This window comes from Mesoplodon bidens (genome assembly GCF_964165515.1).
Source record: "Mesoplodon bidens genome assembly, chromosome: 13".
Classification (NCBI taxonomy): Eukaryota; Metazoa; Chordata; class Mammalia; order Artiodactyla; family Ziphiidae; genus Mesoplodon; species Mesoplodon bidens.
In genome coordinates, this window is record NC_138169.1 from 80,006,425 (window position 1) to 80,078,513 (window position 72,089).

Below are 72,089 nucleotides of genomic sequence, written 5' to 3' on the forward strand. Positions count from 1 at the left end.
AATTTTGCCATAGCTGAAGTTGCCATAGGCTTTACATTTTTTTGGTCCCTTGTTTTTATCTCCCTTCCTAACTTTGGGCTTTATTCCTCCTCACACACAGGCTGTGCCTTTCAGCAGTTATCATATTGGAGTCCTGTAAATGAGATTTTAAATTGTGGGGGAGGGGTATGATCTATACATTTATGATTAAATTCTCAGCCTTGTAATGGGTCTGTGTTTCTGAGCTGTTACCTTCCTTCCTAAGTTTTCCTCCAGTCACATAGCTACCCTCTTTGAACCCCCTCAGATGAGATAGGAAGGCTGGACTGTGCTGGAGTTGAGGATACATTTCCCACAGCTGGAATAAGGCTTTGGTCCTTTGTTTGGAAAGAAGACTTTCATTATGGAGAAAGCTCTGGGTATATTCCACAATATCACTCTTCTCTCCCCCTGCCCCTCCAGAGACATAGGGGATTTCTCTCTCTTTTTTTTTTTTTTTGTTAATTTGTGAGAACCTGGTGGTTCATGGAGGAAAACCCCACAAAACTGCAGGAGTCCTTCCAAGATTGTAACCATCAGTAGTTTCTTACTTTCATTTTTATCCACAAAATTGCCATTGAAGCATCCTATTAGTTTAGGGCTCCAGTGATTGCTGCCTTAGGTAAGCAGGTCTCGCTGTGATTCTCTGGATCCCTCTGTCTTTCCAGATTTTGTGGTCGTGGTTTATTGTGTGAACTTGGTTCTGTGATGTATCCAAGGAAAGACACTGATTTTCAATTCGTTCAGTTTTTTCTTCTTGTAAGTATGGATGACAACTTCCAAGCTCTCTGCATTTCACAACTGCAACCAGTTGCCCACAGTATGTTTGTAAGGGTTAAATATTCTCAGTTGGTTCTTATATCAAATTTAAGATAATATCTCTTTTTTTTTTTTTTTTTTTTTTTTTTTTTTTTTTTTTTTTTGCTGTATGCGGGCCTCTCACTGCTGTGGCCTCTCCCGTTGCGGAGCACAGGCTCCGGACACACAGGCTCCGCAGCCATGGCTCGCGGGCCCAGCCGCTCCGCGGCATGTGGGATCTTCCGGGATAGGGGCACGAACCCGTGTCCCCTGCATCGGCAGGCGGACTCTCAACCACTGCGCCACCAGGGAAGCCCGATAATATCTCTTAAAGTGCATCATTGATTGAATAACAAATCCCTAGACTCAGAATCAGGACATTTCCTTTCTCACATGAACTCTTTCAAATGTTTAAAAAGAATATTTTCTCCCCAATCCTCCCCCTTTCCCAGATCACAGTTACTATTTCTAAAGTTGTGATGTACATTTCTGCTTGTCTTCTTTAGTTCTATCCAGTTATAAATTGAACTGGGCTGTACCAGTTTGAGGGAGCTGATTGTTAAATTTTTACAAATTTTTGTGAGCTGGTTGTTAAACAGCCATTATTAACAGTTACATATTATTAATTTAAAATTGAATGAATGTTAAAATGAAATCTAGTAAATACTCAAGGCTCATCATTTAATTGTTTTTTTGCATTTTAATGTTATTTGTGCTCTTGAGATTATTTACATTTTGTGAGTCTGTTTAGTAGAATACTATTAAATGATATGCTAATGTACATTTCTTCTCAACATTGCATTCAGTAACATCAGTTAGTTATCTGGAAATCAACCACAATGTCAGTATGTCAGGATATGGTGAACTCAATACTTCTGTTTGGTCTCATTTGGTTGGCCTTATTTTGCTCATTTTGGAGTCATGTTGATAGCAGCCTTAACTTCATGCTGTAGAAACAAATTAAGTAGATTGGGTTCTAGCCTCTCTTGGTCAGACTGAGAGTAGCTGATGGAATGATAAGATACACTCATGTGAAAATTCAAGTTCATTCAAGAATCTGTCAGGTTAAGGAATGAATTTTGTCGAGGTGCAGTCTGCCATGGGCCTTGAATGCCCCTGCATCTTCTTTTTGGGACTGCCAAGAATGAGGCCCAGACTACTGCTCACCAACCCTTCCTCAGAGTTTTACTGGCAGTATACAAAGAGCAGGCTGTAAAACCAATGCACTGCCCAAGCCAATCACTCCTTATGTGTAGGCAAACCCACCTGTGCTTCTCTGCCAGCGCTCATGGGTCTTAGGGCGTGGGGAAGCCTGAGGAATTAACTCAAGATGAAACATGATACTTGCTGCCTCATAATTAATAAAATTCTTTGTTTCTGACCCAGAAGTATTTAGTCCTCTGCCAGTATCCACAAATGACTAACATGCTAATCCAGACTACAACAAGCAAGAGCCTTAAATACTTTGCTTTCTAAAAGTTTGCATTCTAATAAGAGACATAAGACTCTTTCAGATAGTCACAAGTGCTTTATGCATAATAAAACAGAATAAGGTCATAGAATATAATTGGGAGGGCACTTAAGACACTGTATCAGAGAAGAATCCTCTCTGAGTAAATGATACTTGAACTGAGATTTAATGCTGAGAAAAAGCCCTTCGAGCCACATTCTGGGGGAACATCAATAGAGGAAGAGGAACAGTATGGATAAAGGCTTAAGGCAGAAACAAGTTTAACATGTTTGCAGAACAGAAAGAAGGGTCACATACATGATCAAGGTGAACAAATAAGGAAGTGATGTTATCTAATTTGTATTTTCAAAAGAGTACCTTACCTACTCTGCAGAAGATGAATCACTCTGGTTGAGGAGGAGGCTATTTTATAAGACTTGATTAAAAGAACTTGCTTTGTTCTATGGTAGTTACAGTTCAAATGAAGAGAAATGTTTGGAATATAATGCATTTTGGTGGTAGAGTTGAGAGCATTTGTCAATGAATTTAATGTGTCACGAGACAGAGATATTAATAATTAGCCTGGAATTATTAGCATAAGTACCTGGTTGGATATTTATAATTTACAATAGGGCAAGACTAGAATAGCAACAAATATGGAGGACTGGGATTAAAAGGGTTTTTGTTTTTAATTTGTTTAGGGCCGTGTTAGAATAAATATATCAAGTGACCTTTTAGATATATGAGTTTGATATATTGATATTAATCTCTTTCTTTTCCCATAACCACTGTGACATTCTTTCCAGATCTTTTAATATATACTTCTTGTACTCTTTATACCATGGGAAGAATTATTAAGTATTTTATTCTGGTAAATGTTGAGAGATAAATTTTTTAAAGTAATGCATAGCTGCAGAATTGATCAAGAGGGTAGCACTGAAAATGCATCAAGAGTCCATTTAAGAATTAATACTGTGGTAAGCAGTGGAACACATCTCAGAAAGCATGCTGACCGATCAGCTCTGCTTTCTATCCATTCTATTGCTTGCCTCACACACTTTTTCCTTGATTGCCCAAGATACTCCAACTTATGTTCCTATTTTATGCTGAATAGCTTCACCACCTTTGACACTGCGTACCAGCTCACCCTCATCTACTTAGTTGTTCTTAAAACATCTATGAATGTATTTTCCAATCAAAAATAGTGCTAAATTTCACAGGAATTCCAAAGCAAACTTTTAAATCACTAGCATCTTCATCTCAATTTTACAGTTAGAGTAGATAGCAGATAAATCACATTTATTTTGTATGAAGGTAGTAAGAAAAGGGAAAAGGAACCAACCATTGTAGAGTACTGTTTTCCCAGAGTGTGGAGGAACTTTTCACATTTGTTGCTTTCCTTTCATCCAAGAATCCTGTACAATATGTATTGTTAGCTTTATTTCACTGATGGAGAAAAGGTTGCACAGCCCAACAGTGGCTGATGATTTGCACTTTTTGTTCTGCTTTGTTCAAAGCTTCTGCTCTTTTCACTAAAACAGTGTGTCTGCTGATTTGTATGGGTGGTGCACAAAAGTTTCATTGTGTAGTGTACAGATGGAGACAAAAATTAATCACAACAATGGAAGCCTGCCCTTGCTTTTAAATGGCATTTTACCCTACATATTTTTGGCCTCTTGGGTTTTCCTGCTTTCACATAATCACAGGTCACATTATAAATGAGTAAGACTAATGGTTTAACAAAACATATTACTTGGCCTCCATGATTTTAAAATATGGAGATTGTCAAGTCCCTTCCCTCATCTAGGCATCTACAATACTTTGGAATTCATAGGGAAGCAAAAGACATTCTTTGCCATCACAATACAGTTCAGATATATGCTGAATAGACATATTCAGCTGTTCAATGCATTTCATGAGTTATTCTTTCAGTGAAGAAATCATTCAGGCTCTGCGCCACCATCACTTATAACCTTTAATCCTATAAATGACACATCACCAGTTTTTGTCTTCCTCTGTAAAGTCATTGTTTTGTCTAGCACTGTTCTTCCCTGTTTTTTGCATCATTATTTGAATCCCATAGGTCGTGGGTGACAAGATTTTTGCCACCAACACTAATGATTAAGAACACATGCTAATTGTGTTCATACTCATCATTAGAAAACCTTTATATTATGTAATTTAGCAGCATACGCTCTACGCCCCTGAACCAACCAAAAAAGTCTCTTAAATGTCTTAATGAATACAGCTTTATTAGATTGACAAATGCTTACATACGTTGCTATGCTTCAGATATTATGGTAATTTGTTGCATTATAGGTATTTTCTCTGGAATAACATCTGTGACTGAAAGTGATTAATATTTCTCCTTTTAGAATTGTCTAAATGGTTTATATTGTGAACATGAACAAAAATAATTAAAGCATTATGTGGCATTAGAGTAGCAGATAATTGTTTGGATGCTTATATCTTGTTTGGCATATTAAATGCTAGAGGTACTGTGGGTCCATTAAATATAAATAAAAGAGCTGACTTCAGCTAATGACTCACTTTTGAGCATGGCTCTTTGACAGTTTTTATTGGTAATCGAAAAAAATGGCAAAGCAATTTTATGACTGTGCTTGGAGAAAAGAGCCCAGTCCATAACATGAAATCAGCCAACAAAGCATTTTCGCTATGATTACTCCAAACCCCAAAGCAATAGGACAATGCATTTTTAACAGTTTCCGTGTTATTTATTTATTTTTAAACTTCCTTGGAAAACCTCACAGTCCACAGAAAACAAGATGCTTGTAGCACTTCCGTAATCAATCATTTAAACAATTTTAAAAAAAGGAACTATCAAGGCTACATGCCAGTGTTTAATCTAAGTACTTTTAAAACACATCCAACATCAGGATGTTTATATATCACAGAGGAAGGTGAAAGAAAGAGAGAGGCAGCAAACAGGAAAACTGAGCTGTGCTGTTGTTGTTGTTGTTGTTTCCCGAACATAGTAGAAATTGTATGTTTATAGAGGTTACTATGTTGGAAAAACATAAAATATTTGGGAATAAGAAGAAAAAAATTGGGAAAACTATATATTTATTTTGCATGCAACTGACAGTTTTGTTTACATTAATTTAATATTTGGGCTGTGCCCTGTGAACTTATGTTTTAGACTTAAAGGGAGAAGTTTTTCTCTCTCAGCACTTAGCATAGTATTTTACAAAAATCTAAGCACTCTAAAAGTTGACTTACGCCAATCCTTGTTTCAATATAAATTCCCTATGATATTTTAGAGTATGAGTAAATGAATTTATTCAATCCACAATTATAGAGTGTTCACTAATATAATTTTTCTCCTCCACCTTACTCGCCACACTTCATGTTCCCCTAATACCCTTTCCACAAGTTTTTTCTTCCCCAACTCCTCTTTTTCCCATAGTCCATACTTTTCTCTCTGGTCAAATGACCTTTACATTCCTTGATACCGTTTACCTCAGACCATCCTGTTCCTGATATATCAGTCATTGTTTTGTTTTGTTTTTCAATCCTCAACAAATTGAAGAGTATAGAAATTATTTCATACATCTTTTTTTTTAGAAGTTGATTTACAATGTTGTGTTAGTTTCAGGTGTACAGCAAAATGATTCAGTTATATATATATATATATATATATATATATATATATATATATATATATATACATACACACACACGCATATACACACTACTATATATAAAATAGATAACCAACAAGGACCTACTATACCTATATACATAGAAGATTATAAATATATATTGTTTACAGATTCTTTCCCCATATAGGTTATTACAAAATATTGAGTATAGTTCCCTGTGTTATACAGTAGGCCCTTGTTGGTTATCTATGGATACTTTTTATATAGTAATGTGTATACCTTACTCCCAAATTCCTAATTTATTCCTCCCCCAATCTTTTCCCTTTGGTAACCATAAGTTTGTTTTTTGTGTCTGTGAGTCTGTTTCTGTTTTGTAAATAGGTTCATTTGTATCATTTTTTTTTTAGATTCCACATATAAGTGATATCATATGATATTTGTCTTTCTCTGAGTGACTTCACTTAGTATAATAACCTTTAGGCCATCCACGTGTCTGAAAATGACATTATTTCTTTCTTTATTGTGGCCAAGTAATATTCCATTTTATATATATATATATATCACATCTTCTTTATCCATTCATCTGTTGATGGACATTTAGGTTGCCTCCATGTCTTAGCTATTATAAGTAGTGCTGCAATGGACATTTGGGAGCATGTATCTTTTCGAATTATGGTATTCTCTGGATATATCCCCAAGAGTGAGATTGCAGGATCATATGGTAGCTCTATACTTAGCTTTTTAAGGAACCTCCATACTGTTCTCCATAGTGGTTGTACCAATTTACAATTTTCTACTTTTTTCCTTTTTTCATGTTTTTTCTTTTCACTGATTCCCAAACTTTCTTATACCTGTCGACTATAGTAATTTTTTATACAAAATGTCATTTAAAAAAACAGTAAGGGGACACTTAGAATTGGTTCAACTGTCTTGTTTTTTTGTACTATAGGGTTTAAATTTTGCTGAATAACAAGCCACCCCACAATTCAGTGGTGTAGAGAGCATCCTTTGTTATTGTGGGTGCATCTCTGGGTGGCTTAGCTGACAGGCCTTGAATCCACCTGGGCTTAGCTCCTTGGGTTCAGGAATGATCCACATGTGCTCACAGTTACATCCTTCTGCCTATAAATTATCCTTATCTAGTCTAACAGTACACTAGGTAAATTGTTTATCTTCAAAAATCTACATTTGTCAATTTTCCCAAATGTCTTGGTTAGCCACTTCTCCAAACATACGACAGTTTCACAGTCATTTTCCAGCCTTCTATTTGTTTCTTCACTTCTTTCCAAAGGGTTCCAAAAAACATATTGCCACAAAGTTTAGGTTTCTATTTCATCAGCACCCCACCTGCAGTTATCATTTATGTATTAGTTAGTTTTCTCTGTGTAACAAACCTAATCAAAATTCTGAGACTTAAAACACATCATTTTTCACTCATAAAACTGGGTTGGCTGGGGTTGGATGATCTAGGATGAGCCCAGTGTAGAAACTCTTGTTCATACTATGGATCCATCTAGGCTTGGCCTTTCTCTGAGTTTGGGCTCAAGTCTGCTCCAAATGTTCACGATCTGGGGCTCAAAATGGGGTCAGGGGAACATCTCTGTGGAAAGCTCCATGGCAAAGACAAAGACATTAAAAGGCAAGTGGAAACACACAAGTGTTCTTAAAGGCTAGCATCGTACCTATGTCATTCTCATCATAAGATACAGGTGACCATTGAACACTTCGGACAACTTGTGCCAATGCACTAACAGGCAGGAAGGTGAAGCATTTTCTTAGGAGGGTTACCTGATACTCTTTGTTAATTAGAGATAGGGCTGCTGTTACACACTGGAGAAAGAGAAGAATATGTTTGGTACCATTTTGGTTCACTTGGATGTTCTTGATACTCAGTTGTCAACTTTGATAGTAAAGGACAAGTGCAATAATCTTGGCCTGGGAATGACCTAATGTGAGGTTCAGGGTCACACCACCAGTTAAGCCACTGAGACAAGGAGACGTGTTTGTTAAGAGGGTGGAGATTCTAGAATGGACAGTAGAGAATAGATATGAGGAGAAACTCTAAGAACATATATGAGGATGTGAACAAGATAGAATAAGCTGTTCAAATCTTTCTTGGGATACTGAACTTGTATTTTTAAGCATACATTTCAATGGATTTCTTTCTGTGTATTTTTTTCCCTTTGGAAATTTTATTTTATTTTTTTTCCTTTCGGGAACATAGTTATTTAAATCTATAAAAGATAAAGTTATGGAGATGTTTGCATAGAATTTTATACCCAAGACTGTTAATTTTCTCTAGTGAACATACCATTATAAAGATACAACAGCATATCACCTGCAAGTGAGGCTACATCTTGGTTGTGTTTATGGAGCTACACTCACTGTCCCCTTTGCAGACATATTGGCTTTGTGGTGAATTTACTGTTGATATTATAGACCTGAAATCAACCATTGGTTGGAATTTTATACAATCAGAGAAATCAAATAGAAAAATAGTATTAATATACTTAACATTTATTTAGTCTTATTATGGATCAGGCCCTATGCCAACTGTTTTCTATGTATTATGTCATTTACTAGCAAGCGTGTACAATGGGTACCACCCCTGCCTTCCATAGGTCTTTAAGGGTGGGACTGATTTCTACCATTCCTTCTAGGTTTTGATAATGTTTTTTATTTACTATCTTAGTGGAAGTGGGTGAATTTTAGAAAATTCCAATTGGCTCTAAGAGAGTATTTTCTCAATTAAAATTTTATGATCTATAGGAAGGTTTAATTGAAGTTGTAATAACTTTAAATTTTGTAACAATAAAATGAATCTTTGAAGAGATTAAGGGTTTAATTTATTTTTCTTTAATGCAAACAGATGTTGTTTAATATTATTTTAAATACTTTTGAATATAGATATTTTATAGACCTTCAAGTATAATAAAATCAATGTAACACTCCACCTAACAATAGCAGAATGCATGTTCTTTTCAAGTTTCTAAGGAAATCAAAGCAAAAAATAAAAATAAAAAATATCCCCTAATATATATGGTAAAAACTTTAATATATAATGTTTTATATTTTACAAGTAATTTTCAACATTCATCTCTATTTGAGAGAGATACAGAAATTTTTTTTTTTTTCTATATGTGTTCTTACTAAGGCTTTGAAGTGAAGTATCTTATGAAATAGGTGAAGATGAATTCCTTTCAAGATTCTGGATTCTAAATGTAACTTTTCTTCCTCTATGCTAAAAGTTGGCAGACTTTTTCTCCTAGGACTCAGTTAGTAAATAGTTCCATGTTTGAGGCCCAGCAATGTCTGTCGTAAACACTCAACTTCACCATTTTAGCAGGAACGTGGCCAGAGCAACATGTAAACAAATGGACATGACTGTGTTCCAATAAAATTTTATTTAAAAAATTAGGCCCATCGGTTGTAGCTTACTGACCCGTGATGTACATTATGCCATGTCTTGAACAACATTGTTAGATAATGTCTCAAGTATCATGAGAAGAAATACTTCTTGAGCAAAAATTTCAACAAACACTTAGAGGTGAAGGTCAATTGAGAACAACAGAGTAGTTGTTAAACTGGAATTCAAATGCGAATGAAAACGTCTTCTTGAATTTGATGTTGTACTTGTTATTGTTACGTAGCACAAAGTCCACCCTGTTGTTTCTAAGAGGAGAGAGTGGTTTAATTCCCCCAAAGTTTTATGAGCCAGCTCATTATATGCTGAGTCTATGAGATGTTGAGGATACTGGAAGGAAAGCTGCTGACACTGTACCCTGATGATATTTGTGGTGTGCTGACAACATGAGTCACTCATTTAGGGAGTGGGAAATGGCTGCCTGCTGTTGTCACTTCCTATTAGAAGATGTGCGTTGACTTTACAAAGAGAAAACCCAGTTGATAGAGCAACTGTAGATTGAACTGCAGATTTGTTTTGACCCTCAGTTTGTGCTCCTCTAGATCTATAATATTCTACTTTCTACTTGCTTTTCTTTTAGTTTGTAAAATCTGCTCCCCCCATACAATAAACTGATGCTCTGATTCTGATATTTGGGTATTTGACTCAGATTCACTTACCACAATTCAGACAACATCTTACTTAATTGTTCATAATTTTCTGACTATTAGGCCCAGAGTTCAATTTATAGTAATTTTCACATATCTGTATTACATTTGTATTGATGTTTTGGTGATTATCTCACAAGTTTTTTTCAACGTTTTACTTGATAAACTTTAAACTTATTTCCCAATTACTAAAGCAAATATATGGTATCCTTCCATAAATTACTTTTAGAAATAAGAACTATCTATGTACCATAATTTGACAGTCTAAGGAAGGACTCAGTCAAACTTAAAGTGGAATCTGTAAAGTATGACCCAAAGAAGCTATTTCATAGTTTTGTAACATAGGTTCCTGAGGAATCGCTGCTTAATAGCACTCAAAGCTGTTTAGAAATTCATACTAGTTAAATCAATTTAGTGGTTCCTTTGAACAGTATAGTAAGAAACTTTTTAACTTTCTTTTATTCTTCAGAATATATCTTTCACTGATTTTATGCTGTTAAAATTATGTTTATCCTCACTTGGCTATCGCTTGTTAATTCTAGGCTTGATCAAAAGCAGATCTATTCAGAAACTGCACCATAGTAAAAAATGACCATTTCAATGTTGACAAGATCTTACAAAATTTCTTCTAATTTCAATGCACAGTAAAGCATGTATTTGTATATGTGTATGATTTAAAAGTGTATAGTGGGCTTCCCTGGTGGCGTAGTGGTTGAGAGTCCGCCTGCCGATGCAGGGGACACGGGTTCGTGCTGCGGTCCGGGAAGGTCCCACATGCTGCAGAGCAGCTAGGCCCGTGAGCCATGGCCGCTGAGTCAGCGCGTCCGGAGCCTGTGCTCCGCAACAGGAGAGGCCACAGCAGTGAGAGGCCTGCGTACCGCAAAAAAAAAAAAAAGAAAAAAAAAGTGTATAGTATTTTTATATAAAGGAACTGCGATTACATATTTTATATATTATACAACTTAAGCTACTATGTGACTTAATACTTAATATAACTCTGGTTAAAATTTTAAAAATTGAGAATTCAGCCAACTCAACAGCATAATAAATTTGTCTCATGTGGAAATCAATTCTTAAATTAAAATTTTAACAATTTCCCTGGCAACAGTGGCTGGTGCCAGCAGATGCATTTAGCCACCAACTACTAGATGAAAATGTGCATTCTTCATTACATTCTTCATTCAGGCACATATGGTTTATTTTCAAAAATAGGACCATATATGCTCAGTGCCCTTGGATTGGTATGATAGCTGAGTCTTAGGGTGTAAAAAATGGAGATATAAAATGACATCATTTCCCATATATTTTTCCATATATCTTCAAGAAACACTTTAAGGTTAGGTTCCTTTGGGGTGTTCTTTTAAAAAAGCAAAACAAACAAATGTTTTTATTATATATATATGTATATACATATATACAATAAGTATAATGCATATATATATATATATATATATATATATATATATATATATATACACACACACACACACGAATAAGACAATATTTTTATAATTCTATCTGAAAAGTACACTAATGCTCCATCTGCCCTGTTTGAAACAGGGTATGATATTCCTAAGCCTGGCTAATCAATACTTTGAGAGAAAAATAAACCTTTGCTTTGAAGAATTAATGGAATCTCTGGGTCCACTTTAGAACCCAACATAAAACATGATGTAGGGCTTCCCTGGTGGCCCAGTGGTTGAGAATCTGCCTGCCAATTCAGGTGACACGGGTTCGAGCCCTGGTCCGGGAAGATCCCACATGCTGCGGAGCAACTAGGCCCGTGAGCCACAACTACTGAGCCTGCGTGTCTGGAGCCTGTGCTCCTCAACAAGAGAGGCCGCAATAGTGAGTGGCTCCCACTCGCTGCAACTAGAGAAAGCCCTCGCACAGAAACGAAGACCCAACACAGCCAAAAATAAATTAATAAATTAAAAAAAAAAACAAAAAACATGATGTAAGGGTTGAAATTTAAGACCGGGTCTCTCATTTTCTTCTTTTCAGAGTATTGTATTAGCTTCAGTGTATCTTTCCTCTTCCAGTCTATGGACTTATTTAATTTCCACTTTTTAACAGATTTTTTTTTTTTACCAATTATTCAGTTTAGTTTAATAACTGTACATTATTCTAGGTAGTCTGTTTGCTTAGACTACTTCTTATGTCTATCTCACATTTTCTTGATGTTTCAAAACTAACTTAACTAATTTTTGTCCTATATTTTGCGTAATGCTTTGCTTTAAAACCCCCAACTTTGAAATTCTTGTTTTTCTATAATATTTTTAAGCCAACCTCATTTCAGATGATTTCCCCTTTATCTGAAATTCAAATTTCAGCTGTGTTTGAAAACATGTTTCTGGTGACCTGAGGAATAGCTTAATTTTTTCCTTTATTGCTCAGAAAACAAACAGCTTAGAAGTTTGCTAAATAAATTCTAAAATACACTGACACTGCTTAGAACACAGGTGTATCCAAGGCCCATCAAAGTGCTTTTATATTTACATTCCTCTTCCCACATTTCTACTTGAAGAAGTTAATTATAGTTTTGCTCTGTGTAAATACTGCCAATTATGTGGAGTAATTACACTATATCAGTCGTCCTTTCTAAGGCAAATTCCAGTTTGCCTCAGTTTTTAAAAATAATCATTTTAAGATTTTGTTCTCACTTTTTTAAAAAAAGTAATCTATTTGAGAATCTTTCATACATGTATTGGATTTAAAAATGAAGTTAGGGACTTCCTGGTGGCGCAGTGGTTAAGAATCCTCCTGCCAATTCAGGGGACATGGGTTCGAGCCCTGGTCTGGGAAGATCCCATATGCTGCAGGGCAACTAGGCCCGTGCACCACAACTACTGAGCCCACGTGCCACAACTACTGAAGCCCACACGCTTAGAGCCCATGCTCCACAACAAGAGAAGCCACCACGATGAGAAGCCCGTGCACCACAACAAAGAGCAGCCCCCGCTCACTGCAACTAGAGAAAGCCTGCGCACAGCAATGAAGACCCAACACAGCCATAAATAAATAAATAAATTTAAAAAATAATAATAAAAATTAAAATGAAGTTAATGGGGCTTCCCTGGTGGCGCAGTGGTTGGGAGTCTGCCTGCCAATGCAGGGGATGTGGGTTCGTGCCCCGGTCCGGGAGGATCCCACATGCCGCGGAGCGGCTGGGCCCATGAGCCATGGCCGCTGAGCCTGCGTGTCTGGAGCCTGTGCTCCTCAACGGGAGAGGCCACAGCAGTGAGAGGCCCATGTACCGCAAAAAAAAAAAAAAAAAAAGTGAAGTTAATGGACATTTAAAAAGGATTTCATAAGGTTTATACAAATTACACACACACATACATTTTATTTTATTTATTTTTTTTTTTTTTTAAATAACAAATTTAATCAGTTATACATATACATATGTTTCCATATCCCCTCCCTTTTGCGTCTCCCTCCCACCCTCCCTATCCCACCCCTCCAGGCTGTCACAAAGCACCGAGCTGATCTCCCTGTGCTATGCGGCTGCTTCCCACTAGCTATCTACCTTACGTTTGGTAGTGTATATATGTCCATGCCGCTCTTTCACTTTGTCACAGCTTACTCTTCCCCCTCCCCATATCCTCAAGTCCATTCTCTAGTAGGTCTGTGTCTTTATTCCTGTCTTACCCCTATGTTCTTCATGACATTTTTTTTCTTAAATTCCATATATATGTGTTAGCATACAGTATTTGTCTTTCTCTTTCTGACTTACTTCACTCTGTATGACAGACTCTAGGTCTATCCACCTCATTACAAATAGCTCAGTTTCGTTTCTTTTTATGGCTGAGTAATATTCCATTGTATATATGTGCCACATCTTCTTTATCCATTCATCCGATGATGGACACTTAGGTTGTTTCCATCTCCGGGCTATTGTAAATAGGGCTGCTATGAACATTTTGGTACATGTCTCTTTTTGAATTATGGTTTTCTCAGGGTATATGCCCAGTAGTGGGATTGCTGGGTCATATGGTAGTTCTATTTGTAGTTTTTTAAGGAACCTCCATACCGTTCTCCATAGCGGCTGTACCAATTCACATTCCCACCAGCAGTGCAAGAGTGTTCCCTTTTTTCCACACCCTCTCCAGCATTTATTGTTTCTAGATTTTTTGATGATGGCCATTCTGACTGGTGTGAGATGATATCTCATTGTAGTTTTTTTTTTTTTTTTTTTTTTTTTTTTTTTTTTTTTTGCGGTAGGCGGGCCTCTCACTGTTGTGGCCTCTCCCCTTGCAGAGCACAGGCTCCGGATGCGCAGGCTCAGCAGCCATGGCTCACGGGCCTAGCCGCTCTGCGGCATGTGGGATCTTCCCAGACCGGGGCACGAACCCGTGTCCCCTGCATCGGCAGGCGGACTCTCAACCACTGCGCCACCAGGGAAGCCCTCATTGTAGTTTTTATTTGCATTTCTCTAATGAGTAAAGATGTTGAGCATCCTTTCATGTGTTTGTTGGCAGTCTGTATATCTTCTGTGGAGAAATGTCTATTTAGGTCTTCTGCCCATTTTTGGATTGGGTTGTTTGTTTTTTTGTTATTGAGCTGCATGAGCTGCTTATAAATTTTGGAGATTAATCCTTTGTCAGTTGCTTCATTTGCAAATATTTTCTCCCATTCTGAGGGTTGTCTTTTGGTCTTGTTTATGGTTTCCTTTGCTGTGCAAAAGCTTTGAAGTTTCATTAGGTCCCATGTGTTTATTTTTGTCTTTATTTCCATTTCTCTAGGAGGTGGGTCAAAAAGGATCTTGCTGTGATTTATGTCATAGAGTGTTCTGCCTATGTTTTCCTCTAAGAGTTTGATAGTGTCTGGCCTTACATTTAGGTCTTTAATCCATTTTGAGCTTATTTTTGTGTATGGTGTTAGGGAGTGATCTAATCTCATACTTTTACATGTCCCTATCCAGTTTTCCCAGCACCACTTATTGAAGAGACTGTCCTTTCTCCACTGTACATTCCTGCCTCCTTTATCAAAGATAAGGTGACCATATGTCCGTGGGTTTAACTCTGGGCTTTCTATCCTGTTCCATTGATCTATCTTTCTGTTTTTGTGCCAGTACCACACTGTCTTGATTACTGTAGCTTTGTAGTATAGTCTGAAGTCAGGGAGCCTGATTCCTCCAGCTCCATTTTTCGTTCTCAAGATTGCTTTGGCTATTCGGGGTCTTTTGTGTTTCCATACAAATTGTGAAATTTTTTGTTCTAGTTCTGTGAAAAAAGCCAGTGGTAGTTTGATAGGGATTGCATTGAATCTGTAGATTGCTTTGGGTAGTAGAGTCATTTTCACAATGTTGATTCTTCCAATCCAAGAACATGGTACATCTCTCCATCTATTTGTATCATCTTTAATTTTTTTCATCAGTGTCTTATAATTTTCTGCATACAGGTCTTTTGTCTCCTTAGGTAGGCTTATTCCTAGATATTTTATTCTTTTTGTTGCAATGGTAAATGGGAGTGTTTCCTTGATTTCACTTTCAGATTTTTCATCATTAGTATATAGGAATGCCAGAGATTTCTGTGCATTAATTTTGTATCCTGCAACTTTACCAAATTCATTGATTTACTCTAGTAGTTTTCTGGTAGCATCTTTAGGATTCTCTATGTATAGTATCATGTCATCTGCAAACAGTGACAGCTTTACTTCTTCTTTTCCAATTTGGATTCCTTTTATTTCCTTTTCTTCTCTGATTGCTGTGGCTAAAACTTCCAAAACTAGGTTGAATAAGAGTGGTGAGAGTGGGCAACCTTGTCTTGTTCCTGATCTTAGTGGAAATGGTTTCAGTTTTTCACCATTGAGGACGATGCTGGCTGTGGGTTTGTCATATATGGCCTTTATTAACACATACATTTTAAAACTGCAGCTTTCAAACTGAAAAACCTAACTTCGGTTATGCTTTGGAGGAGAGCATGATTTAATTTTTTGTAAAAGTAAGACAACAATATATTTTAAAATGTTTTGTTAATTATCACACCATGTATACTTTTCATATATATGAAAGATATTTTCCTATAAACATGTATGATTATTTTTCCTGAACAGTTACTTCCATACTACCAACTTGGACAGTTGAAACCTGATTCCTGGTAACAGAGACAAACATATGATATCATATTTTAATGTATGTTACACTAATATTTTCCATATATTGAAATTTTACATTTTAACTACATACCATCTGACTAGCTCTGGCTATGATTGAAGTATCTTGCCACTTAATGCACGTTTGACTTCATATATGCATGTGTTATCTTTATGGTTGCAATGTTTATCTGAACAAATAGTATGCCTGCAACCAGATAAAGAAATAATAAATAGCAAAGCCCAAATATTATAATAGTCTATAATTTTACAAAATAAGCCAATGATGTTTCTCCAGAAGTTTGGATGCATACTTTAAATTCGACTCATTAAACAATAAGGATTTTATACCATGAGATTTAATTTAAATTCACAAACACAAAAGCAAAAAATGTTTTTAAAAAAACACAGTGAGTGAACATACACATTTATTTAAAACCTATTATGATAAGAAAACATTGCTGGAGTTTTTGTTACTGTATTGTAATCAATGTATTATCAGCAGGTTATATATAATGCATATTTATAATTGAAAATGTAAGGAATTACTGAAACCCTGAACTTTATTTTTAAACTTTCTTTAACTTTGAAGCATATTCCCATTATTCCAGTGAGGATAGATTCATATTAACATTCTAACCCATTTTAGTCCTTGTAATAAGCCTAAAATAGCTGCCAGCTTGCAGTGCTAGAATTAATGATAATTAAATGTAACACAAAATGTATTTCCATATTTTGTATTGCTCAAATGGTTTCATCTCAGATGTAGTATGATTCTTTTTAGAGATGACTACTTCTATTTAATCTTTTTCAATTTTAATTTGAATTTCATATTGTTCCTGACTGTTTAATGAATATTTTGGGAGATGGCCATAGTGTTGTTAATTATACTGGAGACTGAGTATAATTAATTCTTTTGGACCCAAAGTCATCTAGTTAATCGATTTCTGATGAAACTGGAGATTAAAGACAGATAGTTCACCTCTTCCTTCGTTCATTTTAATTCTCTCTTTCAATTCAATCAGGCTACTTTGGGAAGTCATTGCTAGCAAATCAATTTGTGGAGCTGTTTTGGATATTATCAAGATGTTAATAAATGGGTGATCTTTTCCGTAAATGTAGCTTAATATCGATTTTAAAAAATTGAGAATTTTTAGTTTCAGTTATAGAGAACTAGAAGCCACCATTATTATTATAATTCATATTTAAGTAATGTATAATTGTCTATTAACAATACTCTCATGTATCACATATACACAATGTTGTTGGCATGGCATTTCTAATAATCCTAAAAAAGTGAAGAGGCAAAGGTTTACAGTATTCCTAAATACATTTCCTACTGTATAGTACTTCCAATAATTTAGTTAACAATTCATGAAGACAAAACTGATTTCTTAAACAATTCAATGCGTTTTAGTATTGTTTGAAAAACATAGTACATGTGGCAGTTTGTCATGTTCAATGCATGCTATATAATGATACTATAAAATCCCTTTAAAATTTAAAAAAGAAAATGGGATATAATAAACTGACACCATTCCTTTTAGTCAAAGAATAAAACTTTAAAGATCTTTTTCCCATTTTCATATTACTAGAGATAACTTTTAAATGTGTTTTGGGAAATGCATATTTCAACTTCTTAACAGAGATATCCTCAAATAATATTGATAACAAGTCCTGAGTTTAATGGGTTATTATTTCACACTAAATCACTTGTTTCAGTAAATGTTAAGATTCTTGCTAATATATTTACCATACATTGGAAGATGGCTCTTCTGAAAACTTCTATCAGCTTTGCAATTCCTGGATCCTACCAGAGGATTCTGGAAAAAAAACAATAGTTTTGAAATCCAACAGTGATGGTACAGATACAGTCTTTTGTAATCTGACCACTGAACTTTTGATTGTGCTACTAAACTTTGCTGAGAAGATACCTATTGGCAGTATAAGATGTAGTTATATATTAAGAATCCATTTCATTATGTATAAATAAACCGTTGGGCAGTATTTCTCCTGAATCAAATTTGAATTTGCACAACCGCTTGTGAATGGGTAGGCATCTTAATACTCAGCACATGATACGAGGCAAGGAAGTTTTTTCATTTTCATAAGAAAGTGAACTGTATTTTAGACATCGAAGAATTTGAAGTGGAGTCAAAAAAATTTGATGTGAATTTCATGATTTAAGTATATATTTTAAAATCAAAGCAACATTAGTCTCTTCATTATGCTGAAGAAGTTTTAAATGGTATTTGATTTGCATAATCATAATAAAGTATTTTAATATGCAAATCTTATCTGTATATTTTTTAACTAAAATGTAGCATGCTTTCTTATGTGCATATTATAATATGATTAAAATAGTTGTAATTATATTCTTGCTTTTTTTTTCAGGTGATTATACTATGACTTTCTGAGATAGTTTACATTAACATATTAATTCATTTTATGTGACCTAGAAGCAGTCACAAACTTCCAAGTAATATACCATTTTACCCACTCATTAATCTTGCACTTAATGCACAGTACTGATCTTGCTTGGGATCATATAAATAATATTTCTCAGACACTTCCCAAGATCTCTATTTTTTTGCCAAAATATTAGGAGGAAGACAGAGAGTCTTTCTAGTATTTCTAAAAGCAGAAACAGGAAGGTTAACCAGGAAAACCAGATGAGTAATTGAAACATGCATTTGAACAGATCTGATAAGTATAATAGCCAAAGTGAAAACAAAATGACGAATAAGGCTCCAAGCCAGTTTATCTAAGGGCAACACCTACGGTCAATGAATATTTGTAAAATGTAAGGTGACTGACTAATATCATTAAGAGCTTCACTTTTCCTTGACTTTTGGGGTGAATCTTTTCTCCTCAGGTTACCTTTCAGTTGTGGAATCGCAGTGACTCTACCTTTGAGCTACAAGTCTTTTTTCCAGATTTTAGAGGAAAGAAGAGCTATTATGCTCAGGGTAGAGGGAAATAGGACAACTGGAAATAAGCAATGGCTCCTAAAGCTTCTGCTTGGATATGATGAAAAGTGACATTTGTTTATATCCCATTGACTCTAAAGGTTCCCTGACTGTGGATAAAAATCTATTATCTTCTCACACAGAAAAGGGAGTGAATCATAGGGAACAATAACACGGTCATCCAGCATGCTTTTATTAATATCCCAGTTTGTTAGATGGGGAAGGAGAAGTATTGTATGTTCAGCAGGCAGGTATCATTTCTAACGTAAGCAATCCTAGGCTTCCAGGAAATGGTAGAGTCCAGATTTCAACCCAGGAAGTTTGGCTCAAAAGCCTTGAATTTTAACCACTAGGTCATACGTCTTTTAATGCTAGGCAGAGTTTCTAGTCTGTGTGACATCAAAGTCCATGCTCTTTAGATTCTGTGGATAGTTTCCTGTAAAATCTATCAATATCATAAGATATTACCCAGCAGACCAATATCAAAAACCAGTCTGTTCATTCAACCTAATGTTCTGCCACTTTATCACAGCCTTCCATACCACTTGTAGTTTCCTAGGAACGTATCATATTCTGATATGCATGTCCTCTGCATACTCCTTGTGTATGCTCACATACTCCCTCTACCCTGGGTTTCTTGAAATACTTTTTGTTTTTCAGTGTCTTCTCTGAGTCATTTCCTCTACCTCCTTGTACCACTACAAATTGACAAAATCCCTTCTTCCTCTGTGATCCCACCGTAACTTAAAAACTATCTATACAACGCCTATCATATTGTATTATGATAGTTGACAAGAGAGTTTAGGATCCATAAATTTCTTAATTAAAGTAGTGAGACTGGTTTATTCATCTTTATCTCCACCAAATCAGTACATTGCTGGTCAAATAGTTGGAATTAATTATATGTTTGTTGAATAAATGGATTCACCTTAGCAGTATGTAAAACAAGAATTTTGAGTTTATTATTTCATAAATATGTGCATTATTGGCCTGATGATTGTATATTTATTTACTATTAACTCTGTGAAAAACTAAATAAAATTTCACTATATATCTTGGCAAAGGTATACTTTGGAATCACATCAAGTTTTCATCTTTGTACAGTACATCTGTTTTCTAACTTGATTTGAGAAGTTAACTTGACTTTCAGTAACTTCTGGCACGAATGATCCCATTAAGCGTAAAGCAGAATGTTTCCATTCACTCAGGCTGCTTTTATGGCAAACTGTTTATGGTAGTTCTCTTGTCAGTGTAATAAGGACATAGTGATTTTAATTGAGGACATTACTAAGATTTATTGATCCACATTTCTAATGTTGGAATTTAAAGGTCAAGAAGCCACAACACTGGACACAAAAAAATGTCACTTTTATGGATTTGCTGACAGAAACAGGGTCATTTTAAAAAGACAGCCTTGATTCCCTCAAATATTCAAATACACTCACCATGAATTGTCTTCCTCTAACCATTATAAAGATGCCAATGTCCTATTTCATCTTGCTGTTTTATGAGACTTGGAAATATACTAGGATGTCGCTATGAGTGGAAGCAGACCTTTTTTAGACATAGCAAGAAAGAACATTATCAAATTTATGGTTGATGTTTTACAAAAACCTCCCACCAATTGTTTGTAGTCAATGTCCAATACTGGCAACATATTCAAGCAGGCAGGTGCTTACATATCCTGAAGCATGTGGATGCTTGTCTGTTGCTGGCTTAGTGATGCTTAATGTCTAAACTGACTTCAGTCCTACTCTGTTTTCAAAACAAATGGGTTTGAGCTTTTATTTTGTGAAACATACCAAGGAAGACAAATGAGTTTAAGGATATTAAATATATTCTCCTTTTATGAGTAAACTAATAAATAACCTGTATAACTGAGGCACAAGAACGGATAAGTGACCTGGAAAATAAAAAATCTACCACAAGGCAGAATAAAGAAAAAAGAATGAAAAGAATTGAGGACAATATCAGAGAACTCTGGGACAATATTAAGTGCACCAACATTCGAATTATAGGGGTCCCAGAGGAAGAGAAAAAAAAAAAGGGACTGAGAAAATATTTGAAGAGATTGTAGTTGAAAACTATAAAAATAAAAAAAATAAAAAATAAAAAAGTGAAAAAGCTCATAGTCTGGAGCCTCTCATACTGGATATTTTAAAGTATTTTTATTTTTACAATTTACTGTATTTTATGATAAAGAGTTATTGAATATTCAGGAAACAACCTGATGAAATTAAGGAAGACAGAAAAAAAATGGTTCTCATAATAAAGACAATGAGTAGAATATAGTTTCTGTAGACCTATAAAGAATGATAGGGCTAAAAAGTGGATAATTTGTACAAAAGCAAACAAAATATATTTCATAACATAACATATGATATCAAATATGTGGAATATGAATGAGGAAACTATTGCAGTGAACCATCTGAAAATAGTAATGGCAAAAAATCCCTGAAAAACTCACATCACTAATTTAAACTTCTTGACCCAACATTATGTCGGCTGCATAGTTCTGGGACTGTGTTCATTGTGGTAGTATCGGTAAGTAGTACCTTGCGTAACCCATCGTAGTTACTCAAAATGTTCACTGAATGGATGAAATTGTTATTGAGCAACTACTGTATGCAAAGAAGATAAGCCAGTGGATGCCTGTATAAAAGAGCAAATGTGATATACATCATAAATTTGAGGACAACATGATCTAGATTTAACTGTGTACAAGGATAAAAGGAGAAAAAAGAAGAGATGAAATAGTTTTAATAAAAAAAAACCTGAATTACTGGAAAAAAGTGATATGACTAATAGATTGAGATGATTAGTTCTTTTGAAACAATATCTTTGCCAAATCTATGACTCATGTATATTGAGACACCCAGTGAGAAATTTAAGTGTGTTGAGTTGGTAAAATATTCATCAAAGGCAAAGTCTAAGGTGAATTCTTGTAATATTCTACAAAATAGTCCTGGGAGAACTTTTAAAAATTAGGTTACCTTTGTTTCTGGTGTTTTTTTTAAAGATAATTATATGGAAGGGCTCTTCTTTTCTTCATTTTCTCGTGTAAATATACTTCTCTGTTTACTCCAAATATAAGCAACTTTCCTCCACTTTCAGCTTTCATAATGCCTCATTTTTCTAATATCCAACTCTGCCGGTCTCTGCTCCACAGAAGCACTCTGTATTCTTAAATTCTTCTCCTTCCAAAACTGTAATTTTCTACATAACTCCTATTTCCTTGAAGGCCTTTGTGATTATGCTTGCTGATTTATTCCTGATATAACACTTAAGCAATAATTTTAGCACTTGCTTCCAGGTAAAACTTTAATGGACATGAGACTAACCACAGAAGATAGGTTTTTGCTATTTTTGGTTTTGATTTTGTTGTCTATTGTTTTTTAAGTACGGCAACCAAAATATATATATATATATATATATTTAAATATATAGAGAGAAAGAGACAGAGATGGAGACAGAGAGACAGACAGAGACTCAGTTGTGATGTTCACTTCTAGTACCTCAGATTTAGAATATAACTTTTCCTGAATGGGATTTACATTTCTAAAAGAAACTTTTACTTTGAAGTGAAAATTATCTTTTGGAAGGCTATCTCAAGTTAAAGTTAATTTCTAAAGTGTTATTCCCCAAACTAAGATACTTCCTTTGGATTATCTTCTTCCTATCTTTTCTTCCTTTCTCCTTACTTTTTCCTTTACCTTTCCTTTTAAATAACCAGTGTGTGTCTAAAAATATTTGTGTAAAACATAAAAATCAATTTTTACAAGTCATGTAATAAAATGAAATCTCTTGTTACTGCATTTAATTCAAATGATGTTGGCTAAGTATCCCATTTATGTAGGTCACTGTGAAGGGATATTTTGTTATATGTTTGATAAACATTTGATTATCTTTGAGTAAAGCTAATTTGAAAACATATCCAGATGTTTATGCTATGCTATTACTGCTTATGCTATATAATTTTCTACTAATTGATTTGATATTATAGGAACATTATGAGCATCTACATGAAATATACTTAATTTTCTGAATCATGTTACAGATTTAGCCATGTTAAAAACTGAAAATCAAAGTATAATATATTAGAAAGTTCCCATATTTTTTTAAGCATTTTGTCATACTAAAAATTAAAATGAACTAGGATTTGTAATAACCAAAGCCTTTACTTGTTAAGTCAATAAAAAGCTTTTATTAATGTGCTCGACAATGTCCTAGAAAAAAAGAAACTGTCCAAAAATTTAAAAGAAAAATTTCTAATGTGGGGGAGAGTTAAAATATCGTGTATGTTTGAAATCATAGGCTAAACAATAGTGAGTCAGATAAAAAAAAAGCTTTGTTAACAGAAGTGGGTCAAAATACTGATTTATTAGTTTGATCCTACAACAGTTAATCATTTATTGAGTGTTACATTAACACACATTTAGATATCCACAATCACTTCGTGAAATCTGCTTTCGAGGTGAAAGAAAATGCTTAATATCAGTCAGAGAGAAGAAAACCAATTTACATGAAATTTCATCTGTTCTTTGATATGAGTGTTTTGTATTCTTTTTTTTTTGTAGTTTGCTTCACTGGGGAATTTTTCTCCTGAAAGTCAAGTGTACATCATTGTTTTCCAGAATATGATATTATTGACTTGAAAATTATGTTTTCTCTTACACCAGACACTCAAAGATAAGTTTAATAGCTATCCATTGACATCAATGATACTTAAAATTTACAGACAGTTTGAAAACTCTGAGCCAATAGGGAGAATCCATTAATTTTTCTAATAAATAAAAGTAGAAAAATGTGGATGGTTCAGTAATGTCTATTATCTTTTAAATTGTATTTATGCACTTGCTAACTCATACAAAAGTGATTTCAAGATATCAATTATATTTTTGTAAAATATTTTTTATTGGGATTCAAAGACTATTACATCTACAATTTTAATAAATGTCTTATTTTACAAATTCCATAGTTATATCCTAAAAATGAGAACAAAATCTACTAAAGCCACTTTGATAAGTGATAGAGCAGCAGTATTTGGTACAATTTTCCTAAAATATTTTATTTTACATTTGTCTTTGCATTGCAGTAAGAATCTAGATGTGTCTCAGAATTGTTAAATTCAGTATTAACAAGATGATATTAAATATATTTTACTGACCCTAAACCTGGATGAAAATTGGTATCCAGCAAAAAAAATCCTCTTCTATATAAGTAAGATATAATTAATTGCTTCATGTTATTAAACGTAGTTCTCCCACCTGCTTTAAAAAAATAGATATCTGGGCTTCCCTGGTGGCGCAGTGGTTGAGAGTCCGCCTGCCGATGCAGGGGACACGGGTTCGTGCCCCGGTCTGGGAAGATCCCTCATGCCGCGGGGCGGCTGGGCCCGTGAGCCATGGCCGCTGAGCCTGCGCATCCGGAGCCTGTGCTCCGCAACGGCAGAGGCCACAACAGTGAGAGGCCTGCGTATCGCAAAAAAAAAAAGATATCTGGTAATTGTTCTACTTGGACTTGTTGATAACATTTCTTAAGATAAGATTTAACTAGGGAGCTATAACATTGCCATAATTAACACCCATATCAAGTTTCCTTACTCTTTCCATCCTTCTTCATTTCAGCATTTTTAGAGTGCATGCAAAATTTTTTATTAAAATATGGCTCTATAGTGATAAACTGTGCATAGCCATAGCAATGTAAAAAGAGCATATTTGTAACTTATTAAATATTAATCAGTCTAAGTGATATGGCTTATATGAAGGGTTAATTTGTCCCTGGATAGGTATCTATTCAAACCACCTTTTGCAGTAGATTCTTTCAAAAGTCTGGGTCCTTATTCTCCTTTGCCCAATAATATAAATAGTGTTGATAAAGGAAAGTTGAGGATTTTACTGCAAGTGTCTTCAACAAATCTAAAGGTACATAGTTGTCCTGTAACTTTATTTTATTATACAGAAACAAATTTTACTAATTTACAGAAATCAAACTGGGAAAATAAACTTATCTGAATTTGATTTTGTAAATTACCTTCCAAAAATTACAAGTACTTAAACATTTTAAATGTTCCATTAAAATATCATATAAAATATTAGATATTCAGCTTGCATCTTTGAATCCCCATAACTCTATATAGTTAATTTCATATTTGTATAGTTGTGAATATAACATAAGCAAACAAATACATTACATTGAGGGTTATATTATGATAACTATAGTAATATCATTTGTTTCATCAAAAACACGTATAATTCACCAAGTCCTAGTTTTTTGTATTACTGTTTTAAGTCATACAACTATTAGTATGTTTATCAAGTTGAAGTATGTCCTCTGTGATACAAATGCCATAAGGCCAATAATTTTGTTATTTGAAACTGCGAATTTTATTCCAGAGGAAGAATAACTGGATACAATGGTATATTCTTGTTATTTTGGTTTGTGCCCAGCTACACTGACAATATAAGCAAAAATAATATTATAATAAGGAGTCACAAAATTGAATGATTTAACATGGATAAATCAGAATCCTGTTTTGATAAATCTAGGTAAAATATAGTAATGTTAGTTAGCATGATGTATGCATAATGCTCAGGGCTTATTCAAAATTTGAAGATTTAAACCTAAGTTTTACATGAAGGAATAGATATTAAAATGACACAGAGTAAAAGTGATTATGATTGAGCTTTTTACTAAGACATGAGTATACTGAAATATCACACCACAGCCTTTCAAATTAAGGATTAACCTTCCATGAGAACTGTCCTGTGGAAAGGCAGAAAATAATAAAAATTTTAGATTCATGCAATGCTGCCTGAAGTCCTGTTTTAATTCACATTATCAGTAACTCAGCAGTCCTTTCTTTCATTCCTAATGTATTCAGTATTTCATAAAACTGCACAAGGAGTACAAGTTATCAAACTAGAACTCAATACATCATACACTATTGAAATAATACAGTAGTTCACTCTTAGAAACATCACTATTATCATTATACATTATGACATTTTACACAATGAAAAATACTGCTTTTGTCTCCACAGGTGCAAAGTGCTTTTCACTTTTAGAAGTGTCTAAAAGTATCCTCTGCAGGATACTTTTGCTAATACACTCTTGCTTTGGTGTACTAACATTTTCTATTATAGTGTAAAGATAAAAGCAAGTGCCTACCTTTTCTCCATTGAAATGGAGTGCCTTCCAAAGAAGGATTGTGAAATCAAAGCCTTTTCTGGTTTTGTTCTGTATGTTCTTTCCTCTGTAGTTTGTAATAACAAGAAAACATGATGAAAATAGTACTATTCTTATCCCCTTTAGAAAGTGCATGGGAAAAATGTGTGCTTTCTAAAGAAAATATTTGAATATTCACTGTCTTGTATAATATGCTTCAACATCATAATTTTCAATAGATCATAGAGGAAAAAATTATCCCCAGTTGGAGTTATTTCATATATTTTACAAACAGTTTAATTTATTATTAAATATTCCTCAGGCAACCCTAACCTTCCCTTCTAATTGTATATCTTCCAACTGACCAGTGGCTCTGTTCTATTGATTTAAGTAGCAATCTTTTGTAATCACCAAGTATTTCTGTGAAAACCTTGCCAAGAATTTTATCCTATTTTAATTCATCAAAAAGTACTTGCCATAAGCTTATTCTGTGAAAAGCCACTCTCAGAATGACAACTAATAATGATTAATGGAATAAAATATATCCTGTTCAGTGTTGACCAATCATATCAAAAATGGTAGGTATGATTCTAATTTATTTCTACATTTATATTTTTATGCATCCAAGGTTAAACCACCAACTTATGGCTGATTTAAAATTGTGTTTAAGAATACAACACTAGGGTTAACAGTGTGTAAATGAAGAAGAAAGAAGAGATAATCGATGAAAATATATAAAAATAGATAATTTCTACGGAACAGAAAACTAAACAATTGTGTGCAGTATTTATGAAAATGTGAGGATTAGAAAATTTTTCATCTCTTATTCTATGTACAAGATGCCCCAACATGTTAAAGAAAATCCTGCCATTTATGAAAACATGTATGCACCTTGAGAACATTCTGCTAAGTGAAATAAGCCAGACAGAGAAAGATAAATGTCTCGTGATACCACTTATATGTGGTAACTGAAAAAAAAAAAAAAGTCAGTCTCAAAAACAGAGAGTAAAAAGTGGTTGCCGGGGATTGGGGAGTAGGGAAACATGGAGAGATTGGTAAAGTGGTACAAACTTTCAGCTATAAGATGAATTAGTTCTTAGGATCTAATATAAAACAAGGTGACTATAGTTGATAACACTGTATTGTATAATTGAAATTTTCTAGGAGAGTAGAACTTAAATTTATCATCAAAAAAAGATGAATATGTGAAGTGATGTGTGTATTAATTAACTAGATGAGGAGAATCCTTTCACAGTGTATACATATATCAAATAATCATGATGTACACTTTAAGTATCTTATAATTTTATTTGTCTGTTACACCTCAATAAAGCTGAAATGAAAAAACTTTTTCACAATTGGAAAAGCATTATACTTTCATATTCACCCAAGGGTGAATAGATTCTCAACATTTCTCAGAGATCCATTACAGTATTGAATATTAGAAGTAGTTAAGAGAATGCCATCTAGCTCCATATTAATCTCTTTCCTGGAGATATTAGCTCTGATTGCAATGATCTTCTCACCTCCTACCCACTGGAAGCCTCTTTGCTTTGCGAAAGCAATCGTCTCTTAGCTTGCTTACGATTTGACACTGGCACTAAAAATTCTTTGGATTCTTAAGATGTAAAGGAAAAGGGCATACTTCCAACTACAGATTTTACTTTCTTGAAGATTGTATTTTGGTCTATCAGTAATCACTGGTCTTTAGTATGTTAACATTTCTGTTTAGCACCATCTACTTGTGATTGAACATGTAATATTATCGATGTTGTACCATTGTAAGTGATTGGTAACTGCATTAATATGTAAAATATGGCCTTCCATATTTCATATATGGATGATAAATGTTTGATGATATATATTTCATAATATATCAGTTAAGACATAGGCAATTAGCTATACTAAGGAGAATTGTTTGTGTTATCAGTAGATGTAGACTAATATTATAATATTATAGGGAGGAGTGTCACTTTTATATTAACATATTATTCTTCTACAGTGAATATCAAATAGTTAATAAGCATAAAAGCATAAAAGTTATAGATTTCAGCAATCTTGCCATTGTATAACCTTATTCATTCACTAAATTTATTTTTAGTTATCAATTTCCTATATTATTATTTTTTTGATACAGTAATATACTCTTTTTTTTACATCTTTATTGGAGTATAATTGCTTAACAATGGTGTGTTAGTTTCTGCTTTATAACAAAGTGAATCAGTTATACATATACATATGTTCCCATATCCCCTCCCTCTTGCGTCTCCCTCCCACCCTCCCTATCCCACCCCTCCAGGAGGTCACAAAGCACCGAGCTGATCTCCCTGTGCTATGCGGCTGCTTCCCACTAGCTATCTACCTTACGTTTGGTAGTGTATATATGTCCATGCCTCTCTTTCGCTTTGTCATAGCTTACCCTTCCCCCTCCCCATATCCTCAAGTCCATTCTCTAGTAGGTCTGTGTCTTTATTCCTGTCTTACCCCTAGGTTCTTCATGACCTTTTTTTAATTTTTCTTCTTAAATTCCATATATATGTGTTAGCATACGGTATTTGTCTTTCTCTTTCTGAGTTACTTCACTCTGTATGACAGACTCTAGGTCTATCCACCTCATTACAAATAGCTCAATTTCGTTTCTTTTTATGGCTGAGTAATATTCCATTGTATATATGTGCCACATCTTCTTTATCCATTCATCCGATGATGGACACTTAGGTTGTTTCCATCTCCGGGCTATTGTAAATAGGGCCGCAATGAACATTTTGGTACATGACTCTTTTTGAATTATGGTTTTATCAGGGTATATGCCCAGTAGTGGGATTGCTGGGTCATATGGTAGTTATATTTGTAGTTTTTTAAGGAACCTCCATACTGTTCTCCATAGTGGCTGTACCAATTCACATTCCCACCAGCAGTGCAAGAGTGTTCCCTTTTTTCCACACCCTCTCCAGCATTTATTCAAAAATCTAGAAACAATAATTTCCTATATTATTTTAAGTGCTGGGAGTTAAGCAGTAAAAGTGTGTCCAGTTACACTAAAATATTTTTTTCATTAAATTCACATTAAGCTAATTGTTTTTATTTTTATTTTCTAAATCTGGCAACATGAGTCTTCTATCAACTTTTTTTTTTTTTTGCGGTACACGGGCCTCTCACTGCTGTGGCCTCTCCCGTTGCGGAGCACAGGCTCCGGACGCGCAGGCTCAGTGGCCATGGCTCACGGGCCCAGCTGCTCCGCGGCATGTGGGATCTTCCCAGACCAGGGCACGAACCCGTGTCCCCTGCATCGGCAGGCGGACTCTCAACCACTGTGCCACCAGGGAAGCCCTTCTATCAACTTTCCTCATCCTGCTCCTATTTAGGTATGCCATGCAAGGCTATTTAGTAGATTGGAAGGCAGAAAGTTCCATGAGATGCCTGGCATCCGTCTTTTGGCTTTGATCTATATTTATCCAGATAATCAGACAGTTGCCTTTGGCACTCCCAGCAGCACTCGCCTTGCCGAACCCCACTACAGGTGCCAACCTAACTCAGAAGGCACCAGCTGTGCACTATGAGAACCTGTTAGTGTTTCTCGAACACCTGCTGTCCATGACTCTTCCTCAGAGGATGTACAAGCAGCAATGTGGTGATATCTTAAAATTTCTAACTCCCAGCCTCATAGGGACCTTTATTCCAAATTATTAATATTTAATAATACCATAACTTCCCTTTTTTTTCCCCAGCCTTAGGAAGCACTACTGAGCTCTGCAGTTATTAAAGTCTGAATTAACTCAGTTTGCTGTTTTTGTCCTTTGACCTTCCAGCTTGTGTGTAGGAAATACTCTGTGCTTGAAATACCTTATGTGATTTCCATTTTTCTATCTTCACGTTAAAGCAGTAAGTGGTTGCAATAAACCAGGCCAAAGATGCTGGTGGCTTGCACCAGAGGAAGTAGCAGTGGAGGTCATATAAATGGGTAAAATTCTGTATATCCTTTGAAGGTATAGCCATCAGGGACTGATGACAGGTAGTTCGTAGAGTATGAGAGACAAAGATATTTGAAAAGGATAACTCCAAGGGTATTGGTCCGTACAGGGAAAAAATTTAGTTGGTAGTTACGGAGGAATAGGACAAGGAGAGAAGCAAGTTTAGAAGAAATTCTAAAAAGCTTACTTTGTGACAGTTTTGAGATAATTATTAGTGATATTTTTCAACTAATTTTACAGATAGATAAATTGATTCTGTTTTACATTCTGTTAAATGTGGCCATGGACAAAAATGAGTCAGTGGATCTGGTTAGGTGCCTCAAGCAGAGCTTTATTTATTTCCATTAAATTGCACCTCAAATGCAATGTGCCCTGAAGAAAAATGCCTACAAATATTTTCAATAAAGCTTGTTTATCAATGTAATTATGTTTTCCTTGGGGAGTCTCTAGTAGTTTCCTTTTCAGTATGTGAAGTTTAAAGTAAAATAAACAGGCCTTATCTTTCAAACTTGCAAGGTTCTTTATTATATTGAAACCCCACTGATAATTAAACCTTATAATTGGAAATATATTAGCACATCTAACCATGAAATATGCTTTTAAATTTTTCCTCAAGAACATAATCATTATTTTCCTTGTAATAAAGTGGCAATTTATTGGTGTCATGTGTGTTAAACCTTGTTTTAACTCACAATGCTATAATAGATCCTTAAATGTATTATTGATGACTTTAAATACTTAGAAGTCACCTTTAACTTTTCAGAAGGTTAATGATTTTTCTCTTTATAGACTATAGCTTATTGTTAGAGAAATGTGCATATTTTAAATCATTTTACCATTTGAATTCAGTTGCTGCTAACCTTTGGCAATGCAAGCCATGGCCTGATGTATAATATTTCTGAAAATTTATTATTAGCTGGTGAAGTATGCAAATAATGCCACATAATAATGAATAAGTGTTCCTGCTGCTTCACATTCTCTCCAGCATTTGGTGATGTCAATGTTCTGGATTTGGGCCATACTAACAGGTGCATAGTGGTATCTTGTTTTAATTCTTATTTATTTGATGACATATCATATGGAGCATCTTTTCATATGCTTATTTGCGATCTGTATATCCTCTTTGATAAGGTTTATATTAAGGTCTTTGGCCCTTTTTTTTTTTTTTGCGTTATGCGGGCCTCTCACTGCTGTGGCCTCTCCCATTGCGGAGCACAGGCTCCAGATGCGCAGGCTCAGTGGCCATGGCTCACGGGCCCAGCCGCTCCGCGGCACGTGGGATCTTCCCGGACCGGGGCACGAACCCGTGTCCCCTGAATCGGCAGGCGGATTCTCAACCACTGCGCCACCAGGGAAGCCCTTTGGCCCATTTTTTAATTGGGTTTCTTGTTTTCTTATTGTTGACTTTTAAAGGCTCTTTGCGTATATTGGAAAGCAGTCCTTTATTAGATGTGTTTTTTGCACATATTTTCTCCCAGTCTGTGACTTGTCTTCTAAATCTCTGGACACTGTCTTTTGCAGAGCAGTTTTTTATTCTTATCAATTATTTCTTATAAATTGTGTCTTTGGTGTTGTACCTAAAAAGTCATCACTGTACCCAAGTCATATAGGATTTCTCCACTAATATGTTTTAGGAGTTTTATATTTTGTGTGTTTTACATTTAGGTTTGGAATTCATTTTGACTTAATTTTTGTGAAGGGTGTAAGGTCTGGGTCTAGATTCTTTTTTTTTTGCACAAGACTGTTCAGTTTTTCCAACATCATTTGTTTTTGTTTTTGTTTTTTTTTGCTTTATAACAAATTTAATCAGTTATACATATACATATGTTCCCATATCCCCTCCCTTTTGCGTCTCCTCCCACCCCTCCAGGCGGTCACAAAGCTCCGAGCTGATCTCCCTGTGCTATGCGGCTGCTTCCCGCTAGCTATCTACCTTACGTTTGGTAGTGTATATATGTCCATGCCGCTCTTTCACTTTGTCACAGCTTACCCTTCCCCCTCCCCATATCCTCAAGTCCATTCTCTAGTAGGTCTGTGTCTTTATTTCTGTCTTATCCCTATGTTCTTCATGACATTTTTTTTCTTAAATTCCATATATATGTGTCAGCATACAGTATTTGTCTTTCTCTTTCTGACTTACTTCACTCTGTATGACAGGCTCTAGGTCCATCCGCCTCATTACAAATAGCTCAATTTCGTTTCTTTTTATGGCTGAGTAATATTCCACTGTATATATGTGCCACATCTTCTTTACCCATTCATCTGATGATCCAACATCATTTGTTGAAGATACTATCTTTTCTCTGTTGTATTGCCTTTCTCCCTTTTGTCAAAGATCAGTTGACTATATTTATGTGGCCCTCTTTCTGGGCTCTCTGTTCTGTTCTGATATATTTGTCTATTCTTTTACCAGTACCACACTGTCTTGATTACTGTAGCTTCATACTAAGTCTTAAAATTGGGTAGCATCAGCCCTCTAACTTTGTTCTTCTTCAATATTGTGTTGGCTGTTCTGGGTCTTCTTCCTCTCCATATAAACTTTATAATCAGATTGTTGATATTCACAAAATAACTTGTGATTTTGGTTGAGTTTGCATTAAATCTATAGATTAAGTTGGCAACAACTGACATCTTGATATTGAGTTTCCTATTCATTTACATGAACTATCTCTCCATTTATTTAGTTCTTCTTGGATTTCATTCCTCAGAGTTTTGTAGTTTTCCTCATAAAGATCTTATATGTATTTTGTTAAATTTATACTTAAATATTTTATTTTATTGGATACTAATATAAATAGTATTGTGTTTTCAACATCAAATTCAATTTTTTTCATTGCTGGTGTAATAACCTTATAATCCTACAAACTTGCTATAATCACTAACTAGTTTCGGGAGGTTTTAGTCAATTCTTTAGAATTTTTCTACACAGACAATCATGCCAATTTCAAATCAAACAAGTTTTATTTCTTCTTTCCCAATCTATATACCTTTAATTTTATTTTCTTGTTTTCTCCCATTAGATAGAACTTTCAGTATGATGTTGAAAAGTAGTGTTGAGAGGGGACATACTTGCCTTCTACCTGATCTTAGTGGGAAAACTTTGAGTTTTTCACCATTAAGTATGATGTTAGTTGTAGGCTTTTGTAGATATCCTTCATCAAGCTGAGGAATTTTCCCTCTATTTCTAGTTTGCTAAGAGTTTTTATCATGAATGTGCACTGGATTTTGTTAAATCTTTTTTTTCTTCATCTCTTAATATGATCATATTATTTTTCTCCTGTGGATCTGATATGTTACATAAATTGATTCTTAAATCTTGAACAAGCCTTGCAGACCTGCAAAAAATCTCACTTGGTTATGGTGCATAACTCTTTATACATTGTTGGGCTCAATTTGCTAATATTGGGTTAACCAAAAGGTTCATTCAGGTTTTTCCATAAGGTGTTATTTTGTTGAAGGAGAATTTTTGCATCTCTGTTTGTGAGATATATTGGTCTGTAGTTGCCTTTTCTTGTACTGTCTTCGCCTGGTTTTGGTATTACGGTAATGCTAGTCTCATAGTATGGGTTATGAAGTATTCCCTCTGTTTCTATTCCCTGAAAGAGATTGTGGAAAATTGGTATAATTTCTTCCTTGAATGTTTGGTAGAATTCACCATTGACCTGATCTAGCCTGGTGTTTTCTTTTTAAGAAGGTTACTAATTATTGATTCAATTTATTTTATAGATATAGGCCTATTCAGATTGTGAATTTCTTCTTGTGAGGTTTTAAGAGATGGTGTCTTTCAAGGAATTGGTCCATTTTATCTAAATTATCAAATATGTACCTATTGAGTTGTGTTTTATTTAAAAGTGTTTTGTTTAATTTCCATATATTTGGGGATTTTCCAGTTATCTTTTTATTATTGATTCCTAGTATAATTCCATTTTTGTCTAAGATCGGTATCGTATAATTCAATCATATTAAATTTGTTAAGGTTTGTTTTATGTGGCCAGAAGTAGGTCTGTCTGTTTGTTTTATGTGACCAGAAATTGGTCTGTCTTGGTGAATGTTCCATGTGGGCATGAGAAGAATTATATTCTGCTGTTGTTGGACGAAGTGGTCTATAGACATTAATTATATCCAGTTGATTGATGATGTAATTAAGTTCTACTATGTCCTTACTGATTTTCTGCCTGCTGGATCTGTCCATGTCTGATAGAGGGGTGTTAGTCTCCAAATATGCAAGTGGATTCATTTTCTTCTCTATGCAATTCTATTAGTTTTTGGTTCACGTAGTTGGATGCTCTGTTGTTAGATTCATACATGTTAAGGATTGCTATGTATCTTAGAGAATTGGTTCTTTATCATTGTTTAATGATAACTTTCCTTGCTTTGAAGTCTGTTCTGTCTGAAATTAATATAACTACTCCTGCTTTTTTGATTAGGTTATAATTATTTTTTTTTCTCCATCCATTTACTTTTTTTGTTTTGTTTTGTTTTGTTTTTATTGGGATATAGTTGCTTTACAATGTTGTGTTAGTTTCTGCTGTACAATGAATTGAATCAGCTATATGTATACATATATCCCCTCCCACCCCCCTCCAACCATTTACTTTTAATATGTACCTTTATTTTGTTTTTTTCTTTTTTAAAAATTTTTATTGGGGTATAGTTGATTTACAATGCCATGTTAGTTTCAGGTGTACAGCAAAGTGAATCAGTAATACATAAACACATATCTACTCTTTTTTAGATTCTTTTCCCATATAGGTTATTACAGAGTATTGAGTAGAGTTCCCTGCGCTAATTTATGTACCTTTATATTTTAAGTGGATTTCTTATAGACAACATGTAGTTTGTTCCCTTCTTTTTTTCTTTTTGATCTATTCTGACAATCTCTGTGTTTTAACTGGTGCACTTAGACCACTAACATTCAAAGTGATTACTGATACAGTTGGATTAATATCTATCATATTTGTTACTGTTTTCTATTTGTTGCCCTTGTTCAATGTTACCATGTTTGTCTTCCACTCTTTTTCTGCTTTTTGTGGTTTTAATTGGTATATAGTTCCATTTATTCTCATTTCTTATTAGTTTTACTTTTGTTTTTTACTCTTTTAAGTGGTTGTCCTAGAATTTGCAATATACATTTCCAGCTAATATAAGTCCACTTTGATATAGCACTATACCACTTCATGGGTAGTGTAAGTACCTTTTAATAACAAAATAATCTCAATCCCTTTCTTCCTCCTGCCCCTTGTATCATTGTTATTCATTTCAATTATATAAGCATATATATGTATAAGCATATATATATACACACATATATAATAAGTACATAAGTATACATAATCAGATATATTATTGACATTATTTTAGACACCATTATTTGTTAGATCAATAAAGAATAGAAAAAAATTTTTGTTTTTATTTTACCTTCACTTATTCCTTTTTTGATACTCTTTGTTGCCTTACGTAAATCTAAGTTTTTTACCTGTACTATTTTCTTTTTCTCTAAATAATTTATTTTAACATTTTTTGCAAGGCAGGTCTACAGACAAAAAAATCCCCTCAATTTTTGTTTGTCTGAGAAAGTATTTATTTCTCCTTGACTTTAGAATGTTAATTTGAAGGGTACTGGATTCTAAGTTGCTGTTTCTTTTCTCTCAACAGTTTAAGCATTTCATCCATTCTCTTCTTGCTTGTATGGTTTCTGAGGAGAAGTTGAGCATCATTCTTCTCTGTTCTTCTATAGGTAAGTTGTTTTTAACCTTTATCTTTTATTTTGTGTAGATTGAAAATGATATGACGCTGTGTAGTTTTAGTTGTCATTTATCCCATTTGGTGTTCTCTGAATTTTGTTTATCTGTGGTTTGGTGTCTGACATCAATTTGGAGAAATTCTCAGTCATTATCGTTTCAAATATTTCTTCTCTTTCCTCTTCCTCTGGCACTCCCATTACATGTTACACCTTTTCTAACTGTCCCCAAGCTCCTTGGATTTTCTGAGTTTTTTAAACAATCTTTGCTTTGCAGTTTTTGAGGAATCTATTGATATATTTTCTAGCTCAAAGATTTTTTTCCTCAACTGTGTCCAGTCTACTAATAAGCAGATCAAAGCATACTTCATTTCTGTTAAAATGTTTTTGATCTTCATCTTTTTTTTTTTTTTTGGTTCTTTCTTAGGATTTCTGCATGTCCACTTACAATGCCCCTTTGCTCTTGTATGTTATCTATTTTATCCTTTAGAATGCTTAGCATATTAATCATAGTTGTTTTAAATTCCTGGTCTGATTATTCTAACATCCCTGACATGTCTGGTTCTGATGCTTGCTTAGTTTCTTCAAATTGTGTTTTTTTGCCTTTTGGTATGTTTTGCAAGGTTTTTTGTTTTTGTTTTTGTTTTTGTTTTTTATGGACAGCCATAATGTACTGGTTAAAAGGAGCTACTGTAAATAGGCCTTTAGTAATGTGGTGAAGGAAAGTGTTCTGCAGTCCCATGATTAGGTCTCAGCCTTTCAGTAAGCTTATGCCTCTGCCCTGTGCACTTCAGGTGTTTCTCAGTTTTGGTTTGATTTTGTTCTCCTCCCTCTGGTGAGACAAAGTGGGCTGTAGGTGAATTTATCTCTTCTCTTATGTGGAGGGCTAGAGCTGGCTGGAGTTGGGCATTTCCTTTCCCCCAGGATAGTTATAAACTAGCAGGTTAGGCTCTGGTTAACAAGTTTCCTCTGAGGGCAGGACTTGTTACAAAGAACATGGTGCTCTGTTAAATTTCAGAGTTTTTCCCCAACCCTTGCCAAAACCCAGATTTTTTTCCTCTGATACTTACTGTGAGAACCTGGTTGGCCTCCTGGAGGGACTCTCTCAGTATTGGGGTGATCCACCTATGGCTAGCACCTCTGGAGTAGTTAACTCTCAGACTTGTTCACATTGATCCTCCAACAATTTGTCAGAACACTTCAGGTTTTCCTCTTCAGTGCTGATGTCTTGAGTCTCTGCTCTAGTAAGCTGTGATTCCCTGTATTTGCCTGTCTGTCTCACTGATTTTGGCTGCAGAAATTTGCCCAGTGTCCTTCCTCTCTTATGGATACAAAAATAATTGATTTTTCAGTCTGTTCAGCTTTTTACTTGCTGTTAGGACAGAGTGGTGACTGCCAAGATCCTTACTTGCAAAACCAGAAACCAAAAATCTTGACTATTTTTAATAATTTTTTCTCTTTAAACATTAGCCTCAGTTTACTATTGCATATGAAAATACATGCAAAAACTTGAGGAGGAGTGGCTTAGAGAAGTTGAAGATAAGCTGAGGAATTTTTGCCAGTTTAGAGTAATAAATTTTTCAGAATTTCTGAGTGGGGATTATGCTAATTAAATTGCCATACACCAAATATTGGCTCATATATATAAGGCAGAGTTGATATGACAATTAAGAAATGTGTTTATTTTAAAAGATTTAATTTTTTTTACTTGATATGTAAATTTGGCAATACAATTTGGACTATAATGATCATGGATAGCTAATCAAATAATTTCTAAGTATCTAGCCAATACTGAGGTTATAAATATATATTCCTTTTACTTTATTTTCAATTATTCTATATGTCTTATTCTATAAGTCTGTTCAGGCTGCTGGAATAGAACACCATAGACTAGGTGGCTCATAAACAAAAGAAATGTATTTCTCGCAGTTCTGGAGACTGAGAAATCCTACATCAAGATGTGTCTGATGAGATCTCACCCTCTCCTCACATGGCAGAATGGACAGGGGAGCTCTCTAGGATCTCTTTTATAAGAGCATCAATCTTATTCACAGGGGCTCCACCCTCATGGCCAAATCACCTTCCAAATGCCCCACCTCCTAATACCATCACACTGGAGATTACGGTTCAACATATGAATTTGGGGGAAACAAACATTCAGTCGATTACACTATAACCGATAACACTTATATTCCTATGACTTTAAAGATATAGAAGTTTAAAAATTAAACTCAATTACCTTTTTAATACACTAAATAATGCCTTTTTTAAAAGTCTGTATTTCAGGCAGTATGGGATTTCAACTTGTAAAACTTTTTCTCAAACCAAGTTAAAGTGGGAGCAAGAGTAAAAACAAAACAGAACAAAAGCCTCTGAGTCAGCATTTTTCTGTTTAATATAAGACAGAGAACCTTGGGGTAAAAGATTATTGCCTGCTGGAAGAGAACTATATTAAATACTATCTACTCAATTAAAGTTGATATGGAAACTGGCTCTGAAAAGTGAAAGTCGAATTGTCCTTTTAGGCTCTGACATTCTAAGGCATGAATCAAAATCAGTGCTGGGCATAAAAGTATATAAGCCAGTGACAGATCTGATCCTCAGAAGTGCAATGACTGAGTGATGTTTAGTGATTTGATTATCAAAAGGACTTTAAAAATCAGGTGAAAAAAAAGATGAAATCAGAAGGGAAATTGGAAAGAGTGTGTTTGAAAGAAACGACTTGGTAAGAAATACAAGGAGAAGAATTGATTTTGTTATCAGAGCTATACTTGGGCATTTCAGATTTGTGGCAGGTACTCTACTCCATTGAGTAGCAATGTGTTTAGGGATATAATAATGTCCTATAAAAACACATAGAAGTGCTGAAGAAACAAGAATTTTCCACCAAAAGCCACTAATTTCTAACAATCTAACAATATAAAATTTCCCTTTGAGTCTTTGTATTTGACTAGTCTAATTGAAGGAGAAAATCATAATAAATGCCAAAGCACATTTCTACTTGAATGCAAACAACTTTTATTCAATACCAATATTCAATTATCTTGGAATTTATTTTGAAGTAATGTTGATCATATAGGTCGTATAATTACTAAGAAACTACACCTATATAGGGAGACTTAGTTTACCAATGAGCATATTGTCATTAATAGAGTCAATCAATAAATATGGATTTATTCAGCTTCCATTGGCCATTTTTTACTTTTTTCAATCATTTAAGAAAAATGGACAAATAAGTTGAAATGGCTCCCGCTGTGTATGTGTGCTATTTGAGTGATATCAGTCTTCTTGTGGTTTATTTATAGATCTCTGAATTTTAACAAGATATCTAAAAAGTTATGAAATACAACACACAATAATTGTGATAAACCTACTAACTTCTACTCTGCACTGAGTTTAGAAGATGCTTTAAAATATAGTTTCATGAATTTTTCTTGTACCATGTAAGTTGGAAAAAGAAGGGAAGTGACAAGTGAAAGATAAAATCCCCAGGGGATTGTTATGAGGATTAAGTGAGTATGTGTGTGTATGTGCATGTGTGTACGTGTATATGTGTGTAAATGTGTGTGTGTGTAAATTCCTTAAAACATTGCCTAGTAGACAAGAAGTACCACTAAAAGTATGGTATTATTGTTACTACGCATGGTATTATTTTTGTTAGTTTTGCTATTGTTATTTCAATGAGATATGTATATCGTGCTCATAACATTATAAATTTGATTCCTGTTTTTACATTTTATTTAATGCCTGTTTTCCCCTTATTGTGTTACAATTGCAGTTTATTACATAAAACTTCCATAAAGAAAATTATTTCAATAACTTGTGAGAATTAGATAATCAGGTGGCAATATTACTAACCATAGTTATGAGAGATATATTTCTAATCTCAATCTAATACTTTACCATTAAAAATTTTATTGCCATTAAGAGCTTTTTATGGAATGAACACCAATAGAGAATTCCTGATTCAGATTAGGGCCTTCCCCCGCTGTCCCTGAAGGTTGTATATATCTATACACAATTATAAATAGGTGCATGATCCCAAGGGCCACCACTCACATCAGAGTCATGTGCTTAACACTTATAGGAGAGTTGCTCTTCATTACCCACAACCACATGAAGTGGTCTTGGATAAGGGGTTACCATCAGAGTTTTAATACTTACTTTTCCTCTGATATTTTAATGTAAAAACACCACTTATTCTGGCATCTTAATGTGTGTGGATAAAAATATCATCAAAATTATATTAATTAGAGAGAATTTATAACTATTTACTATAGCCAGTGTGTCAATAATTTTCCTATGTAGCCATTTAATTACATTAGGTTTTAATTTTGATATATAAATGAGAGTAAATAATACAATTAGACAAATGGCCTAAAAAATCCATAATCTCACAAGGACAAACGAACTAGAGAAGGAGCAATGATCTGCGGGTAATAGAAAGCAAACACAGATGTAGTAGCTGATTTGAACAGAGAGGAGGAAGCTGAATAGAATGGGCTAATTGGAGTATGATGAGAAGATGGAAAGACATTAGCCCCAGTGTTCCCTGAAAAGCCTTGGGAATTGCACTACGTTTTGTTGAGTTTGTTTTGTTTTTCCTACTGGTTTAAAAATCTATACCTTATTGGCTTTCCGGTAGTGGTTTATCTTATACATATAGCAAACACTTTTGGCTATTTTTAAAAATCAATATGAAAAAAGTAAAATTATTACAATTTCTCTTTCATGATCTCCCAGAAAAGAATTAGAACTGTTTCAATGCAGTATCTTCTTCTCTTAGCCCAACATTCAAGGTTATTTAAAAAAAAAAAAATCTAGAACTTACATTCTAAATGTTATTATTGTTTACATTTACTATATATTCTATTTTAAGAAAATTTGGAAAATTCATTAAACTTTATAGCTTATAATCAACAAATATTTAGACAGACGTTTAAGCTTTGGTTATATGATTTTCCCTAAATCATTTTGTGTGAAACATTAAACTTAAAATTTCTCTATTTCTGTCTCTGGGCAGTTTTGTTATTTTGAGTTACTGTTCCCTCAAAAACTGGCATGCATAGGATTTCTTCTATGTCTGAGAATCTATTTCTTTTGCCTACACGCATGCATGATAATTACCTGTACATAGACATCTAAGGTCAGAGATCTTCCTATTGCTATTCTGATATCATTGATTCATTGGCTCTAGACATGTATTCTTACAGAAATGAAATAACCTGATGATGTTAACGGTAATAATTGTTATTACTACTTTTTCTTTTTGCTATTGTCTGATTCAGGATACCTAATTATAATAATATTCCATTCCTCATATACTTAGCTAATAGATTTTATTTCTTAGAGCAGTTTTAGGTTTATAGAAAAATTAAAGAGCAAGTACACATTTCTCATATACCTTTTCCACCCTCCTCCCTCCCAGTTTCCTCTATTTATTTATCTTGCATTAGTGGGGTACATTTGTTACAATTGATGAACCAGTACTTAAGTAGAAACTTAACAAAGCATGTATAAGATCTGCACACTGAAAATTACAATGTGCTGAAGAAAGGAATTTAAAAATGAAAAGATATACTGTGTTCATGGAATGGAAGACTCAACATAGTAAAAAATTATAGGTTTAGTAAAATTGCTATTAAAAACTTATAAATGACTTTTGCATATATAGACAAGCTTATTCTAAAATGTTATTGAAAGTAACAAGCTGTAGTATAGTTAGAACAATCTTGAAAAAGAAGTATGAAGTACGAGGAATCACTCAACCCAATATTAATGATTACAACTAAGATAAGGCATGTGGTATTGGCACAGATATAGGCACATAGATTAATAGAACAGAATGGATAACCCAGAAATAGACCCATACACATATGATCAACCGAGTTTTGACAAAGGTGAAAAAACCAATGCAATGGAGGAAAGATTGGGAAAAGAGTTCTTAGACTTGACAATAAAAACCATATTAATTGGGCTTCCCTGGTGGCGCAGTGGTTGGGAGTCCACCTGCCGATGCAGGGGACACAGGTTCATGCCCCGGTCTGGGAGGATCCCACATGCCGCAGAGTGGCTGGTCCCATGAGCCATGGCCGCTGAGCCTGCGCGTCCGGAGCCTGTGCTCCGCAACGGGAGAGGCCACAGCGGTGAGAGGCCCGCGTAATGCAAAAAAAAAAAAAAAACAAAAAAAAAAAACATTAATTTAAAAAATGATAAATTAGACTTCATCAAAATGAAAACTATGCTCTGTGATAGTCACCACTAAGAAAATGAAAAGACAAACTACAGGCTGGAGAAAATATTTTTAAGACATATATTTGAAAAAGGACCTATATCTAGAATATCTAAAGAACCTTAACAGTAAATAATGGTCAAATTAGAAAATGGGCAAACAACATAGACATTACAAAGAAGAAGATGAGCAGATGGTAAATAAGCACTTGAAAACATGTTTAATATCACTACTGGTAGGAAAATGTGAATTAAAACTATAATGAGATGTCACTACACACTTAACACAAAGGTAACATTTTAAAATAGTGACAGCCTTATATTCTGGCAAGGGTGCAGAGAAACCAGATCATGCATACACCACTGATGAGAAGATGAAAATGATAAAGCCATTTGGAAAACTTGGAGAGTTTCTTATAAAATTAAATATGCAGTTTCCATATAACCTAGCTATTATACTCCTGGGCATTTGTCCCACAGATATTAAAACTTATGTTCATAAAAATTCTATACAGGAATATTTATAGCAGATTAATTAATTGTATTAGTTTCTTGCTGCTGCTGTAACAAATGACCACAGACCTGGTAGCTTTAAACAACAGATATTTATTCTATCACAATTCCAAAAGCCAGAAGTCCATATCAGTATCACTTCGTGAAAATCCAGGTGTCAGCAGACCACACTCCCTCTAGAGTCCCTGGGGAAGCATCTACTCCTTGACTTTGCCAGCTTCCACTAGGCTACTGCATTCCTTGTCTTGCATTCAGATCACCTAACCTCCACCTCCCTCTGTAGTAACATTGTGGTAAACCTCCTCCTCTGTGTGTGAGCACCCTTGGTCTCTCCCTTATAAGAACACCTGTGGTTGTATTTATGACCGAACCAGATAATCCAGGATAATCCTTCATCTCAAAATATTTAATTTAATCACATCTTCAAAGTCTTTGTCAAATAAGGTAACATTCACAGGCTCCAGAAATTAAGAATTGTATATTTTTGGGGTGGAGAGCTTTATTAATCCTACCACATTCATAATTGCCCCAAACTGAAAACAAACAACCTTTTTAAATTGTGATCTATTGGAAATAAAGGAATAACTGTATAATTTCCTAATATCATCTTGAAATTGTATATCCCTATGTTTTATTTTGTTTTTCTCTTGAGTAGATGAATTTATACAGTAATAATGATAATGATAATAATTGCTATTTATTCAATGCTTATTGATATCAGACATTTAGGTAAAACTCTGCATGTTATTGATTTTATTCCACAGAAGTTCCCATCAGGAAGCTAAAAATTATTTTCCCATTTTATAAATGAGAAAGCAAAGAAGTGATGTTACTTTCTAAGTTATGAAACTATGTGGAATTACTTCAGGGTCCACGTCTTAACTACTGAACTCTAATGTTTCACTATATGCACTTTATATATAGATTTTTTTATCAACATTGCAAAATGTAATGGTTAATCGTTAATATTATTATGGCTGTGTAAAATTCTGAATAATTTACAAAATATATTGTGAAAAATTACAAAGGGAAAACATCATGGTAGCTCCACTGCGACTAAAATTTTGTGTCCTCTCTACTTGCCATTGAGATTCAGTAAATTTTTATAGCAAAGAATAATTGGCTCATTATGATGTAAATGACTATGATAGGGATGGTCTTTTAATTATTTTAATAAATTACTTTTGTGTTGACAGTTTTAATTTAGCAACTGTTTTTAATTGCTGAATGATGTTTCTGCCTGTGTCCAAATTCATGCACACAGGACAGGTTGTTTTAGTAACCTTAATCTCACAGTTATTTTTCTTAACATTGTTAAATTTCCCATTTCTTCATTTTCTACCTAATCTTTCCCATTATCTTGTTTTTCATTATCTTGTTTACCTAACCTCTGTCACTATTGCCAGAAGTTCTAAAGGTCATACTTACCAGATGCTCTAGGAAATAGAGCAGTTGATACATTTTGAAACCTTAGTAGAATCAACTCTAATCCTTAGATTGAGAGTCGGTATTCCTGATCCTGTTTTCATTTAGCCATTCAGTTATTCAACAACGTTAATGAAGCACCTATACTACGTGTAAAAAGAATTATAATTATTGTGTCAAATGAAAACATAAATATCATGTGTTCTCTGGGGTAACATATAATTTAGTACAGAGAAACCTTTATAAACAAGTAACTATAACACTAGGTGATAGATAAATTAATTTTCCAAGAATGTTAGCAGAAGTACATCCAAATATTTACTGCTACTTTGAATGGCACTCCAATCCAATCTCTAATTAATCCCCACAACAACCTTATGATATAGGTTCTATTATTATACCCATTTTTCAGATGAGAATTCTGAGCCTTAAATTGAGGTAACTTGCTCATTATCTTAGTTTATTGCACAGTCAGAGGTCAAATGCTGGTGGTCTCACCTCAAGACCTATGCTCCTAATATCTCATGCCATAGTATATTTGTTTAGCCATTTAGTTGCATAAATTTGCTTATCATTTAACATCTTTGTGCTCATTATGTCTTTTTGTTAAATGAACATAATACTCACCACATGCCTATAAAAATGGGAAAGGTGGTCACAAAGACTAGAATGTGCAAATAGTAAACAAAACACAAAAGTAAACTATGGATATACTTTACAAACTCAATAACTGTACTAGTAAAAAATGTTATTATAAATATGCAAGTGTATTTAACAGTTCAGAATATTTTTCAGCAAGGGCCAGAATGATTCTTCAATATGCCAACCACTGCTCGCAGCATTACCAAAAATTATAGACAGTTGATCTCGAAGTCACTGATTGACTTGAATATTAAGCTTTTCTCCATTCCCTTCTCAAATTTGCTGTCAGCAATTCAGCTTAACTTACCTTCTGTTCTACTAATTGGTTTAGCATAGTTAAAAGATCCTATGTATTTATACCTAAATCTTGATGTGTTCAAGGAAGTAAAAGATATTAAACTTGTATATTCATGGTAGTGAATATTTGTTTCTTAAATCTCCTGACTTCTTCTGACAATATTTATATAAAACATTTCATAGGGTTATTAAAACATATTTTGCAGGCTTTAGAAATCAAACCCAATTTATGGATGAGAAAATTAGTTCTTAGGGTAGTAAAGTGACTAATTCAAAGTCATATATTGGAAGCAAATTTACCCAGATGTCTTAAAGCCTCTAAACCTCTTCTTTCACATTTAACTTGACTAAAATGTAGGTGGAACTTTTCAGTTCAACTTTAATGGTTTTATAGTTTTACTTTCTCAACATCTGCCTTAAGTAACTGATTCCAAGGAGAATCTAATAGTACTATTATCATTAATGATTTCAAGAATGCAGAAATCATATACATAGAATATCAACATGCTTCAGGTATTTTCTTCCTCTTTTTTAGACAGTAATGCAAAACTTCTCGTGTTTGGAGAAGATAGAAGGAGTGCATTTCATCCCCTTGTTCACATAGTGAGAGCAGCATTTGTCGCTTCTCTCATTCTGAAGGGGCTGTCAGAGAAGACATTGGCAGGGTGTTACAACACAGCATCTTATGTCAAGAGTTTTGTCTTTTAGAATGAAATGCGATAGATCTTTATGGCACATTTATAGCAGTCGGGTTATTTTTGACAACACAATTGAAAAGTGAGTTTCCACTGTTAAACTCTAATATAAAAGGTGCCAGAAAAATCTGTGATCTCTAGAAATATAGAGTATCACGTTGTGAACAACTTCCCATAGAAAACAAACAGAAGGTGAAGAGTGATGTAGTTCCTGTTAGGAAAGCTTTTAGCAAGGATAATGGCTAGGGAGGTGGAATATATTCATCCTACAGAGGATGCACCATGGGGAAACTGGAAGTTACTCTCTGGGTTCCACCTTGCCACAAACCTCTGACACAGATGTACATCTTAGACCTTGAGTTGCAATGAGCAGGCTTCAAACACCCTAACTCGTTTTCACACTGCCTGCCGACCTCAGTCAGCCTGCATGCCTACACATTCCCTTGCAGCTACTGTACCTCCAGACCCCAAACCACCCAGCTGGCGAGTGGCTCCAGGCTCTCTGACTCCTTCTCCATGCCCCCTCACAAGCGTTGCTAGCCTGCACAAATTGTGGACCACCTCTGGCCTGGGAAACCCAGGAAATTACATTGCCATCCAGAGGACCACAACTACAACTTCTACAATGAAGTCTGAATCAGAGCACTGGGAGGGAAGCCTGTGTCAAAGTATGTTCCTTTTCGGGGCACTCTTCCTCAACACCACAGCAGTTATTCGTGTTCTCTTCACACAGGTATAGTTTCTTCCCTGGTACAGGTAATAATTCTTCTTAAATGCTCTCTGTGCAATGTACTGCTCGGTTTTTCTCTCTTGTTTGGAACTTGACTAATACAATAAATAACTAATAATAAATGTAGACATATATTTCGAAATAAAAATACACATATGTTTAACCAAAGAGGAAACTGAGTGTCAGAGAATTGACTTGTCTCACCGAAGAGATGGAGGTGGGATTCTAATATGGGCAGGATGGCCGAGGGCACACACTCACAATCTTACACACATAAATCACTTCCAAGAAATGATATGAAATTGGCCTTTCTGAGATTCCAGTATCATGTTTCTCTGTTGTTTCTATAGCCATATTAACTACTCAGCACCAAAGAGCTTCCTTAATTTTTATGTGACTTATATAATCCAGCTATAAGAACTTCCAGTTGATTATTTTCTTGATCACTTTTTTTCTTTTTTAAAAAAAATTTTTATAACATCTTTATTGGAGTATAATTGCTTTACAATTGTGTGTTAGTTTCCACTTAATAACAAAGAGAATCAGCTATATATATACATATATCCCCATATCTCCTCCCACTTGCGTCTCCCTCCCACCCTCCCTATCTCACCCATCTAGGTGGTCACAAAACACCAAGCTAATCTCCCTGTGTTATGTGGCTGCTTCCCACTAGCTATCTGTTTTGCATTTGGTAGTGTATATATGTCAATGCCACTCTCTCACTTCATCCGAGCTTACCCTTCCCCCTCCCCGTGTCCTCAAATCCATTATATATGTCTGCGTCTTTATTCCTGTGCTGCCCCTAGGTTCTTCAGAACCTTTTATTTATTTATTTATTTAGATTCTATATATATGTGTTAGCATATGGTATTTGTTTTTCTCTTTCTGACTTACTTCACTCTGTATGACAGTCTCTAGGACCATCCACATCATTACAAACAACTCAATTTTGTTTCTTTTTGTGGCTAAGTAATATTCCATTGTATATATATACCACATCTTCTTTATCCATTCATCTGTCTATGGACACTTAGGTTTCTTACATGTCCTGGCTATTGTAAATAGAGCTGCAATGAACATTGTGGTACATGAGTCTTTTTGAATTATGGTTTTCTCAGGGTATATGCCCAGTAGTGAGATTGCTGGATCGTATGGTAGTTCTATTTTTAGTTTTTTGAGGAAACTCCATATTGTTCTCCATAGTGGCTCTATCAATTTACATTCCCACCAGCAGTGCAAGAGGGTTCCCTTTTCTCCACACCCTCTCCAGCATTTATTGTTTGTAGATTTTTTGATGATGGCCATTCTGAGTGGTGTGAGGCGATACCTCATTGTAGTTTTCATTTGCATTTCTCTAATGATTAGTGATGTTGAGCATCCTTTCATGTGTTTGTTGGCCATCTGTATATCTTCTTCAGAGAAATGTCTGTTTAGGTCTTCTGTCTATTTTTGGATTGGGTTGTTTGTTTTTTTGATATTCAGCTGCATGTGCTTCTTGTAAATTTTGGAGTTTAATCCTTTGTCATTTGCTTCATTTGCAAATACTTTCTCCCATTCTGAGGGTTGTCTTTCCGCTTTGTTTATGGTTTCCTTGCTTTGCAAAAGCTTTTAAGATTCATTAAGTCCCATTTGTTTATTTTTGTATTTATTTCCATTTCTCTAGGAGGTGGGTCAAAAAAGGGTCTTGCTATGATTTATTTCATAGTGTGTTCTGCCTATGTTTTCCTCTAAGAGTTTTATAGTATCTGGCTTTACATTTAGGTCTTTAATCCATTTTTAGTTTATTTTTGTGTATGGTGTTAGGGAGTGTTGTAATTTCATTCTTTTACATGTAGCTGTCCAGTTTTCCCAGCACAACCTATTGAAGAGGCTGTCTTTTCTCCATTGTATATTCTTGCCTCCTTTATCAAAGATAAGGTGACCATATGTGTGTGGGTTTATCTCTGGACTTTCTATCCTATTCCATTGATCTATAATTCTGTTATTGTGCCAGTACCATACTGTATTGATTACTGTAGCTTTGTACTATAGTCTGAAGTCAGGGAGTCTGATTCCTCCAGCTCCATTTTTCTTAAGATTGCTTTGGGATTCGGAGTCTTTTGTGTTTCCATACAAATAGTGAAATTTTTTGTTCTAGTTCTGTGAAAAATGTCATTGGTAGTTTGAGAGGGATTGCTTTGAACCTGTAGATTGCTTTGGGTAGTATAGTCATTTTCACAGTGTTGATTCTTCCAATCCAAGAATGTGGTATATCTCTCCAACTGTTTGTATCCTCTTTAATTTCTTTCATCAGTGTCTTATAGATTCCTGCATACAGGTCTTTGTCTCCTTAGGTAGGTTTATTCCTAGGTATTTTATTATTTTTCTTGCAATAATAAATTGGTACGGTTCCTTAATTTCTCTTTCAGATTTTTCATCATTAGTATATAGGAATGCAAGAGATTTCTGTGCATTAATTTTGTATCCTGCTACTTTACGAAATTCATTGATTAGCTCTAGCAGTTTTCTGGTAGCATCTTTAGGATTCTCTATGTACAGTATCATGTCATCTGCAAACAGTGACAGCATTACTTCTTCTTTTCCACTTTGGATTCTTTTATTTCTTGTTCTTCTCTGATTGCTGTGGCTAAAACTTCCAAAACTATGTTGAATAATAATGCAGAGAGTGGACAACCTTGTCTTGTTCCTGATCTACTGGAAATGGTTTCAGTTTTTCACCATTGGGAACGCTGTTGGCTGTGGGTTTGTCATATATGGCCTTTAATATGTTGAGGTAAGTTCCCTCTATGCCTACCTTCTGGAGTGTATTTATCATAAATGAGTGTTGAATTTTTTCAGAAGATTTTTCTGCATCTATTGAAATGATCATATGGTTTTTCGCCTTTTATTTGTTAATATGGTGTATCACATTGATTGATCTGCGTATATTGAAGAATCCTTGCCTTCCTGGGATAAACCCCACTTGATCGTGGTGTATGATCCTTTTAATGTGCTGTTGGATTCTGTTTACTAGTAGTGTTTGAGGATTTTTGCATTTATGTTCATCAGTGATATTGGCCTGTAGTTTTCTTTTTTGTGACATCTTTGCCTGGTTTTGGTATCAGGGTGATGCTGATCTCATAGAATGAGTTTGGGAGTGTTTCTCCCTCTACTATATTTTGGAAAAGTTTGAGAAGGATAGGTATTAGCCCTTCTCTAAATGTTTGATACAATTTGCCTCTGAAACCAACTGATCCTGGGCTTTTGTTTGTTGGAAGATTTTTAATAGCTGTCTCAATTTCAGTGCCTGACTTGTCTGTTTATATTTTCTATTTCTTCCTGGTTCAATCTTGGAAGGCTGTACTTTTCTAAGAATTTGTCCATTTCTTCAAGGTTGTCCATTTTATTGGCATAGAGTTGCTTGTAGTAATCTCTCATGATCCTTTGTATTTCTGCATGTCAGTTGTTACTTGTCCTTTTTCATTCCTAATTCTGTTGATTTCAGGCTTCTCCCTTTTGTTCTTGATGAGTCTGGCTAATGGTTTATCAATTTTTTTTTAAGATGTTGAGGGTAGGAGTTTATTAATTAATTTATTTATTTTTGCTGTGTTGGGTCTTCGTTTCTGTGCGAGGGCTTTCTCTAGTTGTGGCAAGCGGTGGCCACTCTTCATCACGGTGCATGGGCCTCTCACTATCACGGCCTCTCTTGTTGCGGAGCACAGGCTCCAGACGTGCAGGCTCAGTAGTTGTGGCTCACGGGCCTAGTTGCTCCACAGCATGTGGGATCCTCCCAGACCAGGGCTCGAACACGTGTCCCTTGCATTAGCAGGCAGATTCTCAACCACTGCGCCACCAGGGAAGCCCCATCAATTTTGTTTATCTTCTCGAAGAACCAGCTTTATTTTATTGATCTTTGCTATCATTTCCTTCATTTCTTTTTCATTTATTTCTGATCTGATCTTTATGATTTCTTTCCTTCTGCTAAATTTGGGGTTTTTCTGTTCTTCTTTCTCTAATTGCTTTAGGTATAAGGTTAGGTTGTTTATCTGAGAAGTTTCTTGTTTCTTGAGGTAGGATTGTATTGCTATAAACTTCCCTCTTGGAACTGCTTTTGCTGCATCCCATAGGTTTTGGGTCATCGTGTCTCCATTGTCATTTGTTTCTAGGTATTTTTAAATTTCCTCTTTGATTTCTTCAGTTATCACTTCGTTATTAAGTAGTGTATTGTTTAGCCTCCATGTGTTTGTATTTTTTACAGATCTTTTCCTGTAATTGATATCTAGTCTCATAGCATTGTGGTTGGAAAATATACTTGATACAATTTCAATTTTCTTAAATTTACCAAGGCTTGATTTGTGACCCAAGATATGATCTATCCTGGAGAATGTTCCATGAGCACTTGAGAAGAATGTGTATTCTGTTGTGTTTGATGGACTGTCCTATAAATATAAATGAAGTCCATCTTGTTTAATGTATCATTTATAGCTTGTGTTTCCTTATTTATTTTCATTTTGGATGATCTGTCCATTGGTGAAAGTGGGGTGTTAAAGTCCCCTGCTATGATTGTGTTACTGTCAATTTCCCCTTTTATGGCTGTTAGCATTTGCCTTATGTATTGAGGTGCTCCTGTGTTGGGTGCATGAATATTTACAATTGTTATATCTTCTTCTTGGATTGATCCCTTGATCATTATTTAGTGTCCTTCTTTGTCTCTTCTAATAATCTTTATTTTAAAGTCTATTTTGTCTGATATGAGAATTGCTACTCCAGCTTTCATTTGATTTCCATTTGCATGGAGTATCTTTTCCCATCCCCTCACTTTCAGTCTGTATGTGCCCCTAGGTCTGAAGTGGGTCTCTTGTAGACAGCATATATACAGTTCTTGTTTCTGTACCCATTCAGCCAGTCTATGTCTTTTGGTTGGAGCATTTAATCCATTCACATTTAAGGTAGTTATTGATATGTATATTCCTATTACCATTTTCTTAATTGTTTTGGGTTTGTTATTGTAGGTCTTTTCCTTCTCTTGTGTTTCCTCTCTAGAGAAGTTCCTTTAGCTTTTTTTGTAAAGCTGGTTTGGTGGTGCTGAATCTCTTTGCTTTTGCTTGTCATAAGGTTTTAATTTCTCCATCAAATATGAATGAGATCCTTGCTGGGTAGAGTAATCTTCGTTGTAAGTTTTTCCCTTTCATCACTTGAAATATGTCCTACAACACACTTCTGGTTTGAAGAGTTTCTGCTGAGAAAACCATATGGGGTTTCTTCCTATGTTATTTGTTGCTTTTCCCTTGCTGTTTTTAATTTTTTTTCTTTATATTTAAATGTTGCTAGTTTGATTAATATGTGTCTTAGCGTGTTTCTCCTTGGATTTATACTGTGTGGGACTCTCTGCACTTCCTGGACCTGATTAACTATTTCCTTTCCCATATTAGGGAAGTTTTCAACTATAATCTCTTCAAATATTTTCTCAGTCCCTTTCTTTTTGTCTTCTTCTTCTGGGACCCCTATAATTCGAATGTTGGTGCATTTACTGTTGTGCCAGAAGTCACTGAGGATGTCCTCAATTCTTTTCATTCTTTTTTCTTTATTCTGCTCTGCAATAGTTATTTCCACTATTTTATCTTCCAGGTTACTTATCTGTTCTTCTGCCTCAGTTATTCTGCTATTGATTCCTTCTAGAGAATTTTTAGTTTATTTGTTGTGTTGTTCATCACTGTTTGTTTGCTCTTTACTTCTTCTAGGTCCCTGTTGAATGTTTCTTGTATTTTCTCCATTCTAGATTTTGGATCATCTTTACTATTAATACTCTGAAGTCTTTTTCAGGTAGACTGCCCATTTCCTCTTCATTTGTTTGGTCTGGTGAGTTTTTACCTTGCTCCTTCATCTGCACTGTGTTTCTCCACCTTCTCATTTTGCTTAACTTACTGTGTTTGGGGTCTCCTTTTTGCAGGCTGCAGGTTCATAGTTCCCGTTGTTTTCGGTGTCTGTCCCCAGTGGCTAAGGTTGGTTCAGTGGGTTGTGTAGGCTTCCTGGTGAAGGGGACTAGTGCCTGTGTTCTGGTGGTAAAATAAAATAGAATAAAATAAAAAGTTATTAAAATAAAAAAAATAATTACTAAAAATAAAAAAAAACATTGAAAAGTAATAAAAAAAAGAGAGAGCAACCAAACCATAAGCTAATCCACCACTGATAACAAGCACTAAAAACTATACAAAAAACAAAACCAAAAAAATTGAACAGAGAGAACCCTAGGACGAATGGTAAAAGCAAAGCTATTCAGACAAAATCACACAAAGAAACATACACATACACACTCACAAAAAAAGAAAAAGGGAAAAAAAAAATATATATATATATATCGTTGCTCCCAACGTCCACCTCCTCAATTTGGGATGATTCCTTGTCTATTCAGGTATTCCACAGATGCCGGTACATCAAGCTGATTGTGGAGATTTAATCCTCTGCTCCTGAGGCTGCTGGGAGAGATTTCCCTTTCTCTTCTTTGTTCGCACAACTCCTGGGGTTCAGCTTTGAATTTGGACCCGCCTCTGCATGTTGGTCACCTGAGGGCGTGTGTTCTTCACTCAGACAGGACAGTGTTAAAGGAGGAGCTGATTCAGGGGCTCTGGCTCATGCAGGCTGGGGGAAGGGAGGTGTACGGATGCAGGGTGAGCCTGTGGCAGCAGAGGCCAGCATGACGTTGCAACAGCCTGAGTTGCCATGCATTCTCCCGGGGAAGTTGTCCCTGGGTCACGGGACCCTGGCAGTGTCAGATAAAACAGGAAGAGTTACTCATACAAAGAAATTGAGTCAACTATCTGGTTCCAAAGGCTCTCCTGGTCTTTTAGGACATTGACATATAATAAGCTGTCTAATTAAATTTAGCTGATTAAAAACCTCTTGTATTAATAATGAGCTGTTATTTCTGCTTCTGTTTGTTGTTTTATTTGAAGCACAAAGATTTGTTGTGACAACTCAGCAATTGATTCTTCCCTTTTACTGCAGCCAGTCTGACAGATGACATTGAAACAATGAGAATAATTTCAGGTTCATTATAATATTGAAGTCTATGTATATCATATCTAAATTTCCTCTGTTGTTTATCAGTATAAGTGAAAATAATAGCTCAGCACTAAAAGGTTCAGAGGTCTAACCATGTTTTACGGGTTCTTTAAATTTCTCTCATCTGTAATACTCTCAGAAACTAAATAACTTTACTGATCAAAAGAGTCTTTTATTGTAATAATAATAATGCAAGACTTTTAATTTCCATAAATTCTTTTTTATGTTCTACTTGTCACAAAATGTCCATGAAATAATTAAGAATTGGAGATTTGTGGACTCATAGAAAGCAATTTACATATTGATTATGACTGCTTTTTATATATATTTACAATATGCCAACATTTCTTCATCATAAACTGAATTTAAAGTTTTAAAATCTGCCATTGTTATAAAGTTTGTATTTTTTTCTTTCTCAGGATTCAGATTTCTAAGTGAGGAGAGGCACTAAAGAGTGAGACAAGTAAGCCTCTCTCACAGGTCAATAAAAATGGCAGCAGAAGGAGAATTCATTTAATACACTTTAATATTTGCTATGCTCCTACTGTAAATTTCACTCATTATTTCATCACACTTAATAAGCATTTTTCATCACACTTAATAAGCATTTTTCATACAGTGTTTCACTTAATTTTCACCACAACCATGCAAAATATTTCCTAATGTTGCATTTTTACTGATGTGACAACAAAATGAAGAATATTATGTCTTTGTTCAGGTACTAAGTATCAGAATTCAACTTAGGTCTATGTGGCTCTATATTTCTATATCGTGTGTATCTGTGTGTGTACCTAAAGGATCTCATACATGAGCAAAGAGGCTACATGTTACTGTAAAGGAATTTGTCACTTATGTTCCTCCCAGAGGACCCATCTACTGTTATGGACAATTTTCCTCAAATGCAAGTTGTTTTTTCATATATTGAAAGTGTTCTATTATTAGTTATTTTTTAACCTTAAGAATTCCCTTTGTTGTTCCACTTGTTCCCCTGGTCCAAAGCAGTTTATTCAGTGTTATGCAGTTCAGGTGTCTCCTGTGTTTTCACATTATTTGTGGAATTAGCAACTGTTTTAACTAAAATACCATCTGCATACTTTATGTGATCTCAAGAGAGATCATATGGTTTCTAGGGAGGTATTATCCTTTGTAATTCCAGGAAGGGTTGCTATTCTTCCTTAGTGAAAAGGCAAAAATACCTTGATCTTATCCTTAAAATTATGGAGCAGAGATTAACTGTGCCTCTATGGGTTCCTATTTTAAGTCTTATTTTTTTTTTCTTGAGCCTAACTCTGTGCTCCTTCCCTTTCAAGGGCACAACTTTTATTTCACCAGACTCTCTCTGAGTTTCTCTCTTTCTGTAATTGTCTCTTCCACCTGGGTATTCAACAGATTTTCTCCCATTTCTGATACCCTTCACAGCTACCTGGGTTTGGGCTACACCTGAGCAGAAGCAGTAGACAGGCGCCATCTGGTGAAATTCAGGTCCCTCACTTTTTCTGCTGTGTCGGCTTCAACCTCATGGTTCCCTTCATCTCACCAAGATTCCTGGTATCTTTTTGATAAATCTGTTAATATTTTTCTGGTTATTCTTGCCTACTAAAAGCTGGAAGGAGCAGTATACTGCCTTCCACACCTGCTTCCTATCTCAGTTCAGAAACCACAGAACACATGGCCACCAGCAAAATACCAAACTGATGTAAACTTAAGTCCTGAAATGTGATGACTCTGTGAGTGAGGCTGAATTTGTTTTTTTGTTTGTTTGTTTGTTTTTTTACTTAAGATCGTTTTTACTTGAACAATAACTACCTGAAATAGAAAAGTCAACCCATTTGTTAAATTACCACAAGCAAGTTTTAAATTGCTATGTTAAGGATCAGAGATCATCCTGAAAATAATGACATTTTTAGTGTTAATTTCTCATGCATATTTAATTCAGTGACCTGCTTTTAAACAGTCCAGCTAACACATAAATTTATGGGGGATTTTCTGGGTTTTTTCTCAAGAAATTATTTTCCCTACTCTTTGTCAATGGATGGTTCAGATCTCAATTTAGTACCTTTGATTTTCTGCTTAAAGGGGTATTATCTTAAGGAGGGAAACATTTCTGGAACTGTAAATATTTTTTTAATTATTTTAATTTTATTTATTATAAAAATGATAACACTTCTATGCAAGATTTGCCTATAAAACAAATATTTAGTAGGCATAGTTTAAAGAAAATATACTTAGTTAAAAGTGATAGTGTAGAAGCTAGCATAGGTATTATGTTTTAAAATAGTTTAAAATATGTTTTCAGTATTAATGCTACATATAGATAAACTACTGATTGTCTTTATTATCATGAAAACTTGGGTGATCTCTTTTCTTAATAAGCTGCCGGCCCTGGATACAGGTTCGGTCCTCTTGTTTTGATATAATCAGATTTAATGAATAGCCTTTGCCATTTACCAGCTGTACCAACCTAGGGGAACCACCCAGTATTGTTGTTTTGTTTAATGATCCACAAAATGGAGAAAATAACAGCACTCAATTCACAAGGTTGCTCCAAGGACAAAATATGAGGCAACATATGCAAAGATCTCAGAACAGGGCTTATCACTAAGCACATGCTAAAGAGACCACCACCACCACCATCTTCATCATCATCATCATCAACGTCCATATGCTTCTAATCAGTTCATTTTTTTCCACACTCCAAGGACATAATATCTTTCTGAGTCCAAATCAAAGCTCAAGTACTTTTTTCCTTTGTGAAATTAATATATAAAGGACCCAAGTTACTGATGAAACATAGCTTTATTTTTCTTTTACTGCTTTTCAAAGGCTGGGGATCATAAAGTAAACATTTCCAATTACAGCAGCTCTTGCCCAGGAGATATCAAAACTGACATCATGTTTCTTCACAACAGGTTCTAATAAAGTGAAGCTGATAAGGACCGCAGACTTTTGGTAACCTCAGGATGTCAGATTCTTACTGCATGTAATGAAAACACTTTTCTATGCAGTGAACAAAGGGACTTGTTTTAACCAGCTGTGTATACACAGGACTAATTCTATCTTATTCCAACTGCTATTTTTGAATGCTTAATTAGCTTAGTCATCCTGAATTTCCCCTTTCTAGCACCTAAAAAGTCCTAAGTCTTCCCCTTAGTAATTACCCAATGAATTTCTTCTCTTTAAAAAAAAAAAGAGCTTTTTAAGCTTTTATTCTTTGAAAGATAAATTTTAAAAATTATTTTCAAACAATTTTCCTTTTTCCTTTTGATGGTGTCCCAGCCATGGTTAAAAAAAAAAAAGTGCCCACTTGAGGGAGTGGAGTTTATGATAATAGAGTGACAAAGAATGATAAAGACCACAATTGGGAGAAGTTTTAAAATGCCTGAAATTCATCATATTGTGCCTGAGAGAATATTCTTGCTGGTTCTCTAATGTAAAACGGGTCCAATAATCGATGCAATCAAAATCAAGGTCAAGAATAAGTAGCACTGAGCTCCCCTGGTGGCGCAGTGGTTGAGAGTCCGCCTGCCGATGCAGGGGACACGGGTTCGTGCCCCAGTCCGGGAAGATCCCACATGCCGCAGAGTGGCTGGGCCTGTGAGCCATGGCCGCTGAGCCTGCGCGTCCGGAGCCTGTGCTCGGCAATGGGAGAGGCCACAACAGTGAGAGGCCCGCGTACCGCAAAAAAATAAATAAATAAGTAGCACTAATGTGAAAAATACATCTTCTGAAAACATTTCAGGTATAGAAATATTTGCCCTTTTTAATAATTTGCCTAATGTTAAAGTCATTGCTATTTAGACACGACCCATCAATACTCAAAATATTATTTACACAAACGAATAAATTTTTAAAATGTATGTATAGGATGAATTGGATTTTCCAAAGCATTTAAAACTGATTGTAAACTTAATAAATTAAGTTTTCCACAGGTCTAGCTCTTTATATAGTCACAAATACTGTATTCTTTTAAATGCTTTAAATCCTTTTAAAGTTAGGCAAACACAATGAGTATACTTAGCCCCCTCCCAAATCCAACAATAATAACAATGTCTGTTAAGTAGAGTGTTATTACCATGATTTTCCTTTAATTGTTCAGCTTAACTTTTTTCATTCTCAGCTCCAATAGCTATATCTCCAACTTTGTAAACTTCAACATCCAGTTTATTTTGTCATAACAGAAGCCTTAATGCTCTTAAATTCTTTGTGCTCCCAACTGAAATGAATTTTCTCTCAGGTAATTTATAGATAATCTGTCTAGTTTTCAGGAAAAAATCTCAAACTTTTGCCCTTAGTACAACTCAGTGATAAATTGTTTGCTGAAGTTTAAATGTCTGGTTAGAAGAATTATTCTTCTTAACTAAGTGTGGATTATCTAAGTGCCTGAATATATAATTGCACTCACTTGTACATCTTACTTTCTTTCTGTATACTGAATATTCTATATACCTTTCCCTTTTTTGTTGCTGCTTTTCTTTTTTTAATGCATCAACATAATCATTATTATGTGCATCAGGAAGATGAAGTATGGGACTATATATAACTTCCTTGTATCACTGCAAGGATGACATTGACATGCCGATTGTCACTTCCCCTGGAGGCTCTCCGTTGGGTGAAGTGGACTTTTTATCTAATGGGGGACAGACGTATAAAGGCAGAGAGGTGAAATGGGTTTCTTTCCTTATGTCATTAGGAGGGCTGTAATAGCACTGTCTTCTACTACAGAAATTTCCTAATGAAGTATCCTAATTGGGTTGGGGATCTCATATCCCGAGGTACCATGACTTGAATGTCCTAAAAGAAACTACCAATACTATCAGAAAATATCCAAAGTAATATGATTCAAAACTAGTACCTAATAATAAAGCAGTGTATGAATGAGAACATAAATAAATAAATGAATACAATACATGGATAAATATCCAAAATGTCCTATATTACAAAGAGTGCTTATTGTCCCACAGTACCTTCCATATATCCAGAACATACCTCAAAGCAATACATCTCCTTACGTATTGTTGCATGGTGTTGTGTGCTGGAACCTCTCACGCTGAGAGATGGAGAATGGCCACAACTGTAGCAGTTGGTCATATACATTTCATGGAAGATATTATCTAAATGCAATGGGTATAAAAATCAGATGGACATTTCCATGGCAACCTTCGCATATGAGCATTTCTCCCCTTGCAAATGATGTAGCTAGCGGAAGATAAGGAAATAGAAAAATGAACCCTGGAAGCTCTCAGCTTGTGGTTGTGTGGATATTCACAGCTGGACCAAGGTGTTTTACATGTAAAACAGATAATTTCACAAAACACCAACCTCAGATGAGACCATTCTGTGACCACACCAGAGTGAGATTAAAACAAGACCATTTCACCATGAGACAACCATACACTTGGAAAAAAAACAAGAAAAAGAGATTTATATCTTACAGTTATCAAATACTGAATTTAACATGCTCCATCATTTCATATCAAGGCTAAATATAGATCACTGCACAGATGAAGATAGATGCAGATAATTATAGAACAATAGAGAACATATACCATGCAAGAAACACAAAGGAGAAAGGAGAGTGCTAATCTCAGTTCTGTAATTTTGAGAATGAAAAACTGGTGTGACTGAAATATATTGAAAGATGTTTTACTATATTACAGAGCTATAATTATATGAAATGTAGGAAAAAAAGAAAATTCTATACAAAAAAGCCTAAATAGTACAATAAATGAAAACATAGCTGTACATTCATTTATATTCTATAAACTGAATGAGATATATAACTTTCTTGGATATTTCAGGGCAATTTATTTCATCAAATCATTTACATGAAAATGGATTTTAAAATATTAGACTAGGAAAGTAATGAAAATGTGCACTTAGCCCAATCAGTTTCTGAATTCTAGCTGATAAGACAGAAATACTTTTAAAATATATGAATTATCCACAATAATGTGAAATAATACTTCTTACAGCTTACTGGAATGTTAAATTTTTACAGTGTGAAGGATGCTTTATTCTCTCTAATGCAATAAGCTTTTTAAATCACAGTCATTGTTAAATAAGAATCCTAATATATATGACATTTTCACAGATTACTTTGTTTATAATTTTAAAATTGAATTGCTGACAAAAGAAGTGTTTCAGTTCAATTTACATTTCTATTGTGGCAGCTTTTATGTTTTCACTCCTGGCTTTCTAATGGCAATCATAATTCTCAGTATGAAAAAAGGCACTTCTCTGCTTTTCCCTAGACAAAAGGACAACTCATCATATGCTTTATTTTGAAAAAAGGCATCATATTTCTGAGATACATATTATTTGTATGACCTCAAGTTTTGAGAGATAAAAAGCACATTATTTATGTATTTGAATATAAAATGTATACAGTTTTACTTAATAAGCTTTGGAAAAGTGTTCAAAGCCACTGAGGTATTAGATCTTGGTTGTAGATGACTGAAATAGATTCTGGTTAACCTAAACCAGATGATAGATCATATTTGGTAACTCACATAATTAATGGGAAGATTGAAGGAACACGCTTATAATGAGGATGGCAACCATAGAGACTAAGTTTCAGAATATCAGTGAAATTGCAGGACAAGGACAGCTTGACGAGGGTAATGTGGCTGCCACCCATTCAGACCTGGAAGTTAGCTGGTGCCACTGGACCTCTGTCATGAATGAATGCTTCATTGTTTCTGACCCTTTTTACCCCTTGCTCCAGTTTCAAATTCCACACTGAAGCCATCTGTATTAGTTTTCTAGGGCTACAGTAACACATGACCACAAGGTTGATGGCTTAAAGAAGAACAATTTATTCTCTCACAATTCTAGAAGCCAGAAGTCCAAAATCAAGGCACTGGCAGGGCTTCATTTCCCACAGAATATTCTAATGGAGAATCTTTCCTTGACTCTTCCATCCTCTGCTAGCCCAGGTGCTTCTTGGAGCTATTCCTGGCTATTTAATTTTAAATAATTTAAAATGAAAAACTGTTATAAATTCAGTCACTCCATCGCACTAGCCGTATTTCAAATGCTCAAAAGTCACAGCTGGCCCCTGGCTACTGTATAGGACTATTCAGTATAAACACATCTGTCATCACACGAAGTTCTCTGGGATAGCACCGCTCTGGAATAGTGCCTGAAAAAAAGAAGTGGTTTCGCCTACTGGGCTTCAAACAACAAAGAGTCCTACGATTGCCTATTACTTGTATAGTAAATTCAATATTTATTTTTCATCATCACCAGGATAGTTGTTTATTCTACATTTGGATATGATTTCACTGCCTCAGTCAATTCCACCCACCACAAACTCACTGATTTTTGGATCAGTGAGGCTTTTTTGGAGGCTTTCTCCACCCTCATGTCTGTTCATGCAAAATCTAAGAACTTACTTCACAGACAAATTATTAGGCAGTGGACTGTCCTCTTAATACGCCTTCTGCAATATAAAACCAGCCCACCTTGTAGAAGGAGAAATCAACTACAGAAGGCTCAATTATAGTCTAAGTGTATGCTGATTTACAAGCTGTTGTGCATAAATTGATCTAGCCACTCATCTTTGATATTTCCCCCAAAGTCAATGAACATGGTTTCTGCAACTAACATAAAGTATTGCACTTCAGATAATTATACCCAATTACCTGCTTGCAAAATATGTGCTTCCAAAGCCACTGGCTCTGTACTACTAGCCTAGCAGTTGCAGTATGTAAACATTTCATTGGAAAAATAATGAGGTTTATTTGAAATTAGAAGTTGAAGCAAACCCCCAGACAAAAGAATTTTCTCCGGACATTATGATAATGACTTCTCCATTTTTATTACCTTTTATTCTTAGTTTTCAAAGATATAAGTGTTTTTTCATAGCTGCCTGCTCTTCTCCAATTAGACGTATCTCAGATGTCTCAGATGTGACTAATTATATTTGAAATATTCCTTCTATTTTTGTATCAACTTTTTTTTTAATATGAGTGGTTAGGATTTGTGGTTTTGTTTCCCAAATTCATTCTTTGATATGCTCTGATATTTGGTAAAATTTTAAATGTACTAATCAAACTTAAGGATAAATGGCTAGATTAATAAGATTTGGTAATTTGAGTTAATTTGCTCACCCCATGTAAAAATTTTACTTCTACCCCTGAGTCAGCACTAAATGCGGGATTCTGATGACTAAGCCCTGATCCTGGTGATGCTGTTGGAAGAAGGAAGGAAGTTGGTGATGGATGGTTTAACTTCAATGTGTGTCAGTGATTTTTCTATCCTGTAATGATTCCTGTATTTCCCCAGAAAGCTGGGTTACCTGTAACAAACTCCATTTTTCCATATCCAGTGTTTACACTGAATTCTGACTTTTAAGATTTTCTACGTTAGAGAGCAGTATTTAAATTACCTTGGGACAAACTACAGAAGCCAATTGCAGTGAATAAGGTAATATGTGGAGACATTATCTTGTTGCTTTGTTTTCATAAATAAATTATCTAGTTAAATATCTCAGAGCATTCTGCTTTGAAGCTCTTGTCCTCAATTTACAGATCACTTCATGTTGTAATTAACTTTTTTTGGAAAATTTACCTTATTGATGATAATCTTTTATTGGTTTTCCAGAATGGACTATTCCTCAACTCAATCTAATTATACTGTCAATCTCACCCATCCTGCTTTGCATATTATACATACTCATTGCAATCTGGGTCTGTCCATGATTCTAGTCATGACTTTTCAATACCAAAATGCATTCATTTGTTGTTTTACCTTTCTTCCAATAACTAATACATTTCTTTCTTTCTTTCTTTTGAAAAGTTAGAAGAAAATATTGCATAGGCTACTCCTGACATTAAAGAAGAGTTTTAAGAAAAGGAATTCTATGGAGTTTTTCTGTAATGAATTTCACAAGTTAATATTAGAGTCAAAAAATATTTGACATTTCAACAATGCTAACTTCCCATTTGGCATCAACAAATACATTTTAGGAAATAAATATGTCAATGGTATACAACTTTATAATGTGAAATTTTGAGAAAGTAGCAGTTGAAATCTCAAACACAGTATCAGGGCTCATTTAAACATGAACTTAAAAATAGTTTGATGGCTGTGAACCTTTCCTTTTACTATCAATAAATAGAATATCTGTAAATATTTTTAAAGAAAAATAATACTAGTATGTTATTAAATGTACTACTAATCCTAGACCTGTAATGTTTAGTTACCATCTACAATAGTAAAAAAATTCTATTTTGCATTGCATGCATTTCTCTTTGATTCATTCAAATATTGTCTACTTTAAAGTTTCAAATAGTTAGAATGGAGAGGGAATATTTCTGGGTAAGTATTAATAAGCTTGTTGTTAAGATACCTAATTTCTCTAATTAAAAATAGAGGATTCAGCAACTCTAATGCACCTTCGGTAACATGATCATTAATTAATAGCTGCATGTAATTTATATATAGGTCAAAACAATGAAAATGGAATTCCTAGAAAGACACACTAAAAACATTTATTAATGATGTAAATCGGTAGAGAAATATTTTTTCCCTATTATGTTGCAGAAACATTTGGGTGAAACATAAATGCACATGCTTTTGCAAGGTGGGCAGGATGGATCACCAGGAGGAAAAAATAATAAATGTAGCTATATAATTTACATGGCTTAATATGACTAGATCAATTGTGCTGTAAATTTGATGGGTATTTTAATATTAAACAAATGATGAATATCTATTTCTTTCAAAATATCCAGGAAAGGAGTAAGAAGAAGATAGTTTGTGCTTTCATAATAAATTTGTAATGATATTTTTTCCGATAGTAACGTGCAATGTTCTGATTTTGTGTCTATTAAATACTTAAAGATGGAGAGTAATTTATGCAGTATGACTGAAATCATTCACTGACAAAATGTAACCACTTACTGCTTAATTTGGTTAAGAACCAACAGAAAATATGAGGCAAATATTTTGTCAGAGCATTTATTGGATATTTATCATTTTGCCATATAAAAGAAAAATTTCCACTTAACTTGAAGTGTTGGTTGAATAATAGCTTGAAAAGAATCTTAAAGGAGCAACAGTTTTAACTAATGGAAGATTAAATGATATAACTACTAATCCATTTCTAAATTGAAGATTTCATGATTGTACAGGGTGGACATTAAGCAAAATACATTTATCATCTGATTCATAAGCAAGCAGACCTTACTCATAAGAATTTTTGAAGTAGTACATGGAAATATCTGCCAAAAGAAAAACTGTGAATTTCCTTATACTGATATGTTTATATATTTTTCCATTGAATAAAACAAGAGAGCCACAAAAATAAGCTCAATTTATGACTAAGGATGAGTAATTTGAAATAAATTTCACAAAGAAAGTTACACATTAAATTCATTTCCTTTTTTGTTGTTACTTTGAAAGAAAGTGAGGAAAATATATTTTTTTCTCAGCTGAAAGAGCTTTTTCCACTTTGCCTTTAAAAGAAGTGTCTATTGTGTCACACCAGGTGTCCATCTATGTTCAGATATCCTAGCAGAGACTAATAAAGGAATATTACTTCTTTTTTTTTTTTTTTTTTTTTTTTTTTTTTTGCGGTACGCGGGCCTCTCACTGTTGTGGCCTCTCCCGTTGCAGAGCACAGGCTCCGGACGCGCAGGCTCAGCAGCCATGGCTCACGGGCCCAGCCCCAACCCGTGTCCCCTGCATTGGCAGGCAGACTCTCAACCACTGCGCCACCAGGGAAGCCCAGGAATATTACTTCTTAACCAGAAGTTTTGTCTGAAATACATGGAGACTAACTGACAATAACATCAATATCTCCCAGTAAAAGATAAAAGCCAGATATCATTTTAATAAAAAAATGATTAGAAAGTATAGGAGCACATGAGCTGCACACAAATAGAGAATGCAATAATGCCCAAACAACCTAAAATATTTAAAAATTATTTACTGTGAATAACTATAAGAAAAGCCCCACATATTTCTCATAAAGAGATATTTTAAGACTACCTGTGGCAGAAGGTGGTATCAAGATGACAGCGTAGGAAGACCCTGAGCTCACCTCCTCCCAGGGACACACCAAAACTACAAATACATATAGAACAAGCCTGGAATGGCCTGAAGACTAGCAGAACAGCTCTTTTATAATTAAGGATATAAAGAAAAAAACACATCAAGACAGGTACAAGGGGGAGACAAACAGCCTACTCAGGACCCACATTCCTGGGGGACGATTGAAAAGAGGAAGGGGATATCACAGACTCACAGGTCCTTTCTAAGGAGCAAGGGATTTGAGCCCCACATTGGACACATCAACCTTGGCGTCTGGCACCAGGAAGATGAGCCCCCTTAAATGATTTTGAAAATCAGCAAGGCTTATGACCTGGAGAGATGTAGGAAACCAAGACTCAGTCTTAAAGGGCTTGCCTACAAACTTACTTGCTCCCAGTTTCAGCACAGAGGCAGCAGATTAAAAAGTGCAGCTGCCCCAGCACATCCTCCAGCCCACCCCCAGCTCCAGCTCCAACACACAGTGGGAGAAGCCCCTCCTGGCACAAGGCTCTGGCTGGCTCCAAAGACATGCATCCTGTGTAGTCTGTAGGAGACACTTCTACACAAGGGCACACCTTCAAGACTGGGAGAAATAACTGTTTTGCTTCATTTATAGAGACAAACATAGAAAATCAAACAAAATGAGAAGACAGAGGAATATATTCCAAACAAAAGACTAAGATAAAACCCAAGAAAAAAAACAACAGAGAAAAGACAACAAATAACAAGAATTGATGAGAATGTGGAATAAAAGGTACCCTCATGTACTGTTGGTGGGAATGTAAATCAGTGCAGCCCCTATGGAAAACAGTAGGAGGTTCCTCAAAACATTATACATAAAACTATTTATTATAAGATCCAGCAACTCTACTCCTGGGTATTTCTCAGAAGAAAATGAAAACACTAATTTGAAAAGATATATGCACCCCAATGTTCATTGCAGCGTTACTTACAATAGCTAAGATATGGAAGCAACCTAAGTGTCCATCAACAGATAAATGAATAAAAAGATATCTTATATATAAACAATGGAATATTACTCAACCATAAAAAAGAATGAAATATTGCCATTTAAAACAACATGGCTGGATTTGGAGGGTATTGTGCTAAGCAAAATAAGTCAGGCAGAGAAAGACAAATACTGTATTTTTTAACTTATATGTGGAATCTAAAAAACAAAACAAACAAACATAACAAAACAAATAGACTCAGGGCTATAGAAAACAAACTAGAGGTTGCCAGAGGGTAAGGGGGTTGGGAGGTGGGCAAAAGAGGTGAAGGGAACTAAGAGGTACAAGCTACTATTTATAAAATAAATAAATCACAGAGATGTAATGTACAGCAGAGAGAATTTTGTCAATAATATTGTAATCTTTAAAAATGTTGAATCACTAGCTTGTACAGTTGAAACTATTCTAATATATTATTGTAAGTCAACTATACTTCAATTAAAAATAAATACTATGGCAGCAATTAATAGACACTATTAAAAATAAGTTTCAGAGAGCAGTAAAATATCACCTTAGTATTTTCTTCATTATTTTTGATCAGGTTTCATTTAATCTAAGCATAGATAAATAAGATAAATTTGTAGTTTTTCAAAAGCAATGTCATTCATATTATTCATTTAAATGACAACGATTAGAATATTTTTGATGGGTTGTAAAACTGGTGTATCAAGGAAAATATGAATAATCACCACTAATCAAGTAAAACAACCAGAAGTTATTGCCAGTATATTTACCATGTCTTATGTAAAATTAATGAATCATTTTTCTTTCTTATGTAAACAAGAGCCTCCACAAAGTATATATACTACAATATTATCAGAAAGAGATGTGTTGCCTTATTCATTAATTTATTCATTAATCTGATACAGTGTATTGATTGTCTACATGTAGCAGGAACTGTACTTGTCACTGAGGTTAAAACAGTTGAAAAAGCAGAATCACAACCATCACAACAAAGCCAAATTTTTGTAGAGGAATACTGATTCAGACAGGATGGAAAATGAAAGTTCCTGAAATTTTCTCCAGGCTCAAAAAAGAAAAAATGAGCTAGGGGATAAATTACACTAAAGATTATTTTCTATGAGTTTGAAGTTCAAAGGAAAGAAAGAAAAATCTGCAAAGGAACTGCTTACACACACATATGTGCGCACACACACATATGTGAATTTTAACCATATATCAAGTGAAAGGAAAACTTATGGCTATTGACAAAAGGAAGCAATCAATTTTGGGAATTATCATGGACAAAATATCAAAGACCAGCCCAAGAGGGCTCCAGAGTAAAGGAACTGATCCTGAGACACTTCGTACACGAATAACTTCCATAAAGAAACTCCCAGAATCAAAAGGTAGGGAAAGAAATGAAAGTCTAACATGCAACTGAAAAATGGATTTAAGGAGAGGGAATAGAGAAAATTGGAGACAGACAGTGTGGGAGAACGAAATGGACAAGCATTTTCAGAATTGAAGAAGACACGATGCTACAAATCCAGAAGGCATAAGTTGTTTGAATTAAGGTAAATAAAATATACATCTAGACACATTTTATTTACACTGAAAACACTGAAGGCAACGTTTTGAAACCTAAAGCCACCAGAGAAAAAAGAGAACAATTACAAAGTCAAGACAATTAGAATAATAATTTTCTCAACAAGAAACATTAAAGCCAGAAGATGGTAATACAATATCTTCAAAGTATTGAGATAAATTCAATGTCTTCTCTGAATTGCATGCCCAGAAAAACTATCTTTCAAAATCAAAGGTGAAAATATACATATAACCAAAAACTGAGTTTAACCCCAATACTCATGCTAAAGCAATAAGAAATATAATGCAAAAAAAGGGGGGGGAATGATCATAGAAGGAAAATCTACTCATTCTTGAAATGCCAAATATTTAGTATAGCTGGTATGATGGTTGACTTTATGTGTTAATTGGACTGGACTTGGGGTGCCCAGATTAAACATTATTTTATTTCTGGGTGTGTCTAGGAGAGTTTTTCTGGATGGGATTAGGATTTGAATCAATGGACTTAGTAAAGTACATTGACCCCCCCAAAGTAGGTGGGCCTCACCCAATTTTTTGAGGCTCTGATTAGAGCACAAGATGGAGGAAGAAGAAAGCAGCCCCTTTTTACTGCCTCACTGTTGAGCTAGGGAATCTCATCTCATCTTCTGTAAACCAGGATTTACACCATCGGCTGCCCTGGATCTCAGGCCTTCCTACTTGGATCGAATTATACCACTGGCTTTTCTGGATCTTCAGTTTACAAACAGCAGACTGTGGGACTTCTCAGCCTCAGTAATCACATGAGACAATTCCTCATAATAAATCTATCTACCTATCTATCTGTCTGTATCTATCTGTCTGAATCTATCTATCTATCTATCTATCTAATCTGTTTCTCTGGAAAACCCTGACTAAAACAGCTGGATCATAGTTGCTTAATGTAGGTGAGAGTTTTCCAATTGAATGTTTCCAACTGCATGCCAAAGAAAATACTGTATAGATGTTTGACTATAGGTAGGCATAGAGGTACATGTTTGTACACACACACTTTATTTTGTTTTACATCTTAATCATATAAAAAATAAAAAGGATATCATGTAGAGCAGAACAGAAATAATTCTTTGCCTTTTGAGATGATTAATTTCAGTTTATTTATTGACTATAATGTAAATCCCTATAGGTTTAAAATCTTGGTGAACTTTCTATTTAATACACATTTTGAAAACTAGAGAAAAAGTTCGTAGGCATCATAGCACTATTTCTTGGTAGTAGTGAATCCTATTACATTTATGATTATATTATCATATCAGTTAATGCATTTTCTGTGCAATGATGCAGTTCCACCCCGCCATCCATCAGCAAAATGAATCTTTTTTCAAGGTCTCTGCATGAATACTAAATAAATCTATAGAAAATATGCAGAATCATAATGTGGATGATAAATCCATGTAAACTGTAGCTTGACTAATTCTGTTGTTCAGCATTTTTATTTTGACAACTACATTTTCTTATATTGTAATATACAAACACCCACCTTTTCCAAGTTAAACTTATTTTTATTCCAATCAAGCCCAATTTATCAATTGAAATAAACAAATAGGACACTGGATACTTCTAGAGGGAAACAGGAAATATGACAGGAGTTACATAATCTTTCCCCATATATTAGGTATTACTTTTTGATTTCTTCATAACTGTTACTTTCCATACAGTCTGTACCTTCTCAGCATGCATGTTGCTGGCATCAGTTTCTTCCTATGGAGATTGAATCTCTGCATTCAGTTTTTCTTTTTGGCAATATTATTATGATGTTAACTGCTGATGACAAAATATCATTTCTATTTATCCCAGAAACAGAGAGACAGTAAACAAGTGTGAGGAAAATGACATTTTCACCAGGATAATCTCCAGGTGATATTATCCCAAAGATAACTTTCCAGAATACTGTTTTTCTTGTATTATTTTCTCCCAAACTTCTTTTGATGAACTGTTGACCTTAAAGTCCTAAATATCCAACATACTGCTAGGAGACAAATCTCCCCCTGCATCCTTCTGTCTGAATGAGCCCATTACAAACTTTCTGTGATTGATTCAAGCACTTCAGATAGTATTTCTTGTAATAAATACTTTGGAATAGCCCAGGTACAGTGAAAACCATAACTTTCATAACCATAGAATTTGTTAAGGAGGTTTACTAAAATAATTTGAATGATCTTACTTAGATCTTATTTCACCTGTCATTTAGGTCTTACTTGATACTCTATTGCAAAAGGAAAAGAGTAATAACAAAATGAATTAATATGTTCTTTCTGGTAATATAAATCTGAATCGAAAAAGGATATATTTGCTCAGTGATGACTCTATTAAGAATTTTCCCATGCATGATAACACTCTTAATTCTCACACAAACCTATGAATTGTATGCAGTTATCATTTTGATTTTCTAGATGAGAAAATGCCCAAGGAAATCTATTATACAGGTTTACACACAAAGTGAATTGGGGGAAGGGTGAATTCACTTCTACACAGGTGGAGAGTGCTGTTTTCTTAACCCTCACTTTCTCTTGATTCCTACCAACACACTTCATGAAATTATAGGATATTTCTCCTACTGTGATTCTGTTGCCTTTTTTTTTACTTTTTATAGAAAAATAAACAGCCTATAATCGTAAAGATATTTCAATCTAATTTTAGGAACAATGGGAAACAGAAAAAAGTGTGAGTAAAAGGCAGTTTAGGAAGTGTTAGCAAACATAAGTAAGGTTTCTAAAAATCTTTATTTTTTGGTATTTTCATAACTTCTTCCTTTGGAATATTTCTTGGTTAGCTTTTAATGAGAATTAGTTATTAGTTATTGTTGGTGTCTCAGGAACACCCACCCCATATGTAGCCATCAAAGTAGCAATCAGCTAAGTGTCACCTGCCTGCTGGGACAGTTTCCCTCTCTTTCCCTATTAATTGTTAGAGTCTAAGTTTGGGAAAGCTGGAGATTCATCTGATTAATTGTATTTCAGTTATTTCTATTTTCAAGTTTTCAGCAAGGCCCAGGCGTGATACAAACATTCTTATATGAATTTAACCTTTTTTTTTTATTGATGTATGGTTGATTTACAATGTTGGGCCACTCTCTGCTGTACAGCAAAGTGAGCTTAATTTTTTTATTAATGAAAATTTTAAGAAAGACAGGGCTTTCATACTGCTTTAAATATGGTTGTCTAAAAAGACATGTTATCGTAACTGCAAAATATTGATGTTTTTCCATCCAATTATAGTACTATCTACCAAACATGCTATATGTGTTTGCTATTTAATTCAAATACTTTAAGCAATGTGCCTTTTACAAGTTTTCTTTGACACACATAAGAACAAAGTAAATTTGTAGTAATCATGATATAGCATTTTATCTTAAAATAATTACATATAGAAATAAATTAGAATAGTGCAAAAGTTAGTGAATTTCCCAAATACAAAATGGGTCTCATGAAAAGTATTTTCATTCCAATTTTATATAGACTTTCAAAAAAATTTTGTCTACCTTTTACAATTTACAATTCATAGAGAGAAAGGCCACAAGATATATGTGATTTAAACAAAGTTTGATTATAAATTTATAAGTGTTTGTTTTTCCCAGTGAGTATAGTATTTGAGTGGAAGTAAGCATTATTTATCTGTTGTTTTTGCTCCTCACTTAAATGTGATGCAAGTCTTAGAATGAGTAAATATCTGTAACATTTTATACCATATAGCATATGTTTAATAGCTTTAATTGTGAGGTCTATAGGTAATAATGATGTAGGCTGCTTAAATCTACAATTATTTCATAGTAGATAAAAGTTCAATATGATTATGATGATCATAACAAATGTGTGCTGTCACACATCTTTTTCTTCAAATTTCAAAACATTATAGTTTGAAAACACATTGAAACTGTTTTCAAGGAGCAGTCAATATGTTATTTTATTTATGCTTTATGTGAGTAAAAATTTATTTTCTACAATATAAGAAAAACACTACCTGATTGTAACAATAAACGAACCTATGTAATTTAAAACAAATACAGTGAAACCCTAAATGAAATCAAATAGATAGTCCATTCAATTAAAAAAAATGAAAAACAAAAACATTGATACTGTTAGAAATATGTAGAAGGAATTTCTTCTGTATTAGGGAATAAAGAAGTATTTGTAAAAATTTTTTAATGAACTACTTTAAACCTTTCTCAAAATCAAATAATCATACATGCCTGAGCCTGTTTCTGGACTCTATATTAAACTCATGGTTAAATCTGGCCCACAACATGTTTTTCTATGATCCATAGGTTAAGAATGTTCTTACACTTTTAAAGGTGGTATAAAAACACAAAACAATAACAAATAAAAAGCGAATTTGCAAAAAAAATTCTATGCAGCTGAAAAAATGAAATATTTACTATCTTGTGCTACACAGAAATCTTTGCCCACCCTTGTACTATATTCTTAAACTTTTTCCAGCTTTATTGAGATACAACTGACATGTATCACTGTACAAATTTAAGGTGTACTGCATAATGATTTCACTTATATATATTGTGAAATGATTACCAGTCTTTAGTTAGCAACCATCATCACATATAGAAACAATAAAAAGACAAAGGAAAAAAAGAAAAGAAAAAAATTTTTCTTGTGATGAGAACTCAGGATTTACTCTCAACAATTTTCATACATATCATTACTTTTACAGAAACATGTCTCCTATTATTTTCAACATAGTTACTTATTTGATCATATTGGTATCAGCCAAAGAAACTGTTTAAATTTTTAAATGTACCCAAAAGAAATTTAATATCATAGTGATTTAATATCATCTATCAACTATTAAAAATCAGCTGTTTTAATTTGTTCTTTCTATGCCTACAGCACATATTTCTATTTAATTTCCTTCACATAATATATATATATATATACACCTTATATATGATCTTATACATGATCTTCACATGATCTTATACATAGAGAATCCTAAAGATGCTACCAGAAAACTACTAGAGCTAATCAATGAGTTTGGTAAAGTAGCA